The following is a 72,089-nucleotide window of genomic DNA, read 5'->3' on the forward strand; positions in this document are numbered from 1 at the left end:
GTATTGCTAACCTTCAGATTACAATAGCGCCCCTTGTGGTCAGTGCCAGTAATACCGAATATCCCGGAATGGCACAAGGTTGGTATTTGTATATATTTAACCTTCATTTAACTAGGCAAGTCGGTAAGGAACAAATTCTTATTTACAATGACTGTCTACCAAAAGACAACAGGCCTCCTGAGCAGACTGGGATTAAAAATGAAAATATAGGACAAAACACACGTCATGACAAGAAAGACACCACAACACTACATAAAGACAGACCTAAGACAACAAAATAGCATGGCATGAAGTTATGACAATCTGGATACTACCCTAGCCTAGTTGTTGACCATTTTCAGGTCTTGCCATAGCTTTTCAAGTAGATTTAAGTCAAAACTGTAACTCAGCCACTCAGAAACATTCACTGTTTTCTTAGTAAGCAACTCCAATGTAGATTTGGCCTTGTGTTTTCGGGTCATTGTCCTGCTGAAAGGTTAATCCATCACCCATTGTCTGGTGGAAAGCAGACTGAAACAGGCTATCCCCTACAATTTTGCCTGTGCTTAAAACTCTATTCCATTTATTTTTTTATCTGAAAAACTCCCTAGTCTTTAACAATTACAAGCATACCCAAAACATGATGCAGCCACCACTATGCTTGAAAATATGGAGAGTAGTACTCAGTAATGTGTTGTATTGGATTTGCTCCAAGCATAACACTTTGTATTCAGGACAAAAAGTTAAAGGCTTTGCCACATTATTTGCAGTATTACTTTAGTGCATTGTGCCAAACAGGATGCATGTTTTGGAATATTTTTATTTTATACAGGCATCCTTCATTTCACTGTGTCAATTAGATTAGCATTGTGGAGTAACTACAATGTTATTGATCATCCTCAGTTTTCTCCTGATCGACTGAGGGACCTAACAGATAATTGTATTTGTGGGGTACAGAGATGAGATAGTCATTCAAAAATCATCTTTAACACAATTATTGCGTGAGTCCATGGAACGTATGTGACTTGTTAAAGAATTTGTATACCTGAACTAATTTAGGCTTGCCATAACAAAGGGGTTTAATAGTTAATGACTCAAGACAGTACAGATTTTCCTTTTTAATACATTTGTACACATTTCTAAAAACATGTGGGAATGAGTTAGGCAAGTGACAAAAAAATCTACATTTAATGTATTTTAAATGCAGAATGTAACACAACAAAATATGGGTGTGTGTGAATATGTTCAGAAGGCAAACTATTGGATTGAGCTCCTATGACCAAACATTGATATTCAATATGACACACTGGCTGTTTAAATTCCTCCAGGGTAGGAGTTATATTTATCATTCTGTCGTCTTATGTTTAGCAGCTAATGCACTAACTCACCTGTAGCTCAAAATAATAGCTTTAATTAAACATGTAAGAGCCGGGGTTGAACAAATAGCAACACACACTAAGGCCTTTTGGAAGTAGAATCACCAAACCAATGAACCACAATACTTCAATACACAAAATACGAACATTTCCTTTCAGGATCATTTAAATTTCCCTGTGACATTTGGAATTTGTAACAAAAGAGGCGGCACCAAATGAATATCAATGACTAAGTTTGATATGAATATTCTAATAACCACATCTAATAAAAAATAGCTTGACTATAGTTCCCTAAAGAGCCAGAGGGGGAAATAGAATGCATCCACAGCCGTGGCCCACCAGCCAAATATAAATAGGTTTGTTTTTAATTTGCATGTGATCATAAGGGTTATTGTGAGAGCAGCTATGCAAATGAGAAAAATATTTCTCTGAGGTGTTTTTCTTCACAATGAATAATCACCCAGTGTTGGCTCCCACATACCTTGCCACTGTTAAGTGTTTTATAACTCAAACTGTGCACATTTACTCTCTCATAAAGACTATTTAAGAGGCAATAGAATAGTTGAACCACTTTCCTTCCTCACAGTGTGAAACTCGTAAGAAATATAGCCTGGGGTTTCCAATCTCATCTATTTGTGTTATACTTTGGTGAGTGAATAGACAATTTAATCTAAACTTCAGACGCACGTCATCCAATCACAGTTTCTGATTGGCTGAATTTCTGATTAGGATGTTACCTAATGATTGGATGATTTATCTGATGTCAGTGACTAGGCCAATTACCCCAGATAGCCATTCAGTGGCCGTGCTCACTACAAGGCTGACTTTGGGGCAGGCACCGAGGCTCCACTGTCTGGGGTGTTTATCGTCGCAGAGAAAGGGATGGGACTCTGGAGTGCGATTTTATTTGTCACTTTATTTAGACGAAGTGACACAGTGTGGTAGACTCATGCAGCATGGTCATAAAAAGCTTGTCCCCCTGCCTGACAGCCACTCTCTGAGAGATACAGTCATACAGATACAGCCTCTTACCTTTACCTCTCTCTCTCTCTCTCTCTCTCTCTCTCTCTCTCTCTCATATTTCCAATGTTCTTTGCAGTGTCACTTTGCCACCAAAAAAGCTGTCATGGCATATGATCCTTGTTTTGTAATGTCTCTTTCAGTGCTCAGTTTTTGTCTTTCTCTCTCACAAAACTAGATGCTGTAGTTATATAAAGTTTTATAAATATGCACTACTTTAAGTGTGCACTGTACAATAAATACTTTGTCAAGTTCATCTGACATCTTTACAATTTATATATTGTAAAGATCGCGGTTAACTTTTACCAGCTAGGACCACTCTCTCTTGTCCCGGAATCTCGCTCCACGGTGGATGGAAAGTGTTTTTTCTCTCTGGAAAAGTTCGGCAAAAAGCTGGCTTTAGGCTAAAAACAAACTGCTAACTACTAGCCTCCGGGCCCAAACCCACCTGTCTCTCATGGCTTCGCTCACCCCTGGATGTACCACCTGCCAGTACCTGAGCCAGAGAGTCGCTGAGCTGGAGGGGAGAGTGTCTGTCTTGCGCCAGATCAAGGAGGACGAAGAACTCCTGGACTCCATGGTTATACAAACCACCTCCAAAATCGACGACGTCACCTGCCCTCTGGCCGGCACCTCCACTTCTGGGGAGCCTGTAACTGAGAAACTCCATTCGGTCCCTTAAATGAGCCATGGCCCAGACTAGGAGCTAAACCGAAGGGCCTGGTCTGTTCCACCCCTTCTACTCTGCCTCAGGATGCCTGGATTGCTGTCCGGGGAGGAAAGCACTCCAGGAAACGGAATCCATCAAATGTTTCGGAGGTGCTACAATTGGGGATGAGATTCAAGGTCCTGGAAGACCTGGAAGTGCATTCCAATCATACTGTACAGGGTCCCTCCGCTTCATCTCTACTGCTGCCATCTCACTCTCAGGTGGAAGTGCCCAAGCACACTCATCTGCGCTCCTTGCCTGCCACTAGGTCGTCAGTCTCAGCTGCTAGCCCCCCTCAACCTGCTAGGAGGCAGATCACCCGGGAGAGGCCCCGTCATTTACCCAATAAACCCATCTGTAGTCCTTCCGTTCTCGTGGTGGGTTCATCCATGGTCCGAAACGTTTCAATCCGAAAGCTGAGACCTTCTGCTACCCTGGCGCTAGGATCTCTGACCTAGATCCATGCTACCGCTACTTATTAGCAAGCACTCCGCCGCTTCAACTGTCATTGTCCATGTTGGGTCAAATGACATTAAACTCCAGCAGTCAGAGAAATTGAGAGACGATTTTAAAACATTGATAAATACGCTGCTGGAATCTGGGAAGCAGTGTGTTGTTTCCGGTCCATTTCCATCCCCACGCTACACGGATATGGTTTTTAGTCGTATTCGCCAATTACACACCTGGCTTAAGGGATACTCTGCACGATGGGAATTCCTTTGTGTGGATAACTTTGCAGCTTTTACAGACCGACCAGGTCTATTTCTTCGGGACAATTTACATCTTAACAGGTATGGCTCCAGCATCCTCTCCACCAACATGTCTCTTACTCTTGCCTCATAGAGCCTTTGATACCTGTTTGTGTATTCTCGGGGTTGACTTTTGGGATTGTACGCTCCCCTATCAGACTATGTTCAATGCTCCTCTCCAGTTCATTAATTAGTTCCTCAATTGCAAATATGGAACAAACTACAGTTAACAACCTTTTGCAATTCCTAGATTATTGTCCAATCACCGTATTGCGAATACTACTCACATGCAGAGAGGTATTGTTAGTAGTAATCTTGTCCCATAAAATTGAGCTCTGTCATAGCTCAAATGGTTTATTGCTCATCAGTGCAGCTTCAGGTGCTACCTTGGATACTCCATCTGATATGAATTCCCGTAGCAATGGTATTGGAATAATTCATTTGAATGCTAGAAGCCTGATCCAAAAGTTGGACTTTATTGAAATTTTGGTCTCACAATCAAATGTTGACGTTCTGATTGTATCTGAATCGTGGCTGTGTGATTCTGTGCCAGATTCAGATGTTCAGTTGATTGGATAATATTTATAGAACTGATAGAGTTGGTAGAGTGGTGGTATTGCGATTTATGTTAAATGCTGCTTAAATGTTTCTGTGTCCATATCAACCTCTGTCTCAAAGCAATATGAATGTCTAGTTTTAAACGTGGTACTTGGTAATAATGCTCATTTAACTCTAGCAGGGGTATATCGCCCCCCCTCAGCTCCTCCTTGTACTCTATGCAAATTATCTGATATACTGTCTAATTATGCAAACTCTGAATTACTGATTTTGGGAGATTTTAACCTGGATTGGCTCTCACCAGTACCGATAAATTAAAAGGCATTTGTACTGAGTAAATCTAACTCAGCTGATAACTAAACCAACCCGTCCCAACTTTAAGAACCCAGTAAAATCCATCTACTAGACATTATTCTAACAAATACCCCCATAAATACACAGCCAGTGGGGTTTTTGCAAATGATATCAGTGACCACTGCTATTGCTTGTATTAGAGATACCAGGCTGAAACACTCTGATCCCTGTATAATCTCTAAGAGAAATTATAAACATTTCTCACAGCAAGCTTTTATCCTTGACTTATATCACTCTGAGCTTTTATCCACTTGCTGCTTTCTGGACCCGGTTTTAGCCCTTGTTTTTTCTCTTCTATTGTTACCTCTATGTCTGATAAACATGCCCCGCTTAAGAATCACAGAGTAAGAAACGCAACCAGTTCTTGGTTCTCTCCTGAATTGTCAGGTCTTTTCCTGCAAAAGAATCGGGCCTGGGCCTTGGCGAGGAAAACAGGTACTCCAGCTGATTGACTGTTTTTTAGGCAATTGAGAAATAAATGTACTGCAGCTGTCAAAAAGGCAAAATCAAATTACTTCCTTAATGCTATGACAGATTCTGCAGGAGATCCTGCAAAATTCTGGAAAACCGTTAATTCACTGAAACGGGGGAATTCTGCTGTTTCTCTCCTAAGCAAATTACCTCAGACTTCTGTATTCTAACTGAAAAATGATATTTGTGATGCTTTTAATAAGCATTTCATCTCTGCTGGTTTTTTATTTGAAAGGAAAAGTGGACTTTGTGGTACTGGCCAGTTAGTTGATTTTTCGTCTTGCTTTTCAACCGTTACTCTGAAAAATGGTAACCCTGTTTTTTGTTTCCAGAAAATAACTGAAGCAGAGGTCTAATTGCCCTGTGTGCCATTGATACTAAGAAATCCTTAGGCGCTGACAATTTAGACCCGTACTTACTTAAGTGTGCTGCACCTATTTTTGCTGTTCAGTAACACACATTTTTAATCTAACATTAAGCACAGGAAATATCCCTAAGGTGTGGAAAGCAGCTTTTGTTCTGCATTACATAAGGAGGGTGACGGTGTGATTTGGATAACTATCGACCCATCTCTAGGCTCCCTTGTCTGGTAAAGATTCTAGAATCTATAGTCAACAAACAGTTACAATCTTTTCTTTCTGCTAACAGTATTCTTAGTACCAATCAATCTGGTTTTAGATCTAAACACAGTACCACATCGGCCACTATGCTTGTTGTAAATGATACGCAAATGCCTTGACGAATAAAAGCACTGTGCTGCGTTGTTTGTAGATTTGTCAAAGCTTTTGACACTGTAGACCATGCTATCCTTTTGAGTAAGCTGTCATCTATAGGACTGGGCACTGATGCCTGCCGATGGTTTTATGACTATCTTAAAGATAGAACTCAAGCCGTCATGGTCGATGGGGTCAAGTCTGACCCCTTACAGTTACTTAAAGGGGTCCCTCAGGGTCCAATAATTGGCCACTATTGTTCTCACTTTATATAAACAACATTGGTGATGATGTCAGATATTGTAAATTCCATTTATATGCAGATGACACAGTGATGTACTCTATTGCTCCAACAGCGGACCAAGCTTTAATGCAGTGGAGTCTGATTTTAGGATATCTACAGGGTCTCTTTTAACGCTTAAACTTGTTTAAACGCTAAGAAAACAAATGTCATGTTTTTTTCTAGGTCTAAACTCTCAGTTAGAAACACGTTTGTAATCACTAGCTTGGATGGTACTCAAATCAATAAGGTCTCTGCATATAAATACTTAGGGGTATGGTTAGATGAAGGCTTTCTTTAAAAAACATGTTACTGAATTGGGAAAAAAGCTCAAATTCAAGATAAGATTCCTTTAACAGAAACAGGGCTTGTCTGTCCTCTGTAAATAGGAAAAAAATTGTGCAGGCTACTTTTATGTCCGTTTTAGATTATGGTGATATTATCTATATGCATGCATCGGCAAACACATTAAAACCACTGGATGCTATTTACCATTGTGCACTCAGGTTTATCACGGGTGATAGTTACAGAACTCATCACTGTATCCTATATCAACATGTGGGTTGGGTCTCTCTATCTGTGAAGCGAGAGCAACATGCTCTCTTGTTTATTTATAAAGCACTTCTTTTAAAACTACCTCCATATATATCATCATTAATTTCCACAAGATGTACTKATTTTAAAACCAGATCACAGATGTGGATTACATTAGAGACTCCTGCGGTCTCCACAGAGTTGGGTAGGACTGCCTTCAGTTCCTTTGCACCTTATTCATGGAACAAACTGCAGATCCAACTTAAGTTAGACACTCTGGTGTCCCTTGCCCATTTTAAAATGCTTATGGAGGATCAATATGATGTTGTCTGTGATTGTTTCTGTTGAATTGTGTATGTTTTGAAATGTTCTTGTCTGTATGTCTAAAACTGTACATGTCAACATGTTTACACAGGGCACAGCCGTAAAAGAGATCCAGGTCTCATTCTGTTTTCCCTGTTAAAATAAAGATTAAAAAGAAAAAAAAAAGAAAAAAAAAAATGCTTTCCTGGCAGTATGGGTTCTTAGCAGAGATATATTGTTGTAATACTGTGCGTAGGTGTGCAGTAGCCACATGTGTCGTAGTGTGCCCTGCATTGAAACAACTTGTTCCAAATGGTCTGAGTAGATTTCAGTTCAACAGGATTGGAGAGGTGAAGGATATCACTGTGTAGACTGCTGTTGTAATGGTCATTACAGTGGACCAATAGCAAGATCACAAATCATCTTGACCTTGGTAATGCCTATCACTGGTCAAGTTATACACTTACAATGAATCTTATCCAATACCCAATTGTCTACTAACTGAAAATAGATCCCATTTATGAATATGGGAACACACAGTCTTCGGGGGCTTTGAGAGTTGGTTGGATGGAGAGAGAGAGAGAGAGATGGAGGGAGGGAGAGATGGAGGGAGGGAGAGAAAAAAAAGAGGGTTCGAAAGGCATAGAGAGTTGGATGCCCGCCCCACATCATGGCAAGCATTGTATATTTGCACCTATGCAGCCTTCTGCCCAGACACCACTCATTACAAAGTTTAAAGGTCAACGCTTTTCAAAAATAAGTGTTTTGACCTTTTAATCAACCAAGGGGGAAAAAACATGAAATCACAGTTGGCATTCGCCTAACACATATTCTATCTTTGTTGTAATCGTTCTACGCGGATGAAGGAGTGCAATTTAGACCCATGGAATGTGCCCTTTAAAGCTACTTCAGCAGATACACGGTGACCATGACCCAAAATGTAATTGCGGAACTCTTTAGTCTGGTACAACTTTAACACATTAATGGGATCTAATTCCTGTATTTTTTCTATTTTCTAACCATAAGGCCTTGCCAATTGTAAGTATGTAAATTGTATATACCGTACCTGTCAAAAGTTTGGACACACACTCATTCAACGGTTTTACTTTTTTCTACATTGTAGAATAATAGTGAAGACATCAAAACTATGAAATAACAAACATGGAATCATGTAATAACCAAAAAAGTGTTAAACATCAAAATATATTTTATATTTGAGATTTTTAAAAGTAGCCACCATTTGCCTTGATGACAGCTTTGCACATGCTCTGCCTGCTCTCAACCAGCTTCACGTGGAATGCTTTTCCAACAGTCTTGAAGGAGTTCCCACATATGCTGWGCACTTGTTAGCTGCTTTTCCTTCACTCTACGGTCCAACACATCTCAAACCATCTCATTGGGTTGAGGTTCGGGTGATTGTGAAGATGAGGACATCTGATGTAGCAGATGGGATGGCGTATGGCTGCATAATGTTGTGGTAGCCATGCTGGTTAAGTGTCCCTTGAATTTTAAATAAATCACTGACAGTTTCACCAGCAAAGCACCCCCACCCACACCATCACACCTCCCCCTCCATGCTTTTCGGTGGGAACCACACATCCGTTCACCTACACTGTGTCTCACAAAGACACGGTGGTTGTAACCAAAAATCTCAAATGTGGACTCAAAGGACAGATTTCCACTGGTCTAATGTCCATTGCTCATGTTTCTTGGCCCAAGCAAGTCTCTTCTTATTATTGGTGTCCTTTAGTAGTGGTTTCTTTGCAGCAATTCTACCAWMAAGGCCTGATTCACGCAGTCTCCTCTGAACAGTTGATGTTGAGATGTGTCTGTTACTTGAATTCTGTGAAGCATTTATTTGGGCTGCTGACAAAACCCAAACTTTTGAATGGTGCCTCAGATATGTATGTCCTCATGCCCTCCCTAATCCACCCCCTTCAACTGATTAAGTGCTGATTGAGTATGTGTTTGTGCTCAGAAAATGTAAATGAAAATCAAGTGTGTTCTTTCTATAATGAAGTCTGCACTCACTCACTCAGTGGCTAGAACACCATCTCAACACAGGAGCTTGAGAGCTGTACTGTAGCAGCTAGTCGTGGGCTGGCGTTAATAACCACAGCGCTTTGTCGTAAGGATCCCAATACTCCTCTTCACTCCTATTAAGAACACCGGCCTTGTGGACAAGAGGCATTCTTATCAGAGGAAAAAGCCGTAAGACGACACCAAGCTCTGCCACTCCTCTCTCTTATCCTCTCCTCTCCCCTGCTCTCGCTCTGAGCCACCTCAGAGATCAGTGGGAACTCAATTACGTCGCTGCCACGCTTGTTAGCGGGGAACAATGTGTCAGCTTGTGATTATAAGTTGTAATGATGTTATTTTCTCCAATTAGGCCGTGTGTGGTTTTTTCATATGCCTCTCCAGGTTCTCTAGGGAGAAAATAAATGACAGACAGATGAAGAGAATGCTGTGAACCTAGTGTTTTGAAGGCAGTTTGTGGGTTTTGAATGACTCTGAATGGAGATAGCTTGATAGGCAGCTACTGTAAATGTTTTCCATTTTGGTTTCTATCTTATTTGCAGAGGTGGGACCAAGTCACTATTATTCGAGTCACAAGCAAGTCACAAGGTCCAAGTTTCAAGTCGAGTCCCAAGTAGAAAGGGTCGAGTCTCGAGTCAAGTCCAAGCCCTATATTCTAAGAGCAAGTCAAATCGAGTTGAGTCACAAGTTTTTCAAGTGAAGTCTCAAGTCAAATAAAAGAAAATACACTCAATGACTTTGTCTATTTATTGAGGCTACTAGACAGCCCTTTTAATTATTTTTTCTATAACACATTTTGATTATGTAACAATACATTTTAACAACAAATTCCAAATGCAAGCTTCATAAGTACATTATCAATATCATGCAATTTTGACATACCAAAAGACCAGTAACAAGGCCTATGCTAGATGTATGTGACAATTGTTTATATAATTAGCTTGATGTCCCATTGCTGTGAGCTTGCAAAGTAAACAATTCATATTCGTATTCGAAAATGTTTGGAGGTGCATATTCATTTATGGCAATCCTCTCTCACTACAATTTGATGTTTGCACTGCACACAATCCTATAGCTGTGCACCAAATCAGCAATCTCCTTGCTYGCTAAGTGGTTTTAAAACTTTTAACCCGTTACCCCAATTTTTTTTTAATCAATGCTTGCGACCACCGCAAACGCACGTGCACGCATTTTGAGCTGAAAGTAATTTTTAATAACAGCCAATATCAACTAGGGATATCATGTCACTTCTCTGAAGTCCAGAGCAAGCCGGATCATATGGCCTACCTGTATTCAGCGGAGGTTGCAGGATCAGATGGAAAGCATGTAGCTCAGTTGGTAGAGCAGGGTGCTTGTAATGCCAAGGTAATGGGTTTGATTCCTAGGACCACCCATACGTAAAATGTATGCGCTCATGACTGTAAGTCGCTTTGGATAAAAGCGTCTGCTAAATGACATATATTATATGATCCGTATGCAGCTTTTTTCTTACTCACAAATATCATAATTAATTTGCCAGAATATTGAATGTAGTGCAATGTTACAGATATCTTTAGACAAATAGCCAGTACCACTACTAAGGTATATAATTATAACCCACCCAAACTAGTCCAATCTGAAATATGAAAATGATCAATGAAATCACCAGGTAGCCTATTATTGTGGCAAAGATGCATCCATAATTGATTGATAAACGGTAGTTTGCAGTATATAGATAATATTAACGTAGGTTGGCTACTCTGTTTAAAAACAAGCTCTTTCTGCCCTAGCGACTCATGTGTGCGCCTGCCTTTGCCTGCCAATGCTGATGACAGATCATTGGTCAACAGTCAAGACCGGCAGCGTTTTGGTCTGAAGCACAGATTAGATGTATTTCAAACAATAATTTGGTGCAATGCCGTAGGCCTATGTTAGTGACCAGATTGAATAAGCAAAGGTATAAATATTAAATACAAAATGGTAGGCTATATGTAGCCTATTAAAATATGTATGAAAACAAAAATCCATTCAGTTTCACACACAACCCCCCAAAACCATCTTACTGAGCTAGATTGCCCGACCTGTGTTGATTGCCAGTTTTCTGGTCCAATCAGAGGGCCAGAGTGTGAGTTTCACTAGCCCATTTTTTMGGGGGGGGCAAGTGCGATACTGTCTCTGGCTGCGTGGAGAGTGGAAGCTCTGTGCCACAAAATGAGTGACAAAACCTGGCCAGATAATTTCAAGTCATCAGTCTCAAGTCAAAGTCGAGTCCAGAGTCTTGAGACTCCAAATCCAAGTTCAGTCTCAAGTTATATTATTTTCTGTCAAGTCTCAAGTCATCAAATGTGTTGCGTGAGTCAGACTCGAGTCCAAGTCKTGTGACTCTAGTCCACACACCTCTGCTTATTTGTGGTGGCAATTGAAACAGATGCAGGAACATGAGTTTGATACAGGCTAATTGATTCAAAGAGGGGTGAGTATATTCACCACAGCTCTGAAATTACTACAATAAATGAGCAGGTGATTACTTCAGGGTCAAGACTCTAATATACCCCCTGGATAATGCGGGTGAAAATTTTACTTAAAATAAATTTCAAATGATTCACTTCATACAATTAAATTTACACAGTTCAATAACGACTGCTCGTTATCTGGTTTGTCATATTTCATATTTATTTATACTGTATGGATCAGCTAAGGAGATCATTACAAGGGAAAGCAGCGACGTTATTTGACTGTTTCTAGCTGCTTGCTGGTGGAAACGGCAGCTATTAACTTCTTGACGCACGGATCCCTTTAGCGGGATCATTTTCGTGAACAACCGCTGAATTGCAGAGCGCCAAATTCAAAGAAATTTGATAAAAATATATTCATGAAACAGCTTAGCTTGTTGTTAATCCACCTGTCGTGTCAGATTCTGAAAATATGCTTTACAGCGAAAGCAATCCAAGCATTTGTGTGAGTTTATCAATCACTAGACAAAACATTAAGAACACCTAGCAGCAATGTATATTGGTCACGAAAGTTAGAAAAGCAATCAAATTAATCGCTTACCTTTGATGATCTTTGGATGTTTGCACTCACGAGACTTCCAGTTCCACAATAAATGTTCCTTTTGTTCGATAAAGATTATTTTTATATAAAAAAAACTCAATTTGTTTGGCGCGTTATGTTCAGTATTCCACAGCCTTAGGCTTGACGAAAATTATCCGTAAAGTTCGTAGAAACATGTCAAACGTTTTTAATAATCAATCCTCAGGTTGTTTTTAACATCAATAATCGATAATATTTCAACCGGACTGTAAACTATTCAATACTGGAGAGAAAGAAAATGTCGAGCAACCAGTGTCGAGCGCATGAACTAATGTAAGGACCTCCGTCTATAAACTGACTCGTTTTGATAACTATTAGCTTGAAACTATGGCTAAAGACTGTTCACACCCTGAGGAAGCCATTGGAAAAGGAATCTGGTTGATATCCCTTTAAATGGACGAAAGGCAGGCAATCGAACAGTGATTTTTCTAAATAAAAGGCACTTCCGGGTTGGATTTCCTCAGGTTCTCGCCTGCAAAATCAGTTCTGTTTAACTCACAGACAATATTTTGACCGTTTTGGAAACTTTAGAGTGTTTTCTATCCTACTCTGTCAATTATATGCATATTCTAGTATCTGGACCTGAGAAATAGGCAGCTTACATTGGGAACGTTATTTTTCCAAACATAAAAATTCTCCCTCTTAGCTTCTAGAGTATTAACCCGACTTCCGCCTGCTCTGCTTATGTGCCTAGTCACTCCAAAGACAACGAGTCTCTCAGGGGCCCTAGAGAACTATATATTTTTATTTGTAAAAATGTTTTGCCCCTTTTTCTCCCCAATTTCATGGTATCCAATTGGTGGTTACAGTCTTGTGTCATCGCTGCAACTCCCGTACGGACTCGGGAGAGGCGAAGGTCGAGAGCCGCGCGTCCTACGAAATACAACCCAGCCAAGCCGCACTGCTTCTTGACACAATGCCCACTTAACCCGGAAGCCAGCCGCACCAATGTGTCAGAGGAAACGCCGTGCACCTGGCGACCTTGTCAGCGTGCATTGCACCCGGCCCGCCACATGAGTCGCTAGTGCACAATGGGACAAGAATATCCCTGCCGGCCAAACCCTCCCCTAACCAGGACGATGCTGAGCCAATTGTGCTCCGCCCATGGGTCTCCTGGTCACGTCCGGCTGCGACAGAGCCTGGACTCAAACCAGGATCTCTAGTGGCACAGCTAGCACTGCAATGCAGTGCCTTAGACCACTGTGCCACTCGGGAACAGAATGAATTTAACTTATTTAGCTTCCCAATTATTATTATCATTCATTCCAGTATCTACCCTCCCAATCAATAAATCCCCTCTCCGCTCTCCATTCCATTTCTACGAGCCAGCCACCTCATCGGCTCCATGCTGACGTACCATGGGTATGAAATGTAGTCAGTCCCTCTCTCTCAGCTAGCTCTCTCAACCCTGATGTCATTTGATAGCATTGTTCATTAGATCTTTATCGATGGCTCTCCCCTCCACCGCGTGTTGAAGATACCCAGACAGAGCGATCATATTCAGGGGAGGCAGTGCGTTATTTGGCTGTGATTTATCATCCTTTGAGGCAGTGTTACTCGGGAACATAGGGGGGATAGCGCCATGTAATGAGAAATATCAATGGATCCTCATGTTCTTGCCTGGTATGACAGGCCACTATCCATCTCTCTGACACTCACCTAGTTAACATTTTTATCAAAGGGACAAGATTTGTCATTTTCCCTCCTCGGGAGGGAGTAGGAGTTTTCGCCAATAGTGTAGATAAAGGGGAAAGATCCAGAACATGGCCCACACTTCCCTGTGCAAATGATGAGCAATTGTTCTGAAGTGCAGCCCTCATCTTTCTCATACAGTACTGTAGCCTATTGTGTTGGATAGAGGGAGGGGGTGGGGTTGGGGTGGGGGGGGGGGTCCAATAGTAAGTCATGTTTACCATGGGAACCGATTAGCCCATTGGGTTCATGCTATGTTGTTCACCTCATCGTCACATGTATCAGGGTCCACCTGATACTGTGCATGAGGACAGGTATTATTCAGAGGAACACACAAACCTCTCAAGGACATGTATCTCAGGACAGTTCGAGTATGAGTTGCAGTAAGGCCCATACAAACACAATCATAGGCAGGGAGACATTTTACTGCAGAACTATGTCTTGAAAATAATATGTTTTGACCATATTAGCAGGCACGTGCACAGAGGAGTCTACCTGTGCCGAGCCCAAGCCCCTTTGCCCTCCCACAAATAATTCTATTTGTTTTTGTAATTGTTGTTCTGAACCCATTGCCCGCAAGTCGTTGTGATGTTGTCAAGTTCACCACCCCCACCTCGTTGCGCCTGTTGGTCTGCCCTGTACGGAGCTCAGGCATGCCCGGGTTGCGCCGGTTTCCCAGTCTGCACTGTACAGAGATTTCGCACGCCAAGTGTCCCAAGAGATGCTGTCACCATTTGAGTGTTTCTGTAGCTAGCTACCTAGGGGGGCACCCTTTTTTAATTTTAAGCACATGCCCCCTGAAAGGTCTGTGCACGTCCCTGCATATTAGTCTTTTTACCGTTGTATAATCGCAAGAGAGGTGTACTCAACTATCTGACTCATCAGAGCTGTGGAGTTTACCTTGAGAAGTTTTAAACAGATTTCAACGTCTGTGGTACTGTATCACTATCCACTTTTGATTAACGACGCTCACTAACTATTAATACTTCCCTGTGAAGAGTCAGTTCCTGGCTTTGTTTATTATACATTTGTTTCCTTTTTTTTTTTTATCACTGTTTTTCAAACTAGTTTTGAGTGAAGCCCTGTCTTCGGTCAGGCTTGCAACAGTTTGAGGCAGGATCACTGTTTGAGTTATGTATCGATACTTCTGTAGATGGGAAAAAATCCCTTTAAACACATGTATGTATTCCTATCTTCAGCTTTCAATCCACTTTCTTTTCTCTTCTTCTTTTCCAAGTCTGTGTTAAAGCTTCTCTCTTCCCTCGTGCGCCCATCTGTCCCTACTGAAAAAGACAAGGCAAGCGATTTAGCTGCACAGCTAGCCTCCCATGGGGTACTTTGCTTTGTCAAGTTTATAAATGGGTTTGCCATAATCCGCTATTGACAACGCTCGCCGATGATGAAACTGTTAATTATTCTAGCGACTGTAGGATGTATTGAGCTAATTTAGCTGAGCATATGGAAAGACCATCAAGTTGCTGTACTTTTTCAAAGCAGCAGTTTATATAGTCCCCCGTCCTTCTCTGTCTCTCTCTCTCACCATATGATAATTTTGTTGTACTCATGGAGGACCTGTGGTAAATTGCCCAATAAAGCAGGAACCAGCTGATGTGGGGCAAACGCCCAAGCGTTTACAGCTTGAACACAATTCTCGTTGTTAGCTAAGTGTGAGAGGTTCAGGAGATGTCAGAAAAGTGTTTATTTGCAACTAATTTGGAATGCAAATATATGTATGAAAATATATGTATGAAGCATTGTTAACATACAGTGGGGAGAACAAGTATTGGATACACTGCAGATTTTGCAYGTTTTCCTACTTACAAAGCATGTAGAGGTCTGTKATTTGTATCATAGGTACACTTCAACTGTGAGAGACAGAATCTAAAACAAAAATCCAGAAAATCACATTGTATGATTTTTAAGTAATTCATTTGCAGGAAATGCAAATATGTAGTGTATTCAAGGTTTGAAAAGGCTTGTAAAGTTTATATTTTCCATTTAAAGATGTCGGACTTGATTTGCCCTAACAGAAAATGTATTAACTCCTACAAAAAATATGCATTAATTATAATCCACTTAATAATTCACATTTCCTGTTGCTGCAGGATTATTTTCCTGCTGTAGCAAACTGGCTTAGATAACGATCCTACATATGTATGACTAGAATAGATCTATGAYTGAAAGAACTTGCATGTTACCCAACAAGACTGCATTTCCTCCTAAATAAAATTTTCRAACATCCTTGAGAAAGTTTCCATGACTTACACAGCTTTAAATGAAACCATATGACACATGCAATGCAATCAGGATCTGCATTTTTCCAAATCACCTCAACTTAAGTGCCGTGCTGAGTATATGAAATGAAAGGGTCATATTGGGTAACATCTCTGGATTTATACACTGTCAAAATGTGTTTAGAGACTCAGAGAAGCATGGCGGTGCTGCGATTCAGCAGACAGATTCAGCCAGACATCTAGGTCCAGGTCTGTAATGTGATACAGAAAGCTACATGCAACTCTAGCAAAGCTCTGTCATCTTTTGATACAGCATGTCACTGCAGATGCCTTTCTCATGTTTCCTCATGTGCTGTACACTCAGCCGGTGTTGTATTCACCTAGTGCAACAATGCTGTAACGTTAGTAGGATGAGATATGCATCTTTCAAATTAATTGCAATGGATATAAAGTGCTCCGCACGTCATCGTAGTTAACAGTTAGAAAAATGGCAGAGAGTGAAACAGGGAAGCTACAGCAGCGAAGTCCTGTATGGCAATACTTTGAGAACTTAAATGAGAAGGTGGTGAAATGCAAACTTTGCGTGGTGGAATTGAGCTACAATGACAGGTGCAATGCATAACCATCTGAAAGGGAAGCACCGTGATACCCAAACCGTTTCTGGCAGATATGCAAGCCCCCAACAACAGACATTAAACAGGCTCTTTGCAAGAAAGAAGCGTGATAAGGGACGGATAGAGAAAATCACAGCGCTAATTACAGAAATGATTGCAGTTGATATGCAGCCATTGTCAATTGTAGAGGATGTTTTCTTCAATGCCCTGATGGCATATCTCGAACCAAACTACAAGATGCCATGTCGAAAAACCGTCACGGCCTGGATGGAGAAATTGTACAATGATTGCTCTGCAATACAAAGCATGAGCTCTTAAACACCCCATATGTGGCGTTAACAACAGATTGTTGGACGTCAGTGAACAAGCTGTCATACATCACTGCAACGAGCCATCGCATTGATGAGAAATGGGACATGAAGTCCCATGTACTGACCACTGAGAACATGGAAGAGAGGCACTGCAGAGAACCTAAAAACGGTATTAACTGCCATCATTGCTGAGTGGGTGGGGGACAGCAATAAGGTGAGAGCCGTATGGTTGCCATGACTGTGGTAGATTGAACTGTTCTCTCTCTCTCACACACACACACACACACACACACACACACACACACACACACACACACACACACACACACACACCTGTCTCTTATACACATCTAGATGTGTATAAGAGACAGCACACACACACACACACACACACACACACACACACACACACACACACACACACACACACACACACACACACACCTGTCTCTTATACACATCTAGATGTGTATAAGAGACAGCACACACACACACACACACACACACACACACACACACACACAGGGACAAACATACACACCAGTGGAGGCTGCTGGGAGGCATTATAGCAGGACAGGCTCACTGTGATGGCTGGAATGGAATAAAAGGAACGAAGTCAAAAGTGGTTTCCATATGTTCGATGTGTTTGATACCGTTCCATTCCATCCATTACAATGAGTCCATCCTACATTATCTCCTCCCACCAGCCTCCACTGACACACACGCACACACACAGTCTTAGACACAGCTAAGCTCCATGTCACTGAGATAGACATTAGCCAGTCTCGTATAAGAAAAGGGGTAGAAAGTCCCATTTTTAAATATTGTGTTTGGATTAGGAGAGCTGGCTTCTCGGAAGCGGCAGGCAGCAACAAAGAGAGCAGAGAACGGACGATGTCCCCCCACCCCTCCCACTAGGTTGGTCTACCTTTTTCACCAGATAAACATTGTGAACTTAAAAAGCGCCCATGTATATCATGTCCGGTGGGGACTGTCACAGTTGTGTAGTAGCTGGGCAAGACATGATAAACCAGTGGTTCTACTTTTTTTMATTTTTTTATTCGGGGAATCCAGAGCGCGGTCGGGGATATTTTGGCTTCCCATAAGTCTCTGTAGTGCAAATTACTTTGATGGTGGCAAAGGAAACGGGGAGGAAGGATGCGAAAATGGCTTCCTTTTCTGTCCCAGCTGGAATAGTAACAGGAATAGTATATACTGGGGTATGAAGGGAATGGCTTGGGATAGTTATGGAGACCAGTTCAAATCCTCATGGTTTCTGCCATGTTTCTGCAGGCTCTAAGGCTTAGATCACACCCTTGTCTACACTCATGTGGCTTAATTATTAGGACGTAATGCAAATGTGGGCTGATGTATACGGTATGCCCTTTGCAACAAACACACAATGGGACAGTGGAGTGGGCTTCCAGTGTGTACAGGACATGTACTTACAGTACCAGTCAAAAGTTTGGACACACTTAGTCATTCAAGGGTTCTTCTTCATTTTACTATTACTATTTTAGATTCTTCAAAGTAGCCACCCTTTGCCTTGATGACAGCTTTGCACACTCTTGGCAATTGGGTTGCGGTTGGGTGATTGTGGAAGCCAGGTCTTCTGATGCAGCACTCCATCACTCTCCTTTTTGGTCAAATAGCCCTTACAAAGCCTGGAGGCGTGTTTTGGTTCATTGTCCTGTTGAAAAACAAATGATAGTCCCACTAAGCGCAAACCAGATGGGATGGAGTATCGCTGCAGAATGCTGTGGTAGCCAAGGTGGTTAATTGTGCCTTGAATTCTAAATTTATCACAGACAGTGTCACCAGCAAAGCACCCCCACACCATCACACTTCCTCCTCCATGCTTCACGGTGGGAACTACACATGCGAAGATCACCTACTCTACGTCTCACAAAGACAGTGGTTGAAACCAAAAATCTCAAATTTGGACTCATTAGACCAAAGGACAGATTTCCACCGGTCTAATGTCCATTGTTTGTGTCTATTGGCCCAAGCAAGTCTCTTCTTCTTATTGGTGTCGTTTAGTAGTAGTAGCCTGATTCACGCAGTCTCCTCTGAACAGTTGATGTTGAGATGTGTCAGTTGCTTGAATTCTGTGAAGCATTTATTTGGGCTGCAATTTCTGAGGCTGGTAACTCTAATGAACTCATCCTCTGCAGCAGAGGTAACTCTGGGTCTTCCTTTCCTGTGGCGGTCCTCATGAGAGCCAGTTTTTGCAGCATTTGATGGTTTTTGCAACTGTACTTTCAAAGTTCTTGAAATGTTCTGCATTGTCTGACCTTCATTTCTTAAAGTAATGATAGACAGTTGTTTCTCTTTGTTTATTTGAACTGTTCTTGCCGTAATATGGACTTGGTATTTTATCAAATAGGGCTATCTTCTGTAAACCACCCCTACCTTTTTGTGTCAAAACACAACTCATTGGCTCAAACACATTAAGAAGGAAAGAAATTCCATCAATTAACTTTTAACAAGGCATTCCTGTTAACTGAAATGCATTTCAGGTGACTACCTCATGAAGCTGGTTGAGAGAATGACAAGAGTGTGCAAAGCTGTCATCAAGGCAAAGGGTGGCTACTTTAAAGGGTGGCTACTCTCACACATTGTCACGACTTCCGCTGAAGTCGGCTCCTCTCCTTGTTCGGGCGGCATTCGGCTATCGACGTCACTGGCTTTCTAGCCATCGCCGCTCCATTTTTCATATATCCATTTGTCTTGTCTTGTTTTCATACACACCTGGTTTTCATTTCCCCAATCAATCTACTTGTATTTAACCCTCTGTTTCCCATCATGTTTTGTGTGTAATTGTCTTCATGTCAAGTGATGTTCGTTTTGAGCGCGTTTGTTTTTGTTGTGCTCCCGGTTTGGAACTATAARAAAGTGCACTTTATTTAAACATACTCTGCTCTCCTGCACCTTCTCGCCGTTTGGAGAGAAGGAGACACGGCTCAAATCAAATCAAATCAAAATCAAATCAAATCAAATCAAATTTTATTAGTCACATACACATGGTTAGCAGATGTTAATGCGAGTGTAGCGAAATGCTTGTGCTTCTAGTTCCGACAATGCAGTAATAACCAACAAGTAATCTAACCTAACAATTACACAACTACTACCTTATACACACACACAAGTGTAAAGGGATAAAGAATATGTACATAAAGATATATGAATGAGTGGTGGTACATAGAACCGCATGGAAGATGCAGTAGATGGTATAGAGTCGTAGTATACTAATATGAGATGAGTACTGTAGGGTATGTAAACATAAAGTGGCATAGTTAAAAAGTGGCAGTGGTACATGTAATTACATAAAGATGGCAAGATGCGAGATAGATGATATAGAGTACAGTATATAACATAGAGATGGGTAAGTAGGGTATGTAAAATTATATTAAGTGGCATTGTTTAAAGTGGCTAGTGGTACATTTTTAACATAATTTCCATCAATTCCCATTTAAAGTGGCTGGAGTTGAGTCAGTATGTTGGCAGCGGCCGCTAAATGTTAGTGGTGGCTGTTTAACAGTCTGATGGCCTTGAGATAAGAAGCTGTTTTTCAGTCTCTCGGTCCTGCTTTGATGCATGTATTGACCTCGTTCTGGATGATAGCGGGGTGAAAGCAGTGGTTGGGTGGGTTGTTGTCCTTGATGATCTTTATGGCCTTCCTGTGACTATCGGGTGGTGTAGGTGTCCTGGAGGGCAGGTAGTTTGCCCCCGGTGATGCGTTCTGCAGACTCTCACTACCCTCTGGAGAGCCTTACGGTTGTGGGGAGCAGTTGCCATACCACGGGTGATACAGCGACAGGATGCTCTCGATTGTGCATCTGTTAGAAGTTTGTGAGTGCTTTTTGGTGACAAGGAATTTCTTCAGCCCTGAGGTGAAGAGGCGCGCGCTGGTTATGCTGGTGAATGAGGACAACAAAGCGACTTAATAGAAACAGAGTCTTTTCCAGTCTTAAACAAACAAAAAACTCCTGGATAATATCATAGGTAAATCCAAAACAGGAAACTGAATCTCTCGTCAGTAGAGAGGAACGACTGGAGACGCGACACAGACTGCAGGTCGCTTCGAGGAGCACGGCCGTAGCTGACATAGACACCTGCTCACACGCAGCATCTGAAGAAGGCAAAAACACGACAGGGGGAACAAGGACACAGGACAGCAAACATCAAACAAGAATCCGACAAGACAGAAGCAGAAAACGAGGAGAGAAATAGGGACTCTAATCAGAGGGAAAATAGGGGACAGGTGTGAAGAGATAAATGAGGTAGTTTAGGAGAATGAGAAACAGCTGGAGCAGGAACGGAACGATAGAGAGAGGAGAGCGAGAGAGGGAGAGAGGGAGGGAGAGAGAGGGATAGAAAGAGGGAAAGAACTAATACGACAGCAGAGGAAGCACAGGACAAGACATGATGATAATGCACAAAACATGACAGCTGCGCCTTCTTCACAACGCTGTCTGTGTGGGTGGACCAATTCAGTTTGTCCGTGATGTGTACACCGAGGAACTTAAACCTCTTGAGATACAGGGGGTAATATTTTTGCATTAGCATAATTTGCTCTACACATTAAACTTGCCTCTTATTCAATTATTGCTCTTACTATATGCATATGAATCATACCATTGGAAAGAAAAACAATCCCTAGTTTCTAAATCCGTTTCAATTTTGTCTCTGAGTGATACAGAGGTCATTCAACAGCACTTTCCATGACCAAGAACATAAAATCAAGATGTGTTATGCTGGCTTCAAAGCTCTGCTTATATATGGTCGTGCCCCTATGACCAGAAACACACCACTTCGCCTTCCTCTGGTTGTCAAGATGACGTCAGAGGAGAAATTCTTTGTTTATCTGGACATGACGTGAAATAGGACCCATTTTTGGCGTGACCGACAACTTCCGGCATCTTAATTTTCCAATTTGAGCTGCGTTGGTGTACTGTTTTGCTGGCGTTATGTATGCAAACTATCTCCGTGTCGAATTTTGTTTGATCATGTGACCATATCATCGTAATGTATGTTTTTTCAATATAGTTTAATCAGATTATTTGAATTTTTCCGGGAGTTTTCGGTGTAGCGTGTGGATTGTATTTACGTTGAGAAATTCGTGCACTGCGACCGGTACCTGTGCTAAATGGAGTGGGAAAGGAACTATTCTGAACGGAACCAACGACTCATCTTGACAAAGGACACTTTGATCAACATTCTGATGAAAGATCAGCCATAGTAAGACCCAATTTACGATTTATATCATATTCTGTGTGCATGTGAATGGACGTGGGCGCCTAGCCGAATCTGCCTGGTAAAATATCGTGTCCTCCGCTAACGTGGTTAGCTAATAGATTTACATATTCGTCTTCCCTGTAAAACATTTTAAAAATCTGAAATGGTGGCTTATTCACAAAGACCTGTATCTTTATCTGGTGTCTTGACTTGTGATTTAATGATATTTAGATGCTACAAGTTACTTGTGACGTCTATGCTAGCTGTGCAATCAGTGGGGTGAGTTGGGGGGTGCTACCGGATCAGGGTTGTGACTCGTGAGAAGTTAAAATTTTCACCTTCTCCACTACTGACCCGTCGATGTGGATAGGGGGGTGCTCCCCTCTGCTGTTTCCTGAAGTCCACAATCATTCTTTGTTTTGTTACGTTGAGTGTGAGGTTATTTTCCTGACACACACTCCGAGGGCCTCACCTCCTCCCTGTAGGCCGTCTCGTCGTTGTTGGTAATCAAGCCTACCACTGTAGTGTCATCCGCAAACTTGTGATTGAGTTGGAGGCGTGCATGGCCACGCAGTCGTGGTGAACAGGGAGTACAGGAGAGGGCTCAGAACGCACCCTTGTGGGGCCCAGTGTTGAGGATCAGCGGGGTGGAGATGTTGTTACCTACCTCACCACCTGGGGCGGCCCGTCAGGAAGTCCAGGACCAGTTGCACAGGGCGGGTCGAGACCCAGGGTTTCGAGCTTGATGACGAGTTTGGAGGGTACATGGTGAAATGCTGAGCTGTAATCGATGAACAGCATTCTCACATGGGTATTCCTCTTGTCCAGATGGGTTAGGGCAGTGTGCAGTGTGTGTTGCGATTGCGTCGTCTGTGGATATTGGGTCGGTAAGCAAATGGAGTGGGTCTAGGGTGTCCGGTAGGGTGGAGGTGATATGGTCCTTGACTAGTCTCTCAAAGCACTTCATGATGACGGAATTGAGTGCTACGGGGCGGTAGTCGTTATTCAGTTACCTTAGCTTTCTTGGGAACAGGAACAATGGTGGCTCTTGAAGCATGTGGGAACAGCAGACTGGGATAAGGATTGATTGAATATGTCCGTAAACACACAGCCAGCTGGTCTGCGCGATGCTCTGAGAGGCGCTGGGAATGCCGTCTGGGCCTGCAGCCTTGCGAGGGTTAACACGTTTAAATGTTTTACTCACCTCGGCGGCAGTGAAGGAGAGCCCGCAGTTTGGTAGGGGGCCGTGTCAGTGGCACTGTATTGTCCTCAAAGCGGGCAAAAAGTTGTTTAGCCTGTCTGGGGCAAGACATCTGGTCCGCGACGGGCGGTGTTTCTTTTTGTAATCCGTGATTGACTGTAGACCCCTGCCACATACCTCTTGTGTCTGAGTTGTTGAATTGCGACTCGATTTTGTCTCTGTACTGGGACTTAGCCTGTTTGATTGCCTTGCGGAGAGAATAGCTACACTGTTTGTATTCGGTCATGCTTCGGTCACCTTGCCCTGGTTAAGCAGTGGTTCGCGCTTTTCAGTTTCACGCGAATGCTGCCGTCAATCCATGTTCTGGTTTGGGAATGTTTTAATCGTTGTGTGGGTAGAGACATCTTCAATGCCACTTCCTAATGACTCGCTCACCGAATCAGCATATTCGTCAATATTGTTGTTGGACGCAATGCGGAACATATTCCAATCCGCTGTATCGAGCAGTCTTGAAGCGTGGATTCAGATTGGTCGGACCAGCGTTGAACAGACCTGAGCGCGGGGAGTGTTGTTTGAGTTTCTGTTTGTAGGCTGGAATCAACAAAATGGAGTCGTGGTCAGCTTTCCGAAAGGGGGGCGGGGGAGGGCCTTATATGCGTCGCGGAATTAGTATAACAATGATCTAGGGTTTTTCCAGCCCTGGTAGCACAATCGATATGCTGATAGAATTTAGGGAGTTTTTGTTTTTAGATTAGCCTTGTTAAAATCCCCAGCTACGATGAATGCAGCCTCAGGGTGTGTGGTTTCCAGTTTACAAAGAGTCAGATAAAGTTGTTCAGGGCCATCGATGTGTCTGTTGGGGGAAATATATACGGGGAAGAGAATTCCCTTGGTAGATAAGCGGTCGACATTTGATTGTAGGAGTTCTAGATCAGGTGAAGAATGACTGAGTTCCTGTGTGTTGTTATGATGATCACACCACGTCTCGTTAATCATAAGGCATACCCCCGCCCTCTTCTTACCGAAAGATGTTTGTTTCTGTCGGCGGATGCATGAAGAAACCAGCTGGCTGCACCGACTCCGTTAGCGTCTCTTGAGTTAGCCATGTTCCGTGAAGCAGAGCACGTTGCAATCCTGATGTCTCTCGGAATGCTACCCGTGCTCGGATTTCGTCAACCTTATTGTCAAGAGCTGGACATTGGCGAGTAGTATGCTAGGGAGTGGAGCGCGATGTGCCCGTCTCCGAAGCCTGACCACGAGACCGTGTCGTTTGCCCCTTTTTCGGCGTCGCACAGGGTCGCCGGGTGGATCAGATCATTGTATTGGGTGAAGGCTCCAGACCATCGAGGATTTCACTGTCGCTTCAGGGCGTCTTCGACCATCCACCGTAGGGCAGAGGCGGCGGGGAGAGGCTTTCCATTTGAGGCAGGGGATGAGGAGCGCAGGACTGTCGCCTTGAATGAACCACAGGCTGGAACGACAGAGCCCTCATCGACCACTATAGATGCAGCCTACGAGAGGACATCCGACGTGAGCTGGCCTGCAGGGATGCCACCATTACCTTTGACCCACTGGTGGATTTGTCCATCCGGTTGGCTAACCTGCTGGTCACCCGTGGACGTCCAGAGGGGGCTCTGTTGGTTCCATCATCCAGCAACCCCGCTCCGGTGCCCATGAAGTTAGGAGGTGCAGCGCATAGGGAGACGGGAGGAGGAGCCATCACGTGCCCCATCTGTGGCCGCAGAGGACACACTGCCGGTTGGTGCCGTGTTGGTTCCTCTGGGAGTCGAGGCAACAGGCKGGGCACTCTGGCATCCCCCCAGGTGAGTTTGCACCACACTCATCCAGAGTCCTCTGTTGATCAACTGTTTGTGCCTGTTTGTTTCCCTGAGTTTTCCCCACATTCTCAGCATAAGGTGCTCGTCGATTCAGGCGCAGCTGGGAACTTTATCGACAGAGCATTAGCCATTAGGTTAGGGATCCCCATTTTTCCTATWGTTAGACCCTTCCCGGTACATGCTCTAGGTAGTCGACCATTAGGGTCCGGGCTAATCAGGGAGGCCACCATCTCCTTGGCCATGGTTATGCAGGGGAATCATGAGGAGAGAATCAGTCTCTTTCTCATTGACTCACCTGCATTTCCTGTGGTACTAGACCTTCCCTGGTTGGCTCTGCATAACACCACTATTTCCTGGCAACAAAGGGCTCTCACGGGGTGGTCGCGAGAGTGCTCAGGGAGGTGTGTAGGGGTTTCCGTTGGTGCTACTACGGTGGAAAGTCCAGATCAGGTCTCCACCGTGCACATCCCCCCCAGAATATGCCGATTTGGCTCTCGCCTTCTGTAAAAAGAAGGTGATCAAATTACCACCTCATCGATGGGGGATTGTGCGATAAATCTCCTGGCAGACGCTGCGCTTCCCAGGAGTCATGTGTATCCCTTGTCACAGGCGGAGACGGTGGCTATGGATACATATGTCTCTGAATCCCTGCGTCAGGGGTACATTCGGCCCTCTACTTCACCTGCCTCCTCTAGTTAATTTTTTGTGAAGAAGATGGATGGAGGTTTATGCCCGTGCATTGACTATCGCGGTAACAATCAAATCACGGTGGGGTACAGTTAGCCGCAACCTCTTATCGCTACGGCGATTGAGTCAATGCATGGGGCGCGCTTCTTCACGAAACTGGATCTCAGGAGTGCGTATAACCTGGTGCGTATCCGGGAGGGAGACGAGTGGAAGACAGCGTTCAGTACCACCACAGGGCATTATGAGTACCTTGTCATGCCGTATGGGTTGATGAATGCTCCATCAGTTTTCCAATCCTTTGTAGACACGATTTTCAGGGACCTGCACGGGCAGAGTGTAGTGGTGTATATCGATGACATTCTGATTTACTCCGCTACACGCGCCGAGCATGTGTCCTTGGTGCTTAAGGTACTTGAACGACTGTTGGAGCATGACCCTGTACGTCAAGGCTGAGAAATGCCTGTTCTTCCAGCAGGCCGTCTCCTTCCTAGGGTATCGCATTTCCACATCAGGGGTGGAGATGGAGAGTGACCGCATTTCAGCCTTGCGTAATTGGCCGACTCCCACCACGGTAAAGGAGGTGCAGCGATTTTTAGGGTTTGCCAATTACTACCGGAGATTATCCGGGGTTTTGGCCAGGTTGCTGTGCCCCTTACCTCATTGCTGAAGGGGGGTCCTGTAAGGTTGCAGTGGTCGGGTGAGGGAGGACAGGGCCTTTAGGCAGCTAAGAGCTCTGTTTACTTCGGCTCCAGTGCTGGCCAATCCGGATCGCTCTTTGGCATTCATAGTGGAGGTGGAGGTGGAGGCATCCGAGGCTGGGATAGGAGCTGTGCTCTCACAGCTCTCGGGCATGCTACCGAAACTCCGCCCCTGTGCTTTCTTCTCGAAGAAGCTCAGTCCAGCGGAGCGWAACTATGATGTGGGGGACCGGGAGTTGTTGGCTGTGGTTAAAGCGTTGAAAGCGTGGAGATATTGGCTTGAGGGGGCTAAACACCCTTCCTCATCTGGACTGACCACCGCAACCTGGAGTACATCCGGGCAGCGAGGAGACTGAATCCTCGTCAGGCAAAGTGGGCCATGTTTTTTACTTGTTTTGTGTTTACCTTATCCTACAGACCAGGTTCCCAGAATAAGAAGGCAGACGCACTGTCCAGACTGTATGACACAGAGGAGTGGACCATGGATCAGACTCCCTTACTCCCGGCCTCCTGCCTGGTAGCGCCGGTCATGTGGGATCTGGATGCGGACATTGAGCAGGCTCTGCATACGGAGCCTGCTCCCCTCCAGTGTCCCGTTGGGCGTAGGTACGTTCCGTCTGCTGTCCATGACCAGTTGATCTCTTGGGCCCACACGTCTCCCTCCTCTGGTCATCCGGGGATCGGTCGGACGGTGCGCTGTCTGACTGGGAAGTACTGGTGCCCACTTTGGCAAAGGACGTGAGGGTTCATGTTTCCTCCTGCTCGGTGTGTGCCCAGTGTAAGGCTCCGAGACACCTMCCCAGAGGTAAGTTACATCCCTTACCCGTTCCACAACGACCTTGGTAACATCTATCAGTGGATTTCTTAATACGATAATAAGAGGGAAGTTGTAATCTGTAACATACCTCGTTCACTCTCCTCAGGACTTGAAATGGCCCCACAAACCGCGGACCCAGCTTCCGGCAAAGCAGGCGGAGGGGCAAGTTACGGGTCAAGAGCCAGACCCGGTCCCCCGGTGCAAACACAGGGGTCTCACTGCGGTGATGGTATGCGCTGGTTTTCTGACGACGCGCGGCTCGCTGGAGATGGACACGAGCGGCCTCCCATGTTTCCTCGGCGCGCCTAAACCAGTCGTCCACCGCAGGAAAAATGTCTGTGTTTTTCTCTGAATAGGTGCTGACCTAACATAATGATATGTTGTGATTTCGTCGTAAAGCCTTTTTGAAATCGCACAATGTGGTGGGATTAACAAAAAAAATTCTTTAAAATGGTGTAAAATACATGTATGTTTGAGGAATTTTAATTATGAGATTTCTGTTGTTTTGAATTTGGCGCCCTGCACTTTCACTGGCTGTTGTCATATCGATCCCGTTAACGGGATCCCAGCCATAAGCAGTTAATCCCTTGTTCCATGTGTCTCTCCTCAGGCCGGTGGTGGCTGGTCCGCTCCAGGAATCTGAGGTGCGGGAGGTCCCTCCGCCCCCTTTGGACATCAAGGGGGCCCCGGCGTACATTGTTCATTCCATCCTGGATTCGAAAGGCGTCGGATGGGGGGCCTTCTGTACCTCGTGGAGTGGGAGGGGTACGGACTGGAGGAGAGGTGCTGGGTTCCGGTTGCAGATATTTTGGATCCTGAACTACTGCGGGAGTTTCACCGTCGCCGGACGGATCGCCCTGCACCTCGTCCTCCGGGTCGTCCTCGAGGCCGGTGTCGGCGCGCCGCTGGAGCCGTGCATCAAYGGGGGGTACTGTCACAACTTTCGCCGAAGTCGGCTCCTTTCCTTGTTCGGAGATCTACATCAATCTAGCCATCGCCGCTCCATTTTTCATATATCCATTTGTCTTGTCGTGTTTTCATACACACCTGGTTTTCATTTCCCCAATCAATCTACTTGTATTTAACCCTCTGTTTCCCATCATGTTTTGTGTGTAATTGTCTTCATGTTAAGTGATGTTCGTTAACCTCTCTTGGGTATGTGGGACGGTAGCGTCCCACCTCTTCAACAGCCAGTGAAACTGCTGGGCGCCAAATTCAAATACAGAAATACTCATTATAAAAATTCAGAAAAGAAAACAAATTTTACATATGTTTAAAGATGAACGTCTTGTGAATCCAACCACTGTGTCAGATTTTAAAAATGCTTTACGACGAAAGCATACCTTACGATTATTTGAGAACATAGTCCTCTAGACAATTCATTACAAACAGTAACCAGCCAAGTAGAACAGAGTCAGAGTCAGAAATAGAGATAAAATGAATCCCTTACCTTTGATGATATTCATATGGTTGCACTCAGCAGACATTCATTTACTCAATAAATGTTTCTTTTGTTCGATAAAGTCTCTTTATATACAAAAACCTCTGTTTTGTTTGTGCGTTTTCTTCAGTAATCCACAGGCTCAAACGCAGTCAAAACAGGAAGACAAAAAAATCTAAATTGTATCCGTAAAGTTCATAGAAACATGTCAAAACGATGTTTATATTCAATCCTCAGGTTGTTCTTAGCCTAAATAATCGATAATATTTCAACCAGACAATAACGTTGTCAATTTAAAAGGTAAACAAGAATTGCTCTCTCTCTGTCGAGCGCATGAAAAAGCTCTGCGACACTTTAGAGTCCAGTCATTCCGAATGCTCTTTTTCCCTCATTTTTCAGAATACAAGCCTTAAACTATTTCTAAAGACTTTTGACATCTAGTGGAAGGCATAGAAACTGRAGTTTGAGTCCTAAGTCAATGGATACGGTTATGGCATTGAATAGAAAACTACAAAAAAATAAAAATAAATACTGCCTGAATGGATTTTTCTCAGGTTTTCGCCTGCCAAATCAGTTCTGTTATACTCACATACACTATTTTAACAGTTTTGGAAACTTTAGAGTGTTTTCTATCCTCATCTAACAGTTACAGTATATGCATATCACATCTTCTGGGCCCGAGAAGCAGGCAGTTTAAATTGGGCATGCATTTCATCCAAAATTCCGAATGCTGCCCCCTACCCTAGTGAAGTTAAGCTCTTTACTTTATTGTTCCGTTTGTTTTTGTTGTGCTCCCGGTTTGGAACTGTCACGCCCTGACCTTAGAGAGCCTTTTTATTTCTCTATTTGGTTAGGTCAGGGTGTGATTTGGTGTGGGCATTCTAGTTTGTATATTTCTTTGTTGGCCGGGTATGGTTCCCAATCAGAGGCAGCTGTCTATCGTTGTCTCTAACTGGGGATCACACTTAGACAGCCCTTTTTCCCACCTTCAGTTGTGGGATCTTATTTTCTGTTTAGTGTTTCTGCCTGACAGAACTGTGCGCTTTCATTTTCACGGTTGTTATTTCGTTTGAGTGTTTTTGAAATAAAATAATCATGAACACTTTCCACGCTGCGCCTTGGTCCACTCTTCATACCACCAACGAGAGCCGTAACAGGAACTATAATAAAGTGCGCTTTATTTAACCTCACTAGGGTACGTGGGACGGTAGCGTCCCACCTCGTCAACAGCCAGTGAAACTGCAGGGCGCCAAATTCAAAACAACAGAAATCCCATAATAAAAATTCTTCAAACATACATGTATTTTACACCATTTTAAAGATACACTTGTTGTAAATCCAGCCACAGTGTCCGATTTCAAAAATGCTTTACGACAAAAGCAAATCAAACGATTATGTTAGGTCAGAGCCAAGTCACAGAAAAACACAGCCATTTTTCCAGCCAAAGAGAGGAGTCACAAAAAGCAGAAATATAGATCAAATTAGTCACTAACCTTTGATGATCTTCATCAGATGACAGTCATAGGACTTCATGTTAGACAATACATGTATGTTTTGTTCGGTAAAGGTCATATTTATATCCAGAAATCTGAGTTTACATTGGCGCGTTATGTTCAGTAGTTCCAAAACATCCGGTGATTTTGCAGAGAGCCACATCAATTTACAGAAATACTCATAATAAACATTGATAAAAGATACAACTGTTATGTATGGAATTTTAGATCCACTTCTCCTTAATGCAACCGATGTGTCAGATTTCAAAAGAACTTTATGGAAAAAGCACACAATGCAATAATCTGAGTACAGCGCTCAGACGACAAATCAAGCCAAACAGACATCAGACTCTGTTGGAGTCAACAGAAGTCAGAAATAGCATTATAAATATTCACTTACCTTTGATGATCTTCATCAGAATGCACTCCCAGGAATCCCAATTCCACAATAAATATGTGTTTTGTTCGATCATGTCCATCATTTATGTCCAAATACCTCCTTGTTGTTCGAGCGTTCAGTACACAATCTAAACTCACGACGCGCGTGCAAGTCCAGCAGAAAGTACCGACGAAAAGTCCAAAAAGTGATATTACAGTCCGTAGAAACATGTCAAACGAAGTATAGAATCAATCTTTAGGATGTTAACATAAATCTTCAATAATGTTCCAACCGGAGAATTCCTTTGTCTGTAGAAATGCAATGGAACAGAGCTCGCTCTCACGTGAACAGAGCTCTCATTCCCCTCTCATTCCCTCAGCTCTCATCACAGTATAAGCATCAAACAAGGTTCTAAAGACTGTTGACATCTAGTGGAAGCCTTATGAAGTGCAATATGACCCCATAGACACTGTGTATTCGATAGTTCAAGAGTTGAAAAACTACAAACCTCAGATTTCCCACTTCCTGGTTGGATTTTTTCTCAGGTTTTCGCCTGCCATATGAATCTGTTATACTCACAGACATCATTCAAACAGTTTTAGAAACTTCAGAGTGTTTTCTATCCAAATCTCCTAATTATATGCATATTCTAGCTTTTATGGCTGAGTAGCAGGCAGTTTATTTTGGGCACGCTTTTCATCCAAAATTCCCAATGCTGCCCCCTACCCTTGAGAAGTTAATCATACTCTGCTCTCCTGCACCTGACTTCGCCTTCATACACATCTTGACACACATAAAATATATTTTGATTTGTTGAACACTTTTTTTGTTACTACATGATTCCAAATGTGTTATTTTATAGTTTTGATGTCTTCACTATTATTCTACAATGTAGAAAATAGTAAACATGAAGAAAAAAACTATGCATGAGTGGGTGTGTCAAAACTTTTGACTGGAACTGTYTATATATGTGAAGTCAAGGACACATTGGTTCATACACAAGTATTGCTCTTGATAGTTGTCCTATAAATAATATGGCCTTTTTTGCATAAGATGTATTTTCCCTGCAGTTGGGATGCTTTATTGTTTATGTGTCACATAATGACACTGGGTGTGCGATCTTGTCTGTTTGAAACAGATGGGGAGACAGATGCGCTGCAAGACATCAAGACAATATAGCTTAAATTATTTATTTKTTTTCTTTTTCATTTTTTACTTTTATTTAACCAGGAAAAGCCCATTGAGACCCAGAGTCTATTTTTCAAGGGAGACCTGGCCAAGAAGGCAACAACAATCAATGCATTACATAATTAAAACATACAACAATACAACATTAATTCTTTAAAGAGTGCCATCGTGCTAAAATGAACCTCTTCTGCTCTAAAATAACTAACTACATCTTCAAATGGAGCATCACACCTGCCCAGAATGGGAGTATATTCTAATTGTGACTTCTGATCCTCCTTCTGCCGAGTGCCTCACTTCTCCATTTCCCTAATACAGACAGGAAGGCCAGTGTGACGGTCATTAGCAAACCAGCAGGTTGGAAAGGATCACAGATCAGAAAAAAAACTGGAGATATGAGAGGTACGATACTGGAATGTGTGTGTGTGTATACTGTAGCTGCCCACTGTAGCCCACTGCCTCCTGATGACAGTGTGTGAGTGAAGAGAAAGCCCCTCAACCCATGCCATCACTGTGAAATTAAATAATTTCTGGGATAGTTATTCTCTGAGATTCTGCGATTAAAGGTGATTACTGCCAAGAACAGGAGTGTCAGAGATTTCCTCTCTTCAGGAAAGGTAATATAGTGCGAAGTGAGAGATAGTCGGGGATATGGGAAAGAGAGAGAGACAGTCGGGCCCAGCCTTTTATCAGTTGCTGCCTAATAATTTTAGTGGAGGAGAAGGGTCTGTAATTAGACTTTTCTCTGTTCTAATTGAGGCTGCTGCTTATTATTTAACTGGATATTACCTTTTTTTGGACAGAAAGGTGGAGAGAATGGGGACTCATAACTGTGCAACAACACTATTCTTGAATTTTAGTGGCAGCAATCAATAAAAAATGTTTTAACATTTGTGATTCTTTTCATCGATCAGTATTTCATAATCTCTGAGCATACCATGCTGTAGCCTACATATGTTGAACTTGCTATGTCCGTTCACCCTTTATTCCTGTCTAGAGGTTTTAATTGCATGCCATCTCACACATCTGTTGGAAGGGGTAATGGAGATGTTTTGGATACAGTTCCAACTCCGGAGAGAGAAAGAAAAAGAGAAATCGGTTCCAGTGACATCCCCACTGAGCATTCTATGAGCCCGGCCTCATCTGAGCCCAACACCTGCACTGACATGACTTCAGTGCCAGCATGGTGCCAGTCAGCATCTGCTTGCCCAGCCTGGCCCACACCCCAGTCCCAGTGTTGGGGCTGTTAGTCTGGGCATCTGCCGTGCCACACCAAGCCAAGCCACTTCCTGTCCAACTGTCCAAGGCCGGCCCATTACACCACCTATGTCTCCATCCCGCTTTGCTCCAGCCTCTGGAGCTGGGGTTCTGGGTTCTAACACCAAGGTCACATCTAGCTTTTGTTCTCTTTGTGTCTAATCACTGCTAAAGAGCTTTAAAGCCCTGTTTGTACACTGTGTCACTCCTCCTGCTCGTTGTTTTCCCACAAATCTGTTGTGATTAATCCTCAACACCTGTTTAGTCTGCTGTCGCTCAGCGAATGAAAGACACAAAAGGAAGGCCATGGATTGTGTATGTACACTTTGTCCTGCTACCATTTGTTCTCAAGAACAAAAAGATCATTGTTGTTTTTACGTGGCAACACTGGATGCTTTTTTCTGCTTTTTTCGAACATTTAACCTAGACATTAACTGCTTTTTCTACTCTACTCTATTAGTTATAGAAGCCCTATCATTAACTGAGCTGCTCTTATGATGCCCATTGTTCCTGTCAAACTTGCAAATGAGCAGTGGTGGAAAAAGTACCCAATTGTCATACTGGAGTAAAAGTAAAGATAATTAATAGAAAATTACTCAAGTAAAAGTGAAAGTCACCCAGTAAAATACTACTTGAGTAAAAGTATGAGTATCTGGTTTTAAGTATACAAAACATGTAATAGTCAAACGAGGTGAATCCAGGTTAAAAGCTATTATCCCTTATTGATGTCACTTGTTAAATCCACTCTACCTTCTGTGTTGTTGTCTCTAGCTTCTTGCCCTTTGTGCTGTTGTCTGTGCCCAATAATGTTTGTACCATGTTTTTGTGCCTCTACCATGTTGTGCTCTGCCATGTTGTGTAGCTACCATGTTGTTGTCATGTTGTGTTGCAAACATGCTGTGTTTTCATATGTTGCTGCCATGCTATGTTGTTGTCTTACGTCTCTCTTTATGTAGTGTTGTGGTGATGTGTGTTTTGTCCTGTATTTTTATTTTATTTTTAATCCAAGCCCCCGTCCCCGCAGGAGGCCTTTTGGCTTTTGGTAGGTCGTCATTGTAAATAAGAATTTGTTCTTAACTGACTTGCCTAGTTAAATAAAGGTTAAATCAATTCCTTATAATAAGCAAACCAGATTGCACAATTTTGTTATATGTTTCTTCTTTCGACAGTCAGGGGCACATTCAACACTCAGACATCACAAATTAAGTATTTGTGTTTTGTGAGTCCGTCAGATCAGATGGAGTAGAGATGGATACATATTATAATTATATGGATACAGTAGGAGAGTGAATTGGACCGTATTGCGGTCATGCCTGAGCATTCAAAATGTAACGAGTACTTTGGGGTGTCAGGGAAAATGTATGGGAGTAAAAAGTAGATTATTTTCTTTAGGAATGTAGTGGAGTAAAAGTAAACGTTTTAAAAAATATAAATATTAAAGTAAAGTACAGATTCATCAAAAATGACTTAACTAGCACGTAAGTGTTTTTACTTAGTTACTTTACACCACTGCAAATGTGTGACTGAGGGAGTTTAACCCTTGTGGTATCCTAAGTGTAAGAAATGACCCGCCACTATGTTTAACAGCAGAGAAAACCTCCTAAATGATATTTTTTCTACTTGAAATTTGATGACTTTTACTAGAGTGACAACATTAGAAAAAGTGAAACATCGCCTTTGTTCATATTTCAATGAAAGCTGTACACCACCAGGGTACAAAGATTGTCTTAGGGTCATTTTTGACTGGGCAGTTATAAAATCAATTATACACCACAAAAACACACACCACACACACACACACAATGAGAAATTGAGATTATGTGTGCTACTGGTTGAACTCAGCCAGCAGCTCCTGAAGAGGAAGATCACCATGGTTGGCACAGTTAGAAAGAACAAGCCTGAGCTCCCCCCTGCACTCTTCACAACAAGGGGGTGAGAGGCCTTCTCATCAAATGTTGCGTTCACCCCCACCACCACTCTAGTTTCTTACCTCTCAAAGAGGAACAAGAACACTGCACAAAATGGCTGAGATCAGTGAGGACAGGAAGCCAGCCATCATCCTGGACTACAACCACAACAAAGGAGGTGTGGACAACCTGGACAAGGTGATTGGAACTTACAGCTGCAGGAGGATGACTGCCTGACTGCCTCATCTTCCATAACATCATTGATGTGTCCTCAAACAATGCCTTCGTGATATGGAACAAAATCAACCCTACCTGGACGCCTAATAAGCGGAACAAGAGGAGGGTGTTCCTGGAGCAGCTGGGAAAGGCACTTGTAACCCCACACATTCAAAGAAGGGAGCACCTCCCCCGCACAGCAGCCTCTGCAGCACTTGTGAAAGCTGTTCAGTGGGCTGCATCTTGTCCTGATTCACATGAGGCTGCATCTGTGGCAGGCAAGAGGAGGAGATGCCAATTCTGCACCCCAAAGAAGGACTGTAAAAAAAACGCTGCGCGTTTTGTCGCCAACCTTATTTTGCTACCTGACAACTTTACGTTTTTTTCTTTTTAATTACCGTTTATATTTTTTGTTTTTCCTTCAACTTTTTTTTCCCTTCAACTTTTTCACTCCGGACGCTTTATCTGGACATGGTTCGTCAGCACCTTCAACAGCCGAAGCTAAGTAGTAACATTAACATGGTGCCTTCTAATTGCAGTCGCTGTACTCATAATATACAGGAGAACGATCGCCTTACGGTGAGGATAGCTGTGCTGCAAGCCCAGCTTCAGACGCAATCGTTAGGCAAGGGTAATTTCAGTGTAGGAAAGGATGAAACAGCATTTGTGCCACCAGTAAGTACAGATAGTAGTATAAATCCCATCGCACAGTCCCCGCAGCCGGACAACTTTCTCATGGCTTCTGGAGGGAAATGCTGTAGGAATGCTCAACCGGTGTCGCTCATTCAGCCGACAGAATCTTTCAACCGGTTTTCTCCATTAAGCAGCGAGTCAGAGTCTGAGCCTTCTCTTGTTTCTAKTTCTCCCGTTACGGGGTCTGAGACGCCGAAGCTTCCCACCATTAGCTCTGACAAATTGAAAACCCTAGTCATTGGCGACTCCATTACCCGCAGTATTAGACTTAAAATGAATCATCCAGCGATCATACACTGTTTACCAGGGGGCAGAGCTACCGACGTTAAGGCTAATCTGAAGATGGTGCTGGCTAAAGCTAAAACTGGCGAGTGTAGAGAGTATAGAGATATTGTTATCCACGTCGGCACCAACGATGTTAGGATGAAACAGTCAGAGGTCACCAAGCGCAACATAGCTTCAGCGTGTAAATCAGCTAGAAAGATGTGTCGGCATCGAGTAATTGTCTCTGGCCACCTCCCAGTTAGGGGGAGTGATGAGCTCTACAGCAGAGTCTCACAACTCAATCGCTGGTTGAAAACTGTTTTCTGCCCCTCCAAAAAGATAGAATTTGTAGATAATTGGCCCTCTTTCTGGGACTCACCCACAAATAGGACCAAGCCTGGCCTGCTGAGGAGTGACGGACTCCATCCTAGCTGGAGGGGTGCTCTCATCTTATCTACCAACATAGACAGGGCTTTAATTCCTCTAGCTCCACAATGAAATAGYGTGCAGGCCAGGCAGCAGGCTGTTAGCCAGCCTGCCAGCTAAGTGGAGTCTGCCACTAGCATAGTCAGTGTAGTCAGCTCAGCTATCCCCATTGAGACTGTGTCTGTGCCTCAACCTAGGTTGGGCAAAACTAAACATGGCGGTGTTCGCCTTAGCAATCTCACTAGGATAAAGACCTCCTCCATTCCTGCCATTATTGAAAGAGATCGTGATACCTCACATCTCAAAATAGGGCTACTTAATGTTAGATCCCTCACTTCAAAGGCAGTTACAGTCAATGAACTAATCACTGATCATAATCTTGATGGGATTGGTCTGATTGAAACATGGCTTAAGCCTGATCAATTTACTGTGTTAAATGAGGCCTCACCTCCTGGTTACACTAGTGACCATATCCCCCGTGCATCCCGCAAAGGCGGATGTTGCTAACATTTACGATAGCAAATTTCWATTTACAAAAATAAATGGCGTTTTCGTCTTTTGAGCTTCTAGTCATGAAATCTATGCAGCCTACTCAATCCCTTTTTATAGCTACTGTTTACAGGCCTCCTGGGCCATATACAGCGTTCCTCACTGAGTTCCCTGAATTCCTATCGGACCTTGTAGTCATAGCAGATTATATTCTAATTTTTGGTGATTWTAATATTCACATGGAAAAGTCCACAGACCCACTCCAAAAGGCTTTCGGAGCCATCATCGACTCAGTGGGTTTTGTCCAACATGTCTCTGGACCTACTCACTGCCACAGTCATATCTGCTGGACCTAGTTTTGTCCCATGGAATAAAGTTGTAGATCTTAATGTTTTTCCTCATAATCCTGGACTATCGGACCACCATTTTATTACGTTTGCAATCGCAACAAATAATATGCTCAGACCCCAACCAAGGAGCATCAAAAGTCATGCTATAAATTCTCAGAAAACACAAAGATTCCTGATGCCCTTCCAGACTCCTTCTGCCTACCCAAGGACGTCAGAGGACAAAAATCAGTTAACCACCTAACTGAGGAACTCAATTTAACCTTGCGCAATACCCTAGATGCAGTTGCACCCTAAAACTAAAAACATTTGTCATAAGAAACTAGCTCCTGGTAACAGAAAATACCCGAGCTCTGAAGCAAGCTTCTAGAAAATTGGAAGGAAATGGCGCACACCAAACTGGAAGTCTTCCGACTAGCTTGGAAAGACAGTACCGTGCAGTATCGAAGAGCCCTCACTGCTGCTCGATCATCCTATTTTTTCAACTTAAGAAAATAAGAATAATCCAAAATGTATTTTTGATACTGTCGCAAAGCTAACTAAAAAGCAGCATTCCCCAAGTGAGGATGGCTTCACCTTCAGCAGTAATAAATTCATGAACTTCTTTGAGGAAAAGTTCATGATCATTAGAAAGCAAATTACGGACTCCTCTTTAAATCGCGTATTCATCCAAAGCTCAGCTGTACTGAGTCTGCACAACTCCCAGGGCCTAGCATCAAGAGAGACACTTAAGTGTTTTAGTACTATATCTCTTGACACAATGATGAAAATAATCATGGCCTCTAAATCTTCAAGCTGCATACTGGACCCTATTCCAACTAAACTTCTTAAAGAGCTGCTCATGTGCTTGGCCCTCCTATGTTGAAACATAATAAATGGCTCTCTATCCACCGGATGTGTACCAAACTCACTAAAGTGGCAGTAATAAAGCCTGCTCTTGAAAAAGCCAAACCTTGACCCAGAAAAATATAAAAAAACTATCGGCCTATATCGAATCTTCCATTCCTCTCAAAAATGTTAGAAAAAAGCTGTTTGCGCCAGTAACTCCCTGCCTTCCTGAAGACAAACAATGTATACGAAATGCTTCAGTCTGGTTTTAGACCCATCATAGCACTGAGACTGCACTTGTGAAGGTGGTAAAAGACCTTTTAATGGCGTCAGACCGAGGCTCTGCATCTGTCCTCGTGTACTAGACCTTAGTGTTGCCTTTGATACCATCGATCACCACATTCTTTTGGAGAGATTGGAACCCAAATTGGTCCTACACGACAAGTTCTGGCCTGGTTTAGATCTTATCTGTCGGAAAGATATCAGTTGTCTCTGTGAAGGTGTTGTCCTCTGACAAATCACTGTACATTTCGGTGTTCCTCAAGGTTCCGTTAGGACCACTATTGTTTTCACTATATATTTTACCTCTTGGGATGTCATTCGAAACATAATGTTAACTTTCACAGCTATGCGGATGACACACAGCTGTACATTCAATGAAACATGGTGAAGCCCCAAAATTGCCCTCGCTAGAAGCTTGTTTCAGACATAAGGAAGTGATGGCTGAAAATTTTTCTACTTAAAACTCGGACAAAACAGATATGCTTGTTCTAGTCCCAAGAAACAAAGAGATCTCTGTTAAATCTGACAATTAACTGATGGTTGTAAAGTCGTCTCAAATAAAAACTGTGAAGGACCTCGGCGTTACTCTGGACCCTGACTCTCTTTTTGACGAACATATCAAGACTGTTTCAAGGACAGCTTTTTTCCATCTAACGTAACATTGCAAAAATCAGAAATTCTGTCCAAAAATGATGCAGAAAAATTGATCCATGCTTTTGTTACTTCTAGTTAGACTACTGCAATGCTCTACTTTCCGGCTACCCGGATAAAGCACTAAATAAACTTTCAGTTAGTGCTAAATACGGCTGCTAGAATCCTGACTAGAACCAAAAATTTGATCATTATACTCCAGTGCTAGCCTCTACACTGGATTCCTGTAACCTCTCTCCGGATAAGCGGGACGCTCTTGCGTCCCACTCGGCCAATAGCCAGGGGAAATGTAGAAGCGCCAAATTCAAAGAAATTATATTAAATCACACATATAAGATACCAAATTAAAAGCTAAACTTGTTGTGAATCCAGCCAACATGTCAGATTTCAAAAAGGCTTTTCGGCGAAAGCATAAGATGCTATTATCTGATGATAGCACAACAGTAAACAAAGAGAGTGTAGATATTTCAACCCTGCAGGCGCACCACAAAACAGAGAAATAAAATCTAAATCATGCCTTACTTCGACAAATTTATTTTGTTGGCACTCCAATAGTCCCATAAACATCACAAATGCTCCTTTTGTTCGATTAATTCCGTCCATATATGTCAAAAATGTCCATTTATTTGGCGCGTTTGATCCAGAAAAAAACAGCTTCCAATTTGCGCAACGTCACTACAAAATATTTCAAAAATTACCTCTGGCCCTGTCCGGGGGTATCATCGGATGGGGCCACAGTGTCTCCTGACCCCTCCTGTCTCAGCCTCTAGTATTTATGCTGCATTAGTTTATGTATGTTTATGACTGGCCACCCCTCATAGCCTGGTTCCTCTCTAGGTTTCTTCTAGGTTTTGGCCTTTCTGGGGAGTTCCTAGCCACCGTGCTTCTACACCTGCATTGCTTGCTGTTTGGGGTTTAGGCTGGTGTGTACAGCACTTTGAGATATCAGCTGATGTACGAAGGGCTATATAAATACATTTGATTTGATTGTGATTTAAAACAAATACTATGTGTTGCACATGTGAGAAATACATTTGCAAAGTCCATGCTCACACACTTGCATACTGTCCTACATGTGCTAATTAGAGTTGATTGATTTATGTTCTTCACGTTTTTTGTWTTGTATCTATTAAATCAAATCAAATCAAATTTTATTGGTCACATACACATGGTTAGCAGATGTTAATGCGAGTGTAGCAAAATGCTTGTGCTTCTAGTTCCGACCATGCAGTAATATCTAACAAGTAATCTAACAATTTCACAACAACTACCTTATACACACAAGTGTAAAGGAATGAATAAGAATATGTAAATATAAATATATGGATGAGCGATGGCCGAACGACATAGGCAAGATGCAGTACATGGTATAGAGTACAGTATATACATATAAGATGAGTAATGTAGGGTATGTAAACATTATATAAAGTGGCACTTGTTTAAAGTGACTATTTATACATTTATTACATCCAATTTTGTATTATTAAGTGCCAAGAGATTTGAGTCAGTATGTTGGCAGCAGCCAACAATAATACAGTATATAAGAATATTTCACTATGTTGCCAAGAAAGTTCAAGACTCTTAATGTTTCCCTTCAATAAAATGCATTCAAAATAACTTTCTGCACATTTCTGCTACTTTCTTAGGTTATAGAAGTGCTATATCTTGCAAAAAGAAATGTTTACACCTATGCAGTACCTTTAGAAATAATAATAACAATAATAAACCTCTTCTTTAGTAAATAAAACAATTATGACAGGTGTGTTGAAATAAAAACGAGTGGTGTCCACTAATTAAATGCAGTCTTTCTGCATTGTGAAGAGAGAGAACTCAGATATTCACAAAGTTTGTGTGAATGACAGGTTGTTTCATCATGCAAAAGATATGTGGGGTTTAAAATTCAATGTAGCTGCTTTATTTTAGGGATTTAGTGAAGGCGGGTCATGTTTTACCCTTAGTACAAGGGGAGTATACAGAATGTTAACACTACACAAGGGTTAATTAAGCTGAACCATGGTGCACCGGTCTATGGCCTGTGACATGATCGCCCATCTCAAATCGAACAGTAATCTGTGCCACTAGGTCATGTTGTCAACATTTTACGCAACTGCAGGGATCTCCAGAGGATGGAGCAGTCAGCCCAACGCATCAKGGAGGCACGAAGCCTGCCATCCAGGACATCTACAGCACCCGGTGTCACAGGAAGGCCAAGAAGAACATCAAGGACCACAGCCACCCGAGCCACGGCCTGTTCATCCCACTACCATCTAGAAGGCGGAGAGAGTACAGGTGCATCAAAGCTGGGACAGAGAGACTGAAAAACAGCTTCTATCTCCAGGCCATCAGACTGTTAAATACTCACCACTCGCCGGCCTTCGCCCATTACCCTGACCCGAACTTTAGTCACTGTTATTAGCCGCCTATAACCCAAAACTCAACCCTGCATCTTAGAGATGTACTGTAAATAGTTATTGAACACTGGTCACATTAATAATGTTTACATACTGTTTTATACACTGCATATGTACTTTATATACAGTCATGGCCAAAAGTTTTGAGAATGATACAAATATTAATTTTCACAAAGTCTGCTGCATCAGTTTGTATGATGGCAATTTGCATATAGTCCAGAATGTTATGAAGAGTGATCAGATGAATTGCAATTAATTGCGAAGTCCCTCTTTGCCATGCAAATGAACTAAATTTCCCCAAAACATGTCCACTGTATTTCAGCCCTGCCACAAAAGAACCAGCTGACATCATGTCAGTGATTCTCTCGTCAACACAGGTGTGAGTGTGGACAAGGCTGGAGATCACTCTGTCATGCTGATTGAGTGCGAATAACAGACTGGAATCTTCAAAAGGAGGGTGGTGCTTGGAATCATTGTTATTCCTCTGTCAATCATGGTTAATGACAAGGAAACATGTGCCGCCACCATTGCTTTGCACAAAAAGGGCTTCACAGGCAAGGATATTGCTGCCAGTAAGATTGCACCTAAATCAACCATTTATCGGATCATCAAGAACTTCAAGGAGAGCAGTTCAATTGTTGTGAAGAAGGRTTCAAGGGCGCCCAAGAAAGTCCAGCAAGCGCCAGGACCGTCTCCTAAAGTTGATTCAGCTGCAGGATCAGGGCACCACCAGAGAGCTTTCTCAGGAATGGCAGCAGGCAGGTGTGAGTGCATCTGCACGCACAGTGAGGCGAAGACTTTTGGAGGATGGCCTGGTGTCAAGAAGGGCAGCAAAGAAGCCACTTCTCTCCAGGAAAAACATCAGGGACAGACTGATTGGACTGCTGAGGACTGGGGTAAAGTCATTTTCTCTGATGAATCCCCTTTCCGATTGTTTGGGGCATCCTGAGACCATTCATGTGTGGGGTTGCTTCTCAGCCAAGGGAGTGGGCTCTCTCACAATTTTGCCTAAGAACACAGCCATGAATAAAGAATGGTACCAACACATCCTCCGAGGGCAACTTCTCCCAACTATCCAGGAACAGTTTGGTGACGAACAATGCCCTTTCCAGCATGATTGAGCACCTTGCCATAAGGAAAAAGTGATAACTAAGTGGTTAGTGACCCAAAGTGACCCAAAGTGACCCAAAACATCGATATTTTGGGTCCATGGCCAGGAAACTCCCCAGACCTTAATCCCATTGAGAACTTGTGGTCAATCCTCAAGAGGCGGGTGGACAAACTCCACGCATTAATTATGCAAGAATGTGCTGCCATCAGTCAGGATGTGGCCCAGAAGGTAATTGGCTGCATGCCAGGGCAGATTGCAGAGGTTTTAAAAAAGAAGGGTCAACACAGCAAATATTGACTCTTTGCATCAACTTCTTGTAATTGTCGAAAAAAGCCTTTGACACTTATGAAATGCTTGTAATTATACTTCAGTATTCCATAGTAACATCTGACAAAAATGTCTAAAGACACTGAAGCAGCAAACTTTGTGGAAAGGACATTTCTCCAAAAAGTACGATCTTTGTCCCCATGTGCAGTTGCAAACCGTAGTCTGGCATTTTTATGGCGGTTATGTCGATATAGGATTCAGGACTCGTTTTACTGTGGATATAGATACTTTTGTACCTGTTTCCTCCAGCATCTTCACAAGGTCCTTTGCTGTTGTTCTGGGATTGATTTGCAATTTTCGCACCAAAGTACATTCATCTCTAGGAGACAGAACCCGTCTTCTTCCTGAGCGGTATGACAGCTGCATGGTCCTATGGTGTTTATACTTGCGTACTATTGTTTGTACAGATGAACGTGGTACCTTTAGGGATTTGGAAATTGCTCCCAAGGATGAACCAGACTTGTGGAGGTCTACAARGGTTTACTGAGGTCTTGGCTGATTTCTTTTGATTTTCCCATGATGTCAAGCAAAGAGGCACTGAGTTTGAAGGTAGGCCTTGAAATACATCTACAGGTACACCACCAATTGACTCAAATTATGTCAATTAGCCTATCAGAAGCTTCTAAAGCTGTGACATCATTTCCTGGAACGTTCCAAGCTGTTTAAAGGCACAGTCAACTTGGTGTATGTAAACTTCTGACCCACTGCAGTTGTGATAAAATMCATTGTAAGTGAAATAATCTGTCTATAAACAATTGTTATAAACATTACTTGTGCTATGCACAAGGTAGATGTCCTTACCGACTTTCCAAAACTATAGCTTGTTAACAAGAAATTTATGGAGTGGTTGAAAAACGAGTTTTAATGAATCCAACCTAAGTGTATGTAAACTTCCGACTTCAACTGTATATTTACATTCCGGATGCTGACATTGCTTGTTCTAATAATTCTTTATTTATTCATTTCTTAATAATTTTTTTTAAATTTGCGTGTATTGTTAGGTATTACTGCACTGTTGAAGTAATACCTAACAATTTCACTACATCCGCAATATCTGCAAAATACGTGTACTCGACCAATACAATTTTGATTTTGCATGGTGCATCATATATTTCCAGAACATATACAATACTGTTAAAAAGTGTTGGATCACTTAGAAATGGCCTTGTGCTTTTCTTTCAAATCCATTTTTTTGTCCATTAAAATAGCATCAAATTGATCATGGTTGCTAATAATGGGCCTCTGTACACCTGTGTAGATATTCCATAAAAAATATGCTGTTTCTAGCTACAATAGTCATTTAAAACATTAACAATGTCTACACTGTATTTCTGATCAATTTGATGTTATTGTAATGGACAAAAACAAGGACATTTCTAAGTTACCCCAAACCTATGAATGGTAGTGTCACGTTCGTTTAGAGATGGATTGGACCAAGGTGCAGCGTGGTAAGCGTACATCATTTATTAGATATAAACAAAATAAAAATAACAAACTACAACCGAACGTGAAGCTACATGCAGTGCAGAAAGCAACTACACACAAACAAGATCCCACAAACTAAAGGTGGAAAAAAGGCTGCCTAAGTATGATCCCCAATCAGAGACAACAATAGACAGCTGCCTCTGATTGGGAACCATACCCGGACAAAAAAAATAATAGAAAAACTAGAATGCCCACCCAAATCACACCCCGACCGAACCAAATAGAGAAATAAAAAGTCTCTCTAAGGTCAGGGTGTGACATGTAACGTATGTTTGAATTTTCAAAGTAATTTTAATTGGAAAGGCAGGTAAAGCGTTTTTAACAAAAGCAAATACTTTTGCATGTGAAAACACAGAATCCTACTCTTTACTCCACGTGCTGAACCCTACGTCACTGTTGTTTTGAGCTGACTTAGCCGTCAGACAGAGCGGGGCTCCTGGCTCATGCCTGGAAGGCAGCCTGTTCCAAAACGAATACAATCACTTTTCACCCGGTGCAAACTCCACCACCGGAGCAACCCGGATCAGATAATCAAATCCCCTCACTGACAGGCTAAATTGACTCCGACAGACAGCATGATGAAGGTAAATCACACAGGATTGTTGTGGCTCCAGCTCCCCCATCCCTGTCTGTCACTTATTGAACAGGTGACAGGTCCATAGTAGACACTAAAATCCATTACCAATAAAGTCCCCATGAATTTGCATGTTAATTAGTCTCTATCAGATCTCTATGTTGTTATCACAAGATGACAGAATTAATCAGCTTSTGAAAGAGTTCAATTAAAATAAACTGCTATAGTGGGATGTATTTTGTGTCAGCACGACTTGCGAAGTCTCCACCCCCCTAAACGGAAACTCGATGCAAGTTTTCAGGCAAGTCTATGGGCCAAATGTCCCCTCCCCTTCTGAAATATGAAAGATGCGAACACCTGCAAAATCGTCATTTGTCCAAATGATCAGTGATGAAAAATGAGCTTACCAGGAACAAAGTTCCTTGTTAGTTGTCACATCCCAGAGTCTGTAAACAGACACAACGATAACATTTATGTTATTTGTTTCTGMCTACGAGAGATTACGTGAAAAATATTCTTATCCTTAAATAAACTGCCTGGGTCGATGGCATGTTCTGTTCTGGTAGGGTTGTGTGTATGTGCATGTGCATGATTAGTGGAACCAACTTGAGGTCCCTCCTTCATGGTGATTCACCTACAGTAGATAGTGCGTCAAACCAATATAGTAAAATCTGAAAATAATTGTCAGGATACAGCCTTTATATGTTGCCTCCATGTTTTCCCAACTAGAATGCTAAAAGCAATTGAATGAATGTCCTTGTGCTACTGCAATTATGATGTAAGCTTTTGTTTTTACAATGTGGATGTTGTGAACAGATGAAACATTAAGCGTGACTAAATTGTTTAATGAATTTCCACATTTTATTTTAAATTGCCAAATTCCTGTGAGATGGTAAGGCCTAGGAGGGTGCAACCTGGCAGGATGGTAAAGGGCCAAGAGCCACAACCTCTCATGGAATGCCATGTCAATTGGCCACATGGCGCTATAACAAGCAATTGAAAATGCTAACTTTGAAAGCTCATGCCCCTCACCTCATTTAAGCTACAGTCCTGAAATTTGGTACGTAGGTCTCTCTCCTCACAAGGAACAAATTTGCCTCAAAGACCCATATTGTCCACCATGATGAATTGTCTGCCATTTAGAATTTTGTTGAAGACACTTAAAACACTAGTCCTCTAGCACCAAATAACCGACCTGCATGAAATTTGATATGTGGCATCTATGGACAAAGTTCACCCAATAAAATATTTTCCTGATTAATACCTAAAACAGCATGACTTTAAATAGCATACCAATAAGCATTCACGTGGGTGTGGTCTGGCACATAAATGCATACAAATCAGTGACGGATATTCGTATTGGTACACGTACATGTTCCACGCATTGTGAAGACTCAACATATGCATTCACATTCAGATCGACCACACGGAGGCACTATAACGTGCACAGGTTTATATATCGTGATCTGTTTGACACGAAGTGATTTGGCACACATGCTCAGGGACATGAGTCTAGCTAAACTGTAAAGTATGGTTCTGTTTGGCCTTATGGTGACGCTGTTGGACAGGAGATGTGTTTGAAGATGTGCATCCATAGATACTAAGTACCAAATATGGTGCCGATCGGTCCAGAGGTTCTGGAGAAGTTGTTCAAAGTAGTCAATATCATAAACAATTGTCCAAAATACACTCAGTGGACTGTTTATTAGGTACAAAACCCTGTTCAGAAAAATGGTTCATTCCTACAGATAGTGAGTCACATGGCCATTGCTTGTTACGGTATATAAAGCAGGCAGACAGAAATTGAAGCAGTCACTTACTGTTTGATTGAACGTTAGAATGGGCAAAATGGGTGAACTAAGTGACTTTGCCTGTTGTATGATAGTCAATGCCAGGCGTGATGCTTCCAGTATCTGGCCTTCTGGGCTTTTTATGCATGACATTGTGTAGGGTTTACTGAGAATTGTGCGACAAACAAAAAACATCCAGTCAGCGGCAGTCCTGTGGGCGAAAACAACTTTTTGAAGAGAGGTCGAAGAAGAATGGCAAGAATCATGCAAGCTAACAGGCAGGCAACAGACAGGCAAATAACGGGGGGGCAGTACAACAGTGGTGTGCAGAACGGCATCTCGGAACGTGCAACTCATTGATCCTTGTCACGGATGGGCTATAGTAGCAGACGACCAATCTGCTGAAAACAAGAAGAAGAGGCTCCAGTAGTCAAGTGATCACCAACACTGGACAAACGAGGAGTGGCAAAACATTGCCTGGTACGACAAATCCCGGTTCCTGTTGCGTCATGTCATGAGTCCATGGCCCCATCCTGCCTGGTGTCAACGGTACAGGCTGGTGACGGTGGTGTAATGGTGTGGGGAATGTTTTTCTGTCACACGTTAGGTCGACATTTCCATGCCCCGATGAAATAAGGCTGTGCTGGAGGCAAGAGGGTCCGAACCAGTACTATATGGGTGTACCTAATAAACTGTCCACTGAGTGTACATCAAAGCATATTGCATGATCAGATTTGTATTTATTATGGATCCCCATTAGCTGCTGCCTTCCTGCGGTCCAGCAAAATTAAGGCAGTTATACAATTTTGATAACATTTACAATACATTCATCACAGAATTCACAACACACTAAGTCTATGCCCTCYGGCCCATACTCCGCTACCACATATCTACAACACAAAATCCATGTGTACGTGTGTATGGTGTGTATGTTATCATGTGTGGGTATGCATGTGTCTGTGCCTATGTTTGTGTTGCTTTACAGTCCCCGCTGTTCCATAAGGTGTATTTTTATATGTTTGTAAATCTGATTCTACTGCTTGCATCAGTTACCTGATGTGGAATAGAGTTCCATGTAGTCATGGCTCTATGTAATACTGTGTGCCTCCCATAGTCTGTTCTGGACTTGGAGACTGTGAAGAGACCTCTGGTAGCATGTCTAGTGGGGTATACATGGGTGTCTGAGCTGTGTGCTAGTCGTTTAAACAGAATGCTCATGCTTTCAACATGTCAATACCTCTCACAAATACATGTAGTGATAAAGTCAATCTCTTCTCTACTTTGAGCTAGGAGAGAATGACATGCATTTTATAAAATGTTTGCTCTCTGTACATATCAAATGGCCAGCCGTACGGCCCTGTTCTGAACCGATTGCAATTTTCCTAAGTCCCTCTTTGTGGCACCTGACCACACAACTGAACAGTAGTCCAGGTGCGACAAAACTAGAGCCTGTAGGACCTGCTTTAAGGTTGAGCAGCGCTTTATTATGGACAGACTTCTCCCCATTTTAGCTACTGTTGTATCAATATGTTTTGATTTTCAGTTCTGATATTTGGCAAGCGTGGTAAGGAGTACAGAAGTAGCTCATCTTAAGGCGATGTGTCCAATTTGTCCTGATGGTGGCACTATGGGGCCATTGTGTGTGTGTCAATGCTCCTGATGCGCCTCTCAATACTTAATCAATACCCCTGTTGCACCACTTCAGCTACTACTAACACCTTTTCTATCATACCGTATAACAGCTACTCCACTTATCAACAATGAACACCATTGCCTAGCTTGAACCCTGGCGACTCTGCTTGCAGCTTTAAATAATATTATTACACACACACACACACACACACACACACACACACACACACACACACACACACATGCGCGCACACACACGCGCACACACAAACATCCGTGTGGTATACAATATTTATGCTATCACCTAGTGTTCCCCAACCTACTGAAACTTCTTCTAATGACTGAGCACAGTTTTGCAGACTCCCTATTTAAAGTAAGCAGTGTTCTGCTACTATAACAATGCGCACCAGCCAATACAGACACTGAGCCTATCAGCATTTTGTTCGGTGGTAATGGGGCTACCTTGGCAAACATGTCAGTGGTCATACCTTCCTGTTTGGTGTCCTGTATACAACAGGAGTTCCCTGATGATGATGCAGAATACACATGGTTTCTCCCTCTCCATATTACTGATACCGTTCAATTAATTAAAAAAATACAATACAAGTAAAAGTCACCTCCTTGCATATCTAAGAAAACAATCCTTCTCTGTTGTTATGTATAAACTCTATATGTTCCTCCTACTGGTATAGTCATGGCCCTGCCTAATGCTATAGCCCTCATGGGCATGGAAGTGTGTGTGTGGGAGATAGGACTATAGTTATATTGTCTTCAGGATGGGCCCTCTGGCCCTCCTCCCAGGGGGTTCTTCTCTCTTCAACTGTTGACCTTATCTCGAGATGATTTCAACATCCCTCCTTGTTCTATTTCCACAGCAGCTGGCCTGTCTCATCAGGAACTGCGATAAGACTGTTACCCTTTACCTCCTTCCTTAGAAATATTAATATTCAGCAATAGCATGTTTGTACCGAACATGAACTTTCTATACTTCCCCTTGCCCCACTCAGCAACTCTCCATACACCAAGTTCATATTCACCCTTCATTGACCCCTAACACATTCAGTACATTTCTTATACATGTAAAGTAATCATTCAGTTCTAATATGATGACAAGAATAAGTATATTTCAAGCCAGAATCCAACACTCCATACATGTTTCTGTGAACACATACAGATAGCCACTGTTTCCAATGGCAATTAGGATAGGTAACATCTGACACACAAATAAGTACTATGTTGAAGTTTGAACAGGTCAGATCAAAGCTACCCAATTGTGGTCTCCCCATCAAACGATTGAGGCTGGCATCTGGCAAAAGCATCTACATTCTTCTCCATCTGTAGAAAGAGGCAGAGTTGAGGAAGAGTTCATCAGTGCCACCCTAGCCGTGTCCTTAGAGCATGCGCAGACCAGCTGGCTGGCGTGTTTACGGACATATTCAATCAATCCCTATCCCAGTCTGCTGTGCCCACATGCTACTAGATGGCCACCATTGTTCCTGTTCCCAAGAAAGCTAAGGTAACTGAACTAAATGACTATCACCCCGTAGCACTCACTTCTGTCATCATGAAGTGCTTTGAGAGACTAGTCAAGGATCATATCACCTCCACCCTACCTGACACCCTGGACCCACTCCAATTTGCTTACTGCCCCAATAGGTCCACAGACGACGCAATCGCCATCASACTGCACTCTGCCCTATCCCATCTGGACAAGAGGAATACCTATGTAAGAATGCTGTTCATTGACTACAGCTCAGCATTTAACACCATTGTACCCTCCAAACTTGTCATTAATGTCGAGACCCTGGATCTCGACCCCGCCCTGTGCAACTGGGTCCTGGAATTTCTGACGGGCTGCCCCCAGGGGGTGAGGGTAGGAAACAACATCTCCCTCTCTAATCATGCCTAGAATAATGCCTTGTAATGCTTTGTAACTTAAGTTTATGCCGGTGAGGTATATATAATATGCATATGATAAATATTACAACACTACATCATCAGGGCAGTACATCGGGTCACTATCATAGGCCTCATGATAGCATGTCCTTTTCATTTGCGTCAAGGGAGACTCTGGCAACAAATAGCAAGTGAACAGTGAATGAAAAAAACAGAGGTTGCTAAACCTTTGCAATCACATTATTATGAAACCCACCTTTGCTCCTTCTGGTATGTCCCGACATCCGGAGTGTTTACAGGCATATTCAATCTCTCCCTATCCCAGTATGTTGTCACCACTTGATTAAAGATGTCCACCATTGCTCCCGTAGCACTCACTTCTGTCATCATGAAGTGCTATGAAAGGCTAGTTAAGGATAATTTCACCTTACCCGACACCCTAGACCCACTAAAATTTGCATACCATCCCAACAGATCCACGGATTACGCAATCGCCATCGCACTGCACAATGCCCTATCCCATCTGGAAAAGAGGAATACCCAGTGGTGTAAAATTCTACTTAAGTCGTTTTTRGGGGGTATCTGTACTTTACTTTATTGTTTATATTTTTGCCAAATTCTACTTTTACTTCACTGCATTCTTATGGAAAATAATGTACTTTTTACTCCATAGATTTTCCCTGACACCCAAAAGATCACYTTAGATTTTGACAGGAAAATGGTCCAATTCGCACACTTATCAAAAGAACATCCCTGGCCATCCTTACTGCCTCTGCTCTGGCAGACTCAATAAACACAAATGCTTTGTTTGTAAATTACGTCTGAGTGTTGGAGTGTGCTCCTGGCTATCCGTAAATAAAAATAAATACAGTAGCAATATCATGCCATCTGGTTTGCTTAATATAAGGAATTTGAAATTACATTTACTTTTGATACTTAAGTATATTTTAAACCAAATACTTTGACTTTTACTCAAGAAGTATTTTACTGGATGACTTTCATTTTTACTTGAGTCATTTTCTATTAAGGTATCTTTACTTTGACTCAAGTATGACAATTGAGTACTTTTTCCACCACTGGGAATACCTAAGTAAAATMAAGTTCATTGATTACAGCTCAGCCTTCAACACCATAGTATCCTCCAAGCTCATCACTAAGCACGGGGATCTGGGTCTGAACCCCACCCTGTGCAACTGGGTCCTGAACTTCCTGACGGGAAAATCCCAGGTGGTGAAGGTATGCATCAACACCTCTGATAAGCCGATCCTCCACACATGCGYCCCCACAAGGGTGCGTGATCAGTCCCCTCCTGTGCTCCCTGTTCACCCATGACTGCATATTCCACGCACGTCTCCAGCTCAATCATGAAGTTTGCAGACGACATAACTGTGGTATGCCTGATTACCAAAAACGACGAGACAGCACTGGCGGAGTGGTGCCAGGAAAATTACCTCTCCCTCAACATCAACAAAATGAAGGAGATGATTGTGAACTTCAAGAGACAGCAGATGGAGCACACCCCAATCCACATCGACAGAGCCGCAGTGACAATCCTCAAGTTTCTCGGCGTGCACATCCCTGAGTACCTGAAATAATTTATCCACACAAAAAGTGTGGTGAAGAAGGCGCAACATTGCCTCTTCATCTTCAGGAGGCTGAAGAAATGTGGCTTGTCCCCTGAGACCCTCACAAACGTATACAGATGCACCATTGGCAGCATCTTGTCAGACTGTATCACCGCCTGGTACGGCAACTGCACCATCTTCAACCACAGGGCTCTCCAGAGGGTGGTGTGGTGAGCCCAACGCATCACCGGGGGCAAACTTTCTACATCTACAGCACCTGTTGTCACAGGAAGGCCAAGAAGATCATCAAGGACCTTAGCCACCTGAGCCACAGCCTGTTCATCCCACTACCATCTAGAAGGCAGAGAAAGTACAGGTGCATAAAAGCTGGGAAAGAGAGACTGAAAACAGCTTCTATCTCCAGGCCATCAGACTGTTAAATACTCACCACTAGCCGGCCTTCGCCCAGTACTCTGACCTGAACTTTAGTCACTGTTACTAGCCGACTATCACCCGGTACTCAACCCTGCACCTAAGAGAATGCTGCCCTATGTAGTACATAGACATTGAACACTGTTCACTTTAAATCATGTTTACATACTGGTTTACCCACTTCATATGTATATACTGTATTCTAGTCAAGGCTCATCCTATATAACTACTGCTGTACACACCTTTTCTCTTCATATACTGTCCTTAATGTCTACATACAACACTATATTATGTACATATATATACAATGCATTCAGAAATTATTCAGACCCTTTGACTTTTTCCACATTTTGTTACGTTACAGCCTTATTCTAAAATGTATACAATAATTTGATTGTATACATCAATCAATCTAAAAACAATACCCCATAATGCCAAACAAAAACAGTATTTTAGACATTTTTATTAACATTTAAAACCTGAAATATGACTTTTACATAAGTATTCAGACCCTTAACTCAGTACTTTGTAGAAGCACCTTTGGCAGCAATTACAGCCTCAAGTCTCTTGGGTATTAAGCTACAAGCTTGGCACACCTGTAGTTGGGGTTGGGGACCTGGGCCACTCAAGGACATTCAGAGACTTGTCCCGAATACACACCTGCGTTGTCTTGGCTGTGTGCTTAGGGTCGTTGTCCTGTTGGAAGACGAACGTTCACCCCAGTCTGAGGTCCTGAGTGCTCTGGAGAAGGTTTTCATCAAGGATCTCTCTGTACTTTGCTCCATTCATCTTTGCCTTGATCCTGACTAGTCTCTCAGTCCTTGTCACTGAAAAACATCCCCACAGCATGATGCTGTCACCACCATGCTTCACCTTCGGGATTGTGCGAGGTTTCCTCTAGACGTGAGGCTTGGCATTCAGGCCAACGAGTTCAATATTGGTCTCACCAGACCAGAGAATCTTGTTTCTCATGGTGTGAGAGTCTTTAGGTGCCTTTTGGCAAACTCCAAGCGGGCTGACATACACCTTTTACCGAATAGTGGCTTCCGTCTGGTCACTCTACCATAAAGACCTGATTGGTGGAGTGCTGCAGAGATGGTTGTCCTTCTGGAAGTTTCTCCCAGCTCTACAGAGGAACTCTGCTGCTCTGTCAGAGTGACTATCGGGTTCCTGGTCAACTCCCTGACCAAGGCCCTTTTCCTCCGATTGCTCAGTTTGGCCTGGTGGCCAGCTCTATGAAGAGTCTTGGTGGTTCTTAACTTCTTCCATTTAAGAATGATGGAGGCCACTAGATCAAAGTCAAAGAGCCACAGAGCAGTGTCGACTTCCGTTGCCCAGACTGGACTGTAAGGAGCATTCCAGTTGAGCTAAATCTGCCAGGTCACTTCATGTACACATCAGATCAATATCAATACAGTCATCGGTATTAAGTGTAACAGACATGAAGGGGAGAGCTCTGTTGTGAATACTCACTGAAGGATAGAGAGAAAGAGAGAGAGAGCAATTACATTCTCCACTAGTGTGTGATTCAGACAACAAAATCAATGGCGCTTAATAACTTAACCTCCTCTAAATGTACCCATCATTGTTCTGACAGCTCTTATTTGAGACAGGTTTTTGTATGTTCATCGGGCCCTTTTTTTAACCTGGCTGTGTTTTAGCAGTCTCAGCTCTCTGTAGCAAAGTCTTACTGTTAGTAATGTGTTATAGCAGTCTCAACTCTCCTTAGCAAAGTCTTACTGTTTAGTTAATGTGTTATAGCAGTCTCAGCTCTCCTTAGCAAAGTCTTACTGTTAGTAATGTTGTATAGCAGTCTCAGCTCTCTGTAGCAAAGTCCTCATGTTAGTAATGTTTTTAGCAGTCTCAGCTCTCTGTAGCAAAGTCTTACTGTTAGTAATGTGTTATAGCAGTCTCAGCTCTCTGTAGCAAAGTCTTCTGTTAGTAATGTGTTTTTAGGGTCTCAGCTCTCTGTAGCAAAGTCTTACTGTTAGTAATGTGTTTAGCAGTCTCAGCTCTCTGTAGCAAAGTCTTACTGTTAGTAATGTGTTATAGCAGTCTCAGCTCTCTGTAGCAAAGTCTTACTGTTAGTAATGTGTTTTAGCAGTCTCAGCTCTCTGTAGCAAAGTCTTACTTTAGTAATGTGTTATTAGCAGTCCAAGCTCTCTGTAGCAAAGTCTTACTGTTAGTAATGTGTTTTAGCAGTCTCAGCTCTCTGTAGCAAAGTCTTACTGTTAGTAATGTGTTAAAGCAGTTTTTGCTCTATGTAGTATTGTCTGACTGTTAGTAAAAGGCATCTTTTAGCGCAATAGTTCCTGCCGTGGATCTTTGAACTTTCAGGCAAGTTTAAAATGCCATGGAATATAACTGAATCTGGCAATGGGAAGTCTTACTGTCTTACTTCATTGTTGGAGCTAGGAACACAAGCATTTTGCTACACCCGCAATAACATCTGCTAAATATGTGTATGTGACCAATACATTTGATTTGATTTTGATTACATTTTTTACTGTTATATATCTGAATAAGACAATGGGGAGACTTTGCAAAAGCAGCACTCTATTATTTTTATAAAATGTGAGAGCTATTAAATTAGTTTTAATTAGAGTTACCAGCCGCAGAAATTGCACCCCAAATATATGCTTCACAGAGTAACAGATACATATATGTGCTTCAAGTAAATATATATATGCTCAAGTAACAGATACATCTCAACATCAACTGTTCAGAGGAGACTGCGTGAATCAGGCCTTCTTGGTCGATTCACGGCAAAGAAACCACTACTAAAGGACATCAATAATAAGAGGAGACTTGCTTGGGCCAATAGACACAAACAATGGACATTAGACCAGTGGAAATCTGTCCTTTGGTCTAATGAGTCCAAATTTGAGAGTTTTGGTTCCAACCACTGTCTTTATGAGACAGTGTCCTTTGGTGTGATGAGCCTACCATAAAGACCTGAATGGTGGAGTGCTGCAAAGATGGTTGTCCTTCTAGAAGGTTCTCCCATCTCCACAGGGGAACTCTGGAGCTCTGTCAGAGTGACCATTGGGTCCTTGGTCACCTCCCTGACCAAGGCCCTTCTTTCCTGATTGCTCAGTTTGGCCAGGCGGCCACCTCCAGGAAGAATCTTGGTGTTTCCAAACTTCTTCCATTTAAGAATGATGGAGACCACTGTGTTCTTGGGGACCTTCAATGCTGAATACATTTTTTGGTACCCTTCTCCAGACCTGTGCCTCGACACAAAGGTATAGGCAGCTTAGCCAGCCCAAGTTTTAATATAAACCAAATTTGATTACATTCACATTTTCTCTTGACAAACAAAAGGGCTATAAATACATACCGTTACCAATTTGTTTAGCRTGACCAGATGAACAGTTGCCTACAGTTGATCAAAATGAAAAATCCTCTCAGTTTCATCACATTCAGCATTTCAGATTCTAATGTTTAGGTGTAGCCTAGGCTGTTGCAACATTTATGTAATGAGTTTTTGCTTGTGTCTGTCCCGAGTTATTATGTGTTATCACCAGAGGTGGGACCAAGTCATAGTTTTACAAGTAAGTCTCAAAGCTTAGCACTCATGTCCCAAGTCAAGTCCCAAGTCATAATGTGCTCTTCACCATATGTAATACCATTTCATATTTTTAACAAGAGTAATAGTTAGTATATTACATTTACGCAAATCATGAATGCTTTTAAAAAATATATGTATTACTTTCCAAATAAACTGTATATTTCCATGGAAATTCTTGGGTAGCCAAAAGAAAGACGCTCCCCCGATAGTCATCGACTATCGAGGATCGCTATGGGGCGCAATCGGGCGATGTAGGCTTGTACACAATCGCCCAACCTTAACACACACACACATTGTGTGTGTGGTTACAGTAGGCTAACATATGTCAATGGCTTTAGGAAGAGCAGTAACATCAGGCAGGATTTAGGCTACCAACTCCCTGGCCAGTTGTAGCTCAATCTTGGGTGCAATGATCATGTTCCCGCACTGACTGACTATGTGGAGGCTCATTGATTTAACGTTACGTTAGCCAACATGCAAACACTGGCAATTTWATGAATGATATAGCTGTCGACTATATTAGCCACGACATACCGTTCTTTGGGCAGCTTGAAATGTCGAACAAAGTTGGAAGTTGTTGCGCCTCCATCTGTCATTTTCTTTCCGCATGTTTTGCAAGTTGCAATATGTTTTTTGTTGATACAGCATAGTCTTTATATCCGAAAATAATAACTTGGGGTATCATTTTTCCAAGGGCTCCATCTGAATTCACTCGCCGACATTCCTCTGCACTGCCACGCGCAACTTTTTCTCAGCTGGCACAATTTGATTGGCTGCTGTCCGATTCAAACTGTAATCAATTAAATGAAGAGTTGATGTGCTGCACACTTTTTTTAAGAACATCATTTTTAATATTTGGACTTGGGGAGGGTATGAAGRCAGTTCGAGTCAAAAGGCTCACGTCCAAGTTAAGTCACGAGTCATTGGTGTTAAAGTCAAAGTCGAGTTGCAAGTCATCAAATTTGTGATTCGAGTCTGACTCGAGTCCAAATCATGTGACTCGAGTCAACACCTCTGGTTATCACCTTTGCTAAATAAATACCAGAGGAAAGTGGAAAGCCTGCTTGAGTGCATGCAAAAAATGTGCTGCTTCAACCTCTCTTTTTAATCTCACTTTTATCAGGCTAGGGTCTATTTTTATCCACTTTCTATCTGATTGACGTGCCCAAAGTAAACTGCCTGTTACTCAGGCCCAGAAGCCAGGATATGCATATAATTGGTACCATTGGATAGAAAACACTTTGAAGTTTGTAGAAATGTTAAAATAATGTATGAGACTATAACACAATTGATATGTTAGGAGAAAATCCAAAGAATAACCAACCTGAAATTGTTTTTTTTTGAGAGCCCATGCTCCAGTGGAACGTATAAGATCATATCCAAATCCAGCTCCCAAATTGCAATTCCTATGGCTTCCACTAGATGTCAACAGTCTTTGTTCAAGGTTTCAAGCGTGTTTCTTCCCAAACGAGGAAGAATTTTGAGTTTTAGTACTGGGAGTCAGAGTTGGAAATCAGTCTGTGAATGCGTGACGAAGAGGACGCGCACCTGATAATTTTGCTTTCCTATTGAACATACTTCTTTCCGTATGAAATATTATAGTTTAATTGCATTTTAGGGTACCTGAGGATTAAATATAAATGTATTTTGACTTGTTTTAACAAAGTTTAGCGGTGGCTTTTTGGATTCCTTTCTCTGCATGTTGAACGAGTGGATTACTCAAATCGATGGTGCCAACTAAACTGACTTTTTGGGACATAAAGAAGGATTTTATCTAACAAAACGACCATGAGTGTTGTAGCTGGGACCCTTTGGATTGCAAATCAGAGGAAGATTTTCAAAAAGTAAGTGAATATTTAATCGCTATTTGTGATTTTATGAAGTCTGTGCTGGTTGAAAAATATTTTGATGTGGGGCGCCATCCTCAAACAATCGCATGGCATGCTTTCGCTGTAAAGCCTATTGTAAATCAGACAATGCAATTAGATGAACAATACTTTATTAARSAATATAAGACACTTGTATGTACCTAAATGTTTAATATCCATAATTTTTACGATTATTTATTTGAATTGCGCGCCCTCCAATTTCACCAGAATTTGTCGACAGGTGTCCCGCAGACGCCTAGCCCTAAGAAGTTTGGATGATGAGATGGAAGTAATCAAATCATTATGAATTGATTTCGACATCCCAGAGAAGACAGTAGAAACTTCCATATGCTCAGCAAGTAAAGCATCGTAACGTGCAATTACCTTTGCAAGCTCCTTGTAGTTGCCCATGTTAGCTGAACTTTCTTCTCTCATCGTGCCCCTAAGTAAAAGCCAACTCTTGCCGATAAGTTGCTTGTGACTTTTTACCTTCTCGTTGTGTTGCACAGTTTGAACACTCAGACGTTCGTCCATTACATGATGCAGCTTTTTCCAAGAAGCTTGAATCTGATGTGGGCAATGAAAAGGGTTCTTCAACAAAAAATCCACTACATTGTTATTAGCATTAGCTAGCCATTCTGGCAGAGAAAACGGCACTCTAGTAGCTAGCTAACATTAGCATTTGCTACTAGTTAGCAAGGCAAACTGAAATAAATTGCCCCAAAAAAACTCCACACAAAATAAAGTTCTAAAACCAGGAAAATAATATAATTTGAAGAAACTAATTTTAATCGAATAATATCCTAAAAATGCTCAACTATCACTCTTCACTCTCAATCTCTATCCAATATGTCACCACCAACTCACCAAGCTTCTCAACACATAGAATCCCCATAATGCTCTTTCAGTCAAGAACGAATTCTTACCCAATACACCACAATAGGTTCGTTCTCTTATCCTAATTCTATGATAGGATGGACAACATGTCAGTTCATATTGCAAAAGCTTTGATTGGTTGGAGGACGTCCTCCAGAAGTGGTCATAATTACCATGTAGGCCTACAAGCCGCCTAGGTTTTGTATTGAAGTCAATGTAGCCATATAATATATATATTATTATAATTTGTATTTATTTAACCTTTATTTAACTAGGCAACTCAGTTAAGAACAAATTCTTATTTACAATGACGGCCTACCCCGGCCAAATCCTTACCCGGAAGGCGCTAGGCCAATTGTGCGCCACCCTATGGGACTCCCAATCACAGCCAGTTGTGATACAGCCTGGAATTGAACCAGGATCTGTAGTGACACCTAATGCGCTGAGATGCAGTGCCTTAGACCGCTGCATCACTCTGGAGCCCAGAGGATAGCTGGGACAGGGAATAGCTGTCCTCCAGTTACACCATGTTGTTGAGACTACTGTAGACCTTCATTGCAAAACAGTGTGTTTTAATCAGATATTCGGTGACATGTGAATATATTTAGTATAGTTTATCCGAAAAGTTTTTTTWAAATGTTTCATTCTTTTTTATCTTTATGAAATTCACTGAGGAGGATGGTTCTCCACTTCTTCCTCTGAGGAACCTCCACTGAATTACATAGTATCTACAGATTGTAAATTAAAGATTCTAATTTTTACTAAGAGTGATATTATATTGGTGGCTTTTCAAATCTTCCAACTGTGCCAGTTGGTGTCAGGTAGATGCTGTGATTTGAGAGCAATTCCTGAACCTGTGACCAGAAACAAGCTACATAGGGGGGAAAGGGGGAATTTAGTCATTCGCACAATTGAATGGATTCAACCCCTTTGAATCAGAGAGGTGCTTTAATTGACGTCCGGATTAACTGCGGGGATTAACTGCCTTGCTAAAAGTCAGAAAAGCGGATTTTTTTCACCTTGCTAACTCAGGGATTCAAACAAGCAATCTTTCCATTACTGTCCCAATGCTCTAACCGCTAGGCTACCTGCAATACCAGAATAAGTTATCTAATGATTCGGTCTCTTCGCAGCAAACTCTGCACAACTGAGCTGTTTGTATGCCCCATATACATAACATTCTGTTGTTGGCTAGAATTTTGTAAAATAATTTAAATTGAGTTTTGAATCAAGCGTTGTTTTATGTATCAGTTCATAAACTATGTGCTATGGAATCGGAACATCGGAAATCTCTTCCCAGCTATTTTGCAACCTGTACGGGCCCCACTGTCAACATTTGGGTCCTCAAATGAAACCGGTACATTTGTCTATTTATGCCAAAACAATTTAGACAATTTGGTCTTTAATAAAAGGCAGACAAACAAGTTCCCTACCTTCTCTGCCTTCTCTGCCTTCCACGCCTTCCATTTGTCCTCCATAATGCTGCAATCAATTGTTTGTAATTTTGGATAGAGCAAACATTTCCATACATTTTTGTTAAATGCACTTGTGACATAACTCCACCATTCCTATTCATAATATCATTAACTAAGATCCTTAACAAAAAAAAAAGTATAAATAATGTTTATCATTTTTTTATCAGTATATTTGAGTTTAACCAAAATATTTATTGTAATATTTGTTCTGGCGGATAAAACTGGAATTGCAACCAGATTTGTATGGCTTGTTTTCAGAAAAGGTGATACTTTGAACCAGTTCGGGTTTAAGTAAAACMTTTGTATGACTGAAGCTTTTAGTGATAGGTTTAATGCTTTAATAATTGTATCCCCCCCAAACTCGTATTCATTATATACAACTTCTTCTTAATCATGGCCTCTAAAATGACCATAAGGCGTGCCACCCTGGCAGTCACCTCCTTCTCCCGCCTCCACATCTGGACCCTTCTGGGAGGGAGAGGAGGAGATGATGACCAGTGGGGTGAGTGAGTGGCAGCCCCTGACTCTGATGGGGGGAGCTTTCAACTTCTGAAAAATATGGAAAAGGAGAGCTTTCAGGATCAAATATACTACATGTAAAGGCCTGTAAAAGGTTTTATGCCAATTGCAGTACATTTCTCCAGAATACTTTTCTAAAGTGTATATCTTCACACATAGATGAATGTGCTGGTGAAGCATAGGAAATCGATGGGAAAGTATTGGTGTTCTCAAATCAAAGGGGAACTTTATTAGCCAAGCACAGCAATAAATGCAAAGCTAACATAGAGTAGCGTACCATGTATTTTTGATTATGTTTGTCCCACTTCTTTTTCACCCATGCAGGTGACAGTTGTCACTCCAGTTCACACTCCTTCACGTAGATCCTGAAAATAAATAATACAACAGTAACCAAAACATGAGCAAAGTAGAGTTATGTGATAGCTAGACTGCCACACACTTTATCAAATTGGAGTGCCAAGGTGAAACAGTAACAAGTGCAGCTTACCATTACTTTAAACGTAACAGGATATGTGTAATGAAACTAGCTAGAGCCAGTCAGGTTGTAGCCGTTCAGGTAGAAACTTATATTGCATAGCATGAATATTAAAATCAGCTCAACACAAATAAACCGATGCAACAAATCAGGAGAACTAGAAGAAAAGAGAAGAAAAGAGAAGGTTACATACCAATGATATGTATATATAAATCATTGGTTGGAACCAGTGATGGGGGTATGAAATAATTTCACAATTCAAATAGTATAATGATTCTTTGTCAGATATCCGGATATTCAAAATACATGTGTTTTCTTCACTTACGTTTTTAACCTGAATACTGCTGTGCGAGGGAGAGAGGCTGGTGCTCTATTGCTGCAGCCTGCAGAGGGTGTTCAATTCTTACCCTATGAGGTCCGGAGCCTGATGGTTATCTGTTGTATCTGATAAATAATTGCACCGACTTGGTGTCCCTGGTCTACATCAGTCCCTGATTAGAGAAGAACAATGAAAAAACACAGTGGAACTGGCTTCGATGTCCAGATTTGAGTTTGAGGGGTGTATACCATGTGTATCCTCTACATTTGACTAATTAAACATGAAACTTGTATAGTCTCATACGTCCAGTTGTACAATAGTATACGAATTGGATGAACAAACGTATCTTACTTCTTTGAATGACGTACAGTATTGCACGTCTTTATCTAAAACCATGTTTCCAGTAATTGTGTATAATTATGTAATTTCCCTTTTGAATAGTTACCTGTGTGGGCGGTAATATGGTGTCCCTCTTATTAAATACTAGACTGTCTCTCTCCCCTTGACATTCACCTTTCCTACGCTGAGGGGATGTTTTAAAAATAAGCCGCTCTGCCTTTCCCCTTCAACAAATAAAAAAACAATTAATATATGAAACAAAAGTATGTTATTCTGTCCCTCCAAACTGAACTCTGAGGGCTACATTCTCTAGCCTTGGCTGCGTTTCAAACTCAAGGTAGACAGCCCTCTGCCCTAAACCCTCAGCCCTTAAATGACGTTTTACATTGTCACATCCGAGTGTACCTTAAATGTCCCATGCCCAAGCGAGGGAGAGTGATGATCAGAGAGGCAACGTCCTTGGTGGAAAATTTGAAGTTGAGCTTAAAAACAACCAACCTGAAGCTAATGTATCTAGCTAGCACTCCTGTCAGTTAGCTAGCGATAGTTACCCATTTTTTGTAATTTAAAAAAATAAATATATATTTAACCAGGTAGGCAAGTTGAGAACAAGTTGACCTGGTCAAGATAAAGCAAAGCAGTTCGACACATACAACAACACAGAGTTACACATGGAGTAAAACAAACATACAGTCAATAATACAATACTAGCCATAGCCGGCTAGTTTGTTTTATAAACTCAGCAACAACAAAAAAACATCCCCAAAAAAGAACGTCTTTCAAAGATAATTCGTAAAAATCCAAATAACTTCACAGATCTTAATTGTAAAGGGTTTAAACACTGTTTCCCATGCGTGTTCAATGTGCTAAAGGTGCTAAAGGTGCTAAGGTGCTAAAATAGAAATTGGTTCTATTTGTGACACTGGACATACTGCAAGTCCTTCCTCTCCCACTTCCTCATTGGTTTTTAGGAGAATATACCCACATAAAGTCCAAAGAAGAAAAAGCCTGAAGGAGGAGAGATTACTAGAAAACAAACTTTTACCCATTTATCTGTGAATTAATTGTCGGGGTAGAGGACACTTGTGCATTTAAAGTAAAATAACAACCCAATGTTTATATACCTGGAACAAATTAGCTAGAAACAGTAAGCTAGCTAGCTAAATTGCCATAAATGTTTAATGCTTTTCGACCTGTCCCCAAATTAATATACTGTAGTTGGTTCAGAGTTTGTTTTGATATTTCAACCTGCGTGTCCTCATCGAGTCTGGTGTGGTGTAACAATATCAACATGGGTGATGGTGGACACACTGAGCGTGCGGTCTGGTCAGCATGTTATTGATTTAACGTATCCTCTGCAGCAGAGGTAACTCTGAGTCTTCATTTCATGTGGTGGTCCTTGTTAGAGCCAGTTTCATCATAGTGCTTGATGGTTTTTGCGACTGCACTCGTAGAAATGGTCAAAGTTCTTAATTTTACGCATTGACTGACTGTCATTTCTCTTTCCTAATTTGAGCTATTCTTGCCTTAACATGGACTTGGTATTTTACCAAATAGGGCAATCTTCTGTATACCAACCCTACCTTGTCACAACACATCTGTTTGGCTCAAACACATTAAGAAGGAAAGAAATTCCACAAATTAACTTTTAACAGGGCACAGATGTTAATTGAAATGCATTCCAGGTGACTACCTCATGAAGCTGGTTGAGAGAATGTSAAGAGTGTGCAAAGCTGTCTTCAAGACAAAGGGTGGCTACTTTGAAGAARCTCAAATATATTTTGATTTGTTTAACACTTTTTTGGTTAATACATTATTCCATATGTGTTATTTCATAGTGTTGATGTCTTCACTATTATTCTAGAATGTAGAAAATAGTCAAAATAAAGAAAAACCCTGGAATGAGTAGGTGTCTAAACTTTTGACTGGTACTGTACTTCCATTAATTTTTTCAACTGGTACCAGGGGACCTTCAGACGAGTCATGTATGTGTTAGTGAGAGTCTTTCCTTTCCATCGAGTGGTAAACATAGTTTATAGMCCAAACCGTTAGGATGCTGTCGACGATTATGTGAGATTTTTCAGGATGTCTCATGGTCTGACAAAAATCCGTCTAGCTCTGTCACCTTTCACCTCWGATGCGGAAGTGCAACATCGGTGGATGCGGTGGATTGGGATGCATCCAATGCAAAAAACAGATATCGCTAGCTTAAATTGACAGACTTAAYATGGGTATTTGTATAATATTATGTTAATCAGATTTCCACGGGCCTTTGAAATCGACTCTACGGGATAAGTATTCTACAGTGCATTTGGAAAAATGTCAGACCCCTTGACTTTTCCCACATTTTGTTACGTTACAGCCTTATTCTAAAATGGATTAAATCGTTTTTTCCCCTCATCAATTTACATACAATACTTCATAATGACAAATCAGATAACAGGTTTTAATTTTTTTTTACAAATGTATTAAAAATCAAAAACAAACAATCACATTTACATTATTTTTCAGACCCTTTACTCAGTACTTTGTTGAAGCACCTTTGACAGCAATTATAACCTCAAGTCTTGTTGGGTATTAAGTTACAAGCTTGGCACACCTGTATTTGGGGAGTTTCTGCCATTGATCTCTGGAGATATTCACAAGCTCTGTCAGGTTTGGGAAAACTTTTCGAATGTACTGTACATTGGTGATATAGAGTAATATAGGGTGCTATGTTCATGCAGTCCAAGGTGACCTTACCAGACCCATTCACGTAAATCAGGTGCATTATACAGATGAGTTATGAGGTCAGTTGCTTGAATATAATTCAAACTTTAGTGAAAATATGTCATGAACATAAATGCATGAGTTTGACACTTGGCAGTGTTAATGTTTGCTGTAACAGTAGGTTACGATATGAACCTTGCGCCATCATGTCTGACTCATTGCTCATTTACACAAGTAACATCTTGAGTTTAAAAAGTTATGATGGTTTTCATTGACAACAGCAGCTGTTGCTTTTTCCCCATAGCTGTATTTGATCTCCAACACTGAGGTCATGCTACCATGAGGGTGGACAGAGTTGACTTTGCGGCCACACACGTGCATCACTCAGTTGCATAGTGTTTGAACATTTTACCTGTCAAGAGATTAGCATGAGATGTGATTCCTATCAGGAGGCAGCGTTTAGAATATTTTTTCACATTGACAGAAGCTTTGTGGCACTTCAGTCGCTATTGTAGTGTGCTGATTAAATCCCTTCTGTTAAAATCATTTAGGAGGCAGCCGCTCTCTCCTGGTGGAGATCATTAAAGATAGAGTAGGTACACAAGCAGGCAATGTTGATTTCCCTCTAATATACCCACAAATGTGCTGAGCTCTCCTCTTGGAAAAGTGTCATCTGTCTGGACATCTGGTGTTTATCCTGCTTTTCCATCAACACAGCTATTCAAGCATGTCATTACAAAAATGTACGTCAAACTCAAATGTCAATCTTAATAGCAGCCCTTTGGGTTTCTTTATCATCGCCTAAATGCACTGCAAACTTGGCTTTTGTAGTCCATTAGTGGTCAATTTAAGATAATGTCTATCTTGATTAGCAGGGCAAAGCTGTTTAGCTCATCGTTGCGGTTGAAAAAAGTATTTTTCGCAAAGACTACTTCAGAGACAGTTAAGAATAAAAAATTGACCTTGATAACAATATAAGACACAACACTGTCACCCCTTTACCTTTGTCTTTAATTAATGGAAAGAGTATGCAGCTAACTGTCTAGAAACACAGCATTAATAAAATGAATTGATTTGTTGATTCATAATTGCAGGCTTTTAAGGATAATGAAATGTCATCCACCTGCATGTAGTCTTGGAGACAATGGCTACCCTAGTCAAAATGTCCTATGTTCTCACAATCCAGTAGGATTTTGTGACACCAGCTACATTTTGGAGTGAGGAATTTGATTTGGGTGTTGCTTTGAAATCAATAGAATGAGAGAGGGGAGTTGGGTTGCATGTCCTATTCAAACTAACCTAAAATAAACACGGTATATGGGAATAATATGTATAGCACTGGTCAGAGGACAACTTGTAGAAGACAGCCAGCTACATTTTGGATTGTTGCATTTTGTTTCAAATGGCTCTCCAATGCAGAAAGGTAAACGCAGTATTATTTTGTTAATAACTCATATCGATCTCAATTTGAAATCAATAAAGCGGGGGAAACATGTATGCGCTGTTTACTCACACTATTCAAAGGTAACAGTGATTCTGAGAATAATTCACATGTCACTGGTTAGAAGACAATTTGCTGAAGACAGTCATCTAAACTCTAAAATGTTGAATGGAAGTTTTGTGAGGCTGTCAAAACGGGGAAGGAAACAAATCAGTTATTTTTTCTTCAACGAATCACGACCCGTCATAGGATATCAACAGTGGCAAGGGTTGGCTGTTATTTGAGTGACAGTTTGACTCTCAAATCCATGTATTGGTCTGAGGCCAGCAACTTTTATACAGAGAGCTAAAAGCTAACACATACGGTCCACGTACAGGAKATTAATGCAAATAATCAAATAATATTAGATTTTTTAAGATTGCAGTGCATTCGGAAAGTATTCATACCATTTGACTTTTTCCACATTTTGTTACTTTACAACATTATTCTAAAATTGATTAAATTGCTTTTTCCCTCAACAATCTACACAAAATACCCCATAATACGTTTTTGCAAATGTATAAAGAAAAAGCTGTTATCACGTTTACATAAGTATTAAGACCCTTTACCTAGTACTTTGTTGAAGCACCTTTGGCAGTGATTACAGCCTCGATTCTTCTTGGGTATGGCACTACAAGCTTGGCACACCTGTATTTGGGGAGTTTCTCCCATTCCTCTCTGCAGGTCCTCTCAAGCTCTGTCAGGTTGGATGGGGAGCGTCACTGCACCACTATCTTCAGTTCTCTCCAGAGATGATTTTATTGAACCGTTATTTAACTAGGCAAGTCAGTTAAGAACACATTCTTATTTACAATGACAACCTACCCCAGCCAAACCCTAACCCGGACGATCTCCGGGCCAATTCTGCATCGCCCTATGGGACTCCCAATCATGGCTGGATGTAAAACAGCTTGGAATCGATCCAGGGTCTGTAGTGATGCCTCTCGCACTGAGATGCAGTGCCTTAGACCGCTGCGCCACTCAGGTTCAAGACCGGGCTCTGGTTGGGCCACTCAAGGACATTCCCGAGACTTGTCCCGAAGCCACTCCTGCGCTGTCTTGGCTGTGTGCTTAGGGTGGTTGTCRTGTTGGAAGGGAAACCTTCACCCCAGTCTGAGGTCCTGAGTGCTCTGGAGCAGGTTTTCATCAAGGATCTCTGTACTCCTTTCATCTTTCTCTTTGTCCTGTCACAAGCCGGCTCATAGCCTGTGACAAAAATGAGGGGACACGAACAACAGGTATAGGCCAATTTAAAAGTGTTCTTATTATTAAACAAACTATTAACTTAAACTAGAAAAAGGAATGAGGTGTGGAAGTATCATGATGTAAGGTGTAAGTAAAGTGCATGGATGCGTGAATATGTGTGTGTGAACATGACTGAGTGAAAACTATGCAAAACTACAAAGGAACAAACAAATCATGAGCATACCTGGAGGAGCAGAGAGAGAGAGAGAGAGAAGTGATTAGTGACAGCTTTATACCCTGAGCCCAGGTGGGCTCCAATCACTCACGACCCTCCTCTGCCTGCAGGAGGAACCGCCCCTGCACTGCAGAGGAGGAGCCGTGACACCCCCCTCCTTAAAATGAGGGTCCCACCCTCAACCCAACTTCTCCAACATATTCAAAATAATTCAAATTTCCCCAAAAACAAAAAACAAACAAAAAAAAACAATCCCGGCTCCTAGCAGTAGCCCCGTGTCCCCCAGCCGACTGTCCGTCCCTCAAACTCGGCAGCCCTGGTACTGGGGAGCAATTTAAGAGGAAAGAGGCACAGACAGCCCGTAGGGGTCAACAGAGAAAAGGTACAAGCTAGGTTAAAGGAGCACGGGACAGAGCATCAGCAATGATATTATCCTTACCCTTAATGTGCCTAATATCAAGGTTGAAATGGTTGCAAGAAACAAAGCCCAACGCATCAGGCGCTGGTTGGGGTTTTGCAGGGACCTCAGAAAAAACCAGTGGGTTGTGGTCAGTGAACACAGTTAAAGGTCAAACCAGAACCAACATAGACCTCGAAGTGCTGTAAAGCCCAAATGAGACCTAAAGCCTCCTTTTCAATTACAGAATAGTTTTCTGATACTTATTAAATTTCCGGGAGAAGAAACTGACTGGACACTCAACCTTGTCGTCATTCTCCTGGAGAAGCACAGCCCCAGCACCGATTTGACTGGCGTCTACCTGCAATTTGAAAGGTTTCCCAAAATTTGGTGCTGCCAACACGGTGCCAAACACAAAAGAGCCTTAACTGCATCAAAATGCCTCTTGACACTGGGTGGACCAGATAAATTCAGCCTTGGCCTTCAACAGATTGGTCAGCGGGGGACAACTACCGAAAAGTTTTTACAAAAGCACGGTAGTACCCCGCCATTCCCAGAAGCGCATCAGTTCTTTCTTTGTAGAGGGCTGTGGAAACTGCTTGCACAGCCTGAACCTTGGCTTCCACGGACAGACAAATCCCTGACCAACAACCTTGCCTAGGTATGTGACTGTGGCTTTGGCAAACTCACATTTTGAGGTTTACATTGTTAACTTTTTAGAATCAGTGCAAGGTCTGAAAGTGGAATCAGACTTTTTGACCAAAAGACAAGGTGAAGCCCAATTGAACATGGCTCCGCAATACCATTGTCCAACATTGACTGCATCTCTGCATCCAGTTCAGTCTCCTCTCCTCAGATACACAATAACATCTCTGTTTGATAGGCTTAGCATCTCCGATGTCTATATCATGCTCAATTAAGTAGGTTTGTGACGGAGTGTCTTGTAAGACCTGGTTTGGCTTACTTGTGCGTTGACACGTATGACAAGTTTTAATAACTGAGCTACATCCCGCTTAAAACGTGGCCAGAAAAATAACGAAGTAATGCGATCATAAGTTTTACGAACACCCATATGGACCTGCCACATCACCATGTGAAGTTTGCAACACTTTATTTCGCAAACTAGTAGGTACAACTATTTGAAAGACTGGTTCTCCTAAACCCTGATCATAGTGTGGAACCCATTTCCTGACCAACAGCCCATCAAGAAAGAAAATAACACGGAGCACTATTCCTCACCACTGAATCAGGAACCACTTTATCAAAGAGATCAGCTAAAGTAGTATCGGCTTTTTTGCTCGTCATCATATGAATCTCTAGAACTAGTCAACTGTTCTGTCTGGAGTTTGACTGGCAACTCAAGACTTTCTGGCTTACTCTCAATCTCCTTACGAGAGGCTGCGCGGGTAACCGCACAGACTGGAAATATTCAGGAGACACCACAATTTGATCCGGAGATTCCTTGCAGGGGACACTGAGGTTGCCTTCTTACAGATGTTTAGTTTGCCATCTGCCCACACCTTACTACCTGCCAAGTCATTCCCAAAATCATGTGGACTCCCTCTACTGGCAACTGGGGTCTAACCCAACATTACATCACCCTCTACTAGACCACATTTTAGGGTAACTTCATGTAAAGGACAAGAGAATGGAACTAAACCATACCACATACCATTACACAACGGCCAGTATCAGACTCTTTAGAGAACGGCAAAACAGATTCCAGAATAAAAGAATCTAAAGCTCCAGTGTCTCTTAGGATCTTGATTTAACATTATGGTTGCCATCTACCAGGGACACTAACACCATCTGAAATAAAGGCTGAAAAATCACAACGGGAAGACTGAGAATCAAACTCAACTAGTGGCTGAAACAGCTCACCCTGGTGGTCAGAGGCTGTAAACAGGACTTGCCATCACAGCAGGTTAACTTGACCTGTCTGTTTTGATTTAAGCAGAGGACAATTTTTCTTCCAATGTCCTTCAACTAAACAGTAGCGACAGGTTTAGGCATTAACCGCTGCTTTAAGTCCTCCAGACCCAAACGTCTGCTGAGGCCTTTGGAAAGAAGCCCCCAAAAAGGTGACTTACTATTCCTAGGAGTAAAGTTAGTTTTATGGTACATGTCACTGTTTTGACTCAAAATGGCTTTTATTGTGTTAGCCTGTACTCATCTGCAAGGATTGCTGCATCACTTGGAGACTTAACTTTACTCGCATTTTTCATATATGAGCAACCTGGTCAGACACAGAATTGTTGAACTGTTCTAACACAATCAAATTAGACAGACCCTCAAAAGTACAAACTTCAGAAGCTGTACACCAACGATTAAACGCAGAAGTCAAATCACGAACAACTCAGAATAGGTTTGTGAATCTAACTTTTTCCTGTAACGAAACTTTGACGATATGCCTCTGGCACAAGCTCGTGACCTTCAGAACTGCTGATTTAACTTTAGCAAAAACTTTACTGTCAGCTACACTCATGCTGCAAAAGCCTCACGTGCTTTACCTGTAAATACACATTGCAACAACATAGTCATGTCCAAATCTGACCAAGCTCTAGCTTCCGCAATACGCTCAAATAAAGTAAAGTATGTGTCTGGATCTGACTCATCAAATTTAGGCAACAAAATGAAGATTCTGTGAAACATCAAACTGTGGTAGTCTTCCGGTCTATTAGCATTTCTCAATCGCTCTATCTCTTAACTGCATTTGCAACAGTTCCTCTGCTGCTCAAAAGTTAATGAAGGGGCTAGACTGAAAAAATTGCACCCTCACTACTAGCAGACTGACCGCCAAAAACACCCATTTCCTAAGCCCTGCTTAATCTAGTTTTAACTATCTCTTTAATTTTTTTATCACAATCTCAAATCTGATTATGTTCAGCAATTTCAATTAACTGCTCCTTAGTACACAACTCTAAGGCTACCTCTGAAGGAGCTTGAACAAAACTACTCAAAATGGAAGACATTTTTCCTCAACCAATAATACTCTTACAAATGCTAAAAAAACACACACAACTCACCTGCTGTCAGTCTGGGTTCAAGGACAGGAGCCACACCCCACTATCCTCCAAAAACTACTAACTAACTGGCCTGGGTCTTCGTGCAGTCACATGTGGTGGGGTTTTATGCACACAAAACCAGTGGAGTGGAAAAGACAACCAGAAACTGGCGGCCCTCCCAACCACGGAGTGCTCCCGAGCCGATGTAGGGGGGAAAGGGAGGAGGATGCTCTACCCACGTTCACTGCCACCTAAAACAAAAACCACCACAAGCCTCCTATGGACACTTGCTGATATGCCTGACAGGAGAGGACTCCCACCTGAACAAAACCCAGAAAAACCGAGTGAATTGCTTAGCTACGAAGCTCAACTGAACCAAAAAGACACATGGCTCTCAACGCTCTCTTCAACAAAATTGGCCCAACCAAAACATCCACTCAAACAAAAAAAATGGCAAACTAAACTAAACCAAGTTAAATACTATCCCGGGACGAAGCCCCCACTTGTCACAAAGCCGGCTCATAGGCTGTGACAAAAATGAGGGCGACACGAAACAACAGGTATAGGCCAATTTAAAAGTGTTCTTTATTATAAACAAACTATTAACTTAAACTAAGAAAAAGGAATGAGGTGTGAAGTATCATGATGTAAGTGTAAGTAAAGTGCATGATGCTGGAATATGTGTGTGTGAACATGACTGAGTGAAAACTATGCAAAACTACAAAGGAACAAAAAATCATGAGCATACCTGGAGAGCAGAGAGAGAGAGAGAGAGAGTGATTAGTGACAGCTTTATACCCTGAGCCCAGGTGCTCCAATTCACTCACGACCCTCCTCTGCCTGCAGGAGGAACCGCCCCCTGCACTGCAGAGGAGGAGCCGTTCCAGTCCCTGCCACTGAAAAACATCCCCACAGCATGATGCTGCCACCACCATGCGTCACCCTAGGGATAGTGCCAGGTTTCTCCAGACGTGACACTAGGCATTCAGGCCAAAGAGTTCAAGCTTGGTTTCATCAGAACAGAGAATCTTGTCTCATGATCTGAGTCCTTTAGGTGCCTTTTGGTAAAC

The sequence above is a fragment of the Salvelinus sp. IW2-2015 genome, linkage group LG11 (assembly GCF_002910315.2).
Source record: "Salvelinus sp. IW2-2015 linkage group LG11, ASM291031v2, whole genome shotgun sequence".
Lineage (NCBI taxonomy): Eukaryota > Metazoa > Chordata > Actinopteri > Salmoniformes > Salmonidae > Salvelinus > Salvelinus sp. IW2-2015.